The 72,089-nt window shown below is 35.5% G+C and overlaps 1 protein-coding gene across 1 annotated transcript; it reads right to left on the bottom strand.

Moving 5' to 3' along the window:
- Positions 1-17,933: 17,933 nt before the first annotated feature.
- Positions 17,934-46,349, bottom strand: LOC149704963 (glutamate receptor ionotropic, kainate 2-like). Its single transcript, XM_089865642.1, has 15 exons — positions 45,480-46,349; positions 34,711-34,866; positions 28,463-28,714; positions 26,297-26,475; positions 26,121-26,234; positions 25,770-25,937; positions 24,276-24,428; positions 23,863-23,967; positions 23,664-23,777; positions 23,042-23,245; positions 21,567-21,928; positions 20,509-20,707; positions 20,186-20,411; positions 19,454-19,716; positions 17,934-18,803 (listed from the first exon to the last, which is right to left on the bottom strand). The coding sequence occupies exons 1-15, from the start codon at positions 45,556-45,558 to the stop codon at positions 18,642-18,644; spliced, it is 2,736 nt and encodes a 911-aa protein (XP_089721768.1). The 5' UTR covers positions 45,559-46,349; the 3' UTR covers positions 17,934-18,641.
- Between the last annotated feature and the right edge of the window lie 25,740 nt (positions 46,350-72,089).

Here is a 72,089-nt window from a genome sequence, read left to right as displayed (position 1 = left end):
ACATTGGCCCCTAAAACAAGAAAATATTCGAAAATGTAGACTAAAACAAATTCAGCCTTATCAACTTGTTTAGAAATATGAGACAATTTCAATAGTTTCCCTCTAACATCGTTATTGAACTTTCACCTGGCAGAAGTGTATTAAATGAGTAGAAGTATGCCTACTCTAGTAAAGTAAATTCAAAGTATCATGGTACCTTTCGGTTGGTATTACTTTTATTCTTAACAAGTTAACATGGACGTTACAGGTATTGTTCAAAATGTCCACCAACGGCGTTAAGACAAACATGAACCCGTCTTTCGAAAGATTCTTGGACATGTTGGAAGATTCCTGGCATGTTCCTGATTGTTTGACAACCTTCAATAATTCGTCTTCGCAAGTCTTCCTCATCACGGACTTCATTCTTGTACACGATGTCTTTGAGATGACCCCAAAGATAGAAATCGCACGGATTTAAATCCGGAGATCTGGCTGGCCACGCAACTGGTCCTCCACGCCCAATCCACCTCAAATTAAACGTAGCATTAAGATGTTCTCTAACGGCACGGCTGAAATGTGGGGGTGCCCCGTCGTGCATAAACCACATGTCACGAAGTAATGCTAACGGTATGTCCTCGAGTAGTTCAGGTAAAGTGTCTCTTAAGAACGTGAGATATGCTTCACCATTTAGTCTGGGTGGAAGAAAATGCGGACCTAGTAAATGATTACCGACAATGCCGCACCATACGTTTAAAGAAAATTGCTGTTGGTGACTTCTAACACTAGTTGCGTGTGGGTTTAATTGGCGCCATTCGTGGTGGTTGTGATAGTTCAGAATTCCATCCCGGGAAAAATGTGCCTCGTCGGTTACTAAAAGGACCCGTGGAAATTGATTGTCCTCTACTCTGGCCAAAAACCACTCGCAAAAGTCGTTTTTATTCACAAACGTAAACAATAAACGGTGGTTTGCTAAAACGTCTTTGGGGTCATCTCAAAGATTTTTTTGACATCGTGTACAAGAATGAAGTCCGTGAATAAAAAACAATGCTGACAGTCATGACGCAAACGTAAAAACTAAACGGTGGTTTGCTATAAAGTAACGCGATGTTGTTGATAACGTCACAGTATCACTTCGAACGAACGTGTGGTAGTACAGTATGGCGTATACCAATGCAGAATATGCAGACATGCATCTCATGTATGGACTGGCGCAGGGCAATTCAGTGGAAGCACAGCGGCGATACCAGGAACAATTTCCGCAACGACGCATACCAAATCGTCGTACGTTCGAGGCTGTTGACAGGCGCTTGAGGGACATCGGACAAGTACAACCCAACAACGTTCGAGAGCGAGACATTCCAGAAGACATGGAGGAAATCGAGGAAGACGTCCTTGCCATGTACGATGAGGACCCCTCGACAAGTACCAGACAAGTTGGACGACAATTACATGTTAATCACGTTTTGGTCTGGCGAATTCTCCGCGGACAACAGTTTCACCCGTATCATATTCAAAAGGTGCAAGCTCTTAACCCGGCAGATTATCCAAGACGCATCGACTTTTGCGAGTGGTTTTTGGCCAGAGTAGAGGACAATCAATTTCCACGGGTCCTTTTAGTAACCGACGAGGCACATTTTTCCCGGGATGGAATTCTGAACTATCACAACCACCACGAATGGCGCCAATTAAACCCACACGCAACTAGTGTTAGAAGTCACCAACAGCAATTTTCTTTAAACGTATGGTGCGGCATTGTCGGTAATCATTTACTAGGTCCGCATTTTCTTCCACCCAGACTAAATGGTGAAGCATATCTCACGTTCTTAAGAGACACTTTACCTGAACTACTCGAGGACATACCGTTAGCATTACTTCGTGACATGTGGTTTATGCACGACGGGGCACCCCCACATTTCAGCCGTGCCGTTAGAGAACATCTTAATGCTACGTTTAATTTGAGGTGGATTGGGCGTGGAGGACCAGTTGCGTGGCCAGCCAGATCTCCGGATTTAAATCCGTGCGATTTCTATCTTTGGGGTCATCTCAAAGACATCGTGTACAAGAATGAAGTCCGTGATGAGGAAGACTTGCGAAGACGAATTATTGAAGGTTGTCAAACAATCAGGAACATGCCAGGAATCTTCCAACATGTCCAAGAATCTTTCGAAAGACGGGTTCATGTTTGTCTTAACGCCGTTGGTGGACATTTTGAACAATACCTGTAACGTCCATGTTAACTTGTTAAGAATAAAAGTAATACCAACCGAAAGGTACCATGATACTTTGAATTTACTTTACTAGAGTAGGCATACTTCTACTCATTTAATACACTTCTGCCAGGTGAAAGTTCAATAACGATGTTAGAGGGAAACTATTGAAATTGTCTCATTATTTCTAAACAAGTTGATAAGGCTGAATTTGTTTTAGTCTACATATTCGAATATTTTCTTGTTTTAGGGGCCAATGTTTGGGGGGCCATATCTTCGTTGCAAATTCTTGTACACCCCATGTTCTTTGACACTTTCCACTCAGTTTGACCCAAAGAACACGCCCCTTGATTTGTGGCAGACTTATCAGAAACACCCTGTATAGTAGCTCAGAACCAATGCATGGAAAAACCCCTAAAGGTTCAATATGAAGAAAGATTACCCCAAAACCTTGATTTTGAAAAAAAACTATATACATATATATTTGAACTTTTTTTACATTTATATATATATATACACATATACATATACTTTTGTCAACGTTGGGCCCCAAATTTGGTTTTTTCTGGGGTTTTTTTCCTTTGGAACAAGATCCTATACGGTTTTATTTTCGCAGGCATCGTATCGGTAAGCCTTAAAAGCCTGATTCAGGTATATAGGCGGTTTCAATGTTAATGAATATTGATGTCTCTCGCGAATAAAAAGTGACTCCCGGGGAAGAGAGAGAGAGAAGATGGAACCATCCTCCTCCCACGCCTTTAAGGCACGGGCCATTTTGATCCAGGACGCCAGCGAGGTCATCTATACCTTTACTGAGGGCTGAGAATTTTTAACATTTATAGAAACACTGGAATGATATGGCGCTTGGTTTTAGATAGAAATAGACTATTTATATAATGGTTTTTTTGCTCTTGCTAAAGGCCAAGGCTTAATGGGCTACAGGAAGTAAAAGTTCTGTACCAGTCAGGATATGGTTTGAAAACTTTATAGGTAAAAATATATGTAGATTTAAATCAAGGTGATAAATATATGTAGGAAATAGCCCTAAATATATCCGTAGAAGACTGACTAGAAACGCGTATAGAAATAAACCTGTAAATTAATTGATACAACGCTTAACAAACAACGAGGGTGAAATATTCACGCTAGTTGTCACTCTCTCTAAAAACTCCGCCATTTTGAGGGAAGGGCGCCATTATTATCCCTAAATGTTACCTGAGGTAGATTTTCTATTGATGTGAAATAGCCCTAAATATATCCGTAGAAGATTGACTAGAAACGCGTATAGAAATAAACCTGTAACTTAATTGATACAACGCCTAATAAACAACGCGGGTGAAATATCCACGCTAGCTGTCACTCTCTCTAAAAACTCCGCCAATTTGAGGGAAGGACGCCATTATTATCCCTAAATGTTACCAGAGGTAGATTGCATTTGATTACTAATTGTTAAATTGTAACGTTCGTGCGCATTTACAAATGATACGTAACTCTTTTTTTCATTTTTGAAAGCTATATTTTAACAACGTTGAATATTCTATGAGATGAAGATAGGTAATCCTGGCCTAAATTCCGTTTCCGTGTTTAATTCATTTGTCTCCTGATTTATTAGGATAATACGTAGCTAGTCGTGCGTAGTTTTAATTGCGGAATTTTAGCATATACGCCTTATAGTCCTAGCTGTGCATGTCTAACTCATTCATCTAACCCACCACGCAAAGGAGCTTTTAGGACTTTGCGCGCTAGAAATGCTTTGAAACCACGTTGCCCGCGTTCGAGACGAATTAATCGTGGTTTAGACAATACGTAGACTATATGCAGAAGGGAATAAGAGAGAAGGGAGACATTAGAGCCTGCTTTAGTAACGAGAGTCCGACCAACCTCAAGAAAACCGCGAAAACTTTGCGCAAGTACACAGCTTTTAACCAATTTACTGCAAAAATAGTTCTTTAAGTTCTCCGCGGTATCAGGCGGCCTATTGGTCTGCTAGATTTTCATTCTCCAAAGGCTTAGGGCTGTCGATGTTTCGTTCTTGTATAATTATAACCTCAAGTATGTATTTTATTGAAACTAATTTTTATTTTTTAATATTAATTCAGAATAATTAGTTTTCATCTATTTAATACGTTCAAATTATCTGATTTTGGTATGTTCTCAATTCCCGCGCATCTAAATTAATTGCACAGCTTAATTTCGTTTATCAACATGAAATTCGGCCATTTTTATCTCCTTCAATATAAAGTTGTAAACAAAACTACTTTTTATACGTCAAAAGAGACGTCACCTTCTTATGTGACGTCACAGCTGAGACAGAAGTTAGATAGCCAATCAGTGAAGGGTAGTTGATTTGAGGTTAGTAAGACTGTTGTTACGAGTGTAAAGCATTACGGAGATATAAAGTGTGTCCCTTCTCCCTTATTCCCTTCTGCTATATGTTATCTACTCTTAATCTCTCTCTCTGAATTCATCCCTTCTGCTATATGTTATCTACTCTTAATCTCTCTCTCTGAATTCAGAGTTGGATTTCCTAGAACATCTCTCCGTAAGATTCTCAGCGATCTCAATCTGACATTTAGCTCAGATTTTCCGGTTCCTTTAAGCCTATTTACGTAGGATTAACATTGAAATGCGATTCCCCCCATATGAGTATTAGGTAAGATGGGTATTTTTAATCAGTCATTAATTGGGTTTGAATATAGTATTAAAGTATAAATTTATGTATAATAGATACAATTTCAAAGTACTTTGAGTATGTTATAGTCCTATTTCTTCCCTTTCCAACGATACTAAAAAAGCCTATTTAGGTAGGATCAACGTTGAAATGTGATTCACCCCATAGGAGTATTAGGTAAGGTGTATATAGTCAATCATTCTTTGGGTAAGAATATCGTCTTAAAGTATAAATTTATTCTTAATAGATACAATTTCAAAGTACTTTGAGTATGTTATAGTCCTATTTCTTCCTTTTCCATGCAACGATACTAAAAACTTGCAACAAGCAGGGCCCGAGTAATTAAGAAAAATCAATTAATAAATCTTTCATCCATTGGGTTAACATGAGATTTTTTTTTTTGACTTTTTATAAATTGCGATATACTTGTAATATTATTTTTAGTGAAATATCAGTACGGAAATTTTTATTCTAAATAATATTTCGAGGTCATACTTTATTTTGAAATACGGTAAAAGGTATTTTTCGCTTTATATGAAATACTTTTATTCATTTGGGGATTTAGTTTCTGTATTTTATCTCTGAAAAATCGAAGGAAGAACCTTCGATAACTGTACCCTGTACCTGGAAACTAAGAGCTTCTCTTTTTAAGTAACGGAAGCTGAAATATATGAATACCCAGGGAAAAGGGGTTTCCTCCAAAAATGCTCTAGCTGCTTCAACTCACTGTAGCTGACTCAATGAATCTTTACGCTCCAACTGACATTGTTAAAGAGGTTTTTTTTCAAGAGAAATATCTCTTGGATATTTGGTTTCTAAGTTTTAGAGATTATAACGTCTTTCAATATTTAACCCGACCTGACAATATCAGCGAAATTTGTTTCGAATAAAGAACGCATTGAAATAATATGGAAAATTATAATTATTTTGGGAAATTCTTGAAATATCTTAATTATTTTGAAAAATGCTTGAAAAATCTTTATTACTTTGGAAAATCCTTGAAAAATCTAAAATATTTTCGAAAATCCTTGGAAAATCTTTATTACTTTGGAAAATCCTTGATATATTTTTTAATATCTTTGATTCATTTATTATAGTCTCCAAAATTTAGTTTTCTAATCGCGGTTTTGATTCAAAAGAGATGTTTTCGTAAACGGCGCTTGCTGAATCGATAGACGTATTTTCGTCTCTCTGTGGACCCATCTAGGAGAGAATCTCAGACTCATTGCCTGATTTCACTGTTTTCTTTAATTTAAGAATAAGGTTAAGATTTCTTTTAAGTTTTTCCTTAACTGGGTATAACTTTATCTTAAAAAATTGATAAGATTGTTTTGTGAAACGCTAGGAAGCGCGATGTCACTTTATGATTCACGAGATCGATAAATTCACGTTTTTCTGACATCTTCCGCTAAAACGTGTATGTTTACTTTGCATTTTACTTATTTTAATTATTTTTTCTTATCAAAATCAATGTAATATTGAATATCTTCAAAATATGAATTATTTTTTATTTATAAATCGTAGGCACATGATTCCAGGATTTTTAATTAAGAACTATTTAATCAAGCGATAAGTTAAAGTATTCCGTTTTAAAAATGAATTACTTAATTTGTCGAAAATTACTTACTTAATTTACCATGTAAAAACAATCCAATTAAATTTTAGTTTAATCATGGGATGGCACCCATGGTCTAAACTGGAAAACGGCTCACAACGAAATAATCAATAGTTTATAATCTTCAAAATAATTTTTAAGCGAGACAGAAAATGGCTGACAGATCAACGAAAACGAAACATTTATTTAAATGAATTTTGTACATTGAAAACAGTTATAATCAAAATTGAATTTCAACAACATTTCGAAGGGCTTCATTTGTTGATGGTACCTGTTGAAACTTCCTTGTCAAAGCGGCAATAACGCATTTTTCAAAATATCCGTAAAATAGTGGGAAAGAAAATCCAAGCCATATACCCATATAACCTGTATAAATATATATATATAATTTATATAACCACACGATACTCGTTTGATCTTACCTCCAACGTTGCTGAACACTTCCACTGGCTGAAACGAACGTTAAAAGTCAAATATTATTTATTAGCCTTATGGACACAGAGTAACAGGTGTTTGACTGGCTTCGTAATGATAGAGATACGTGTTTAGGTTGTTGAAGTGCACCGCCGGTAAAGTTGTACTTACCGAAAATCGTTTGACGTGAGTATAGGCGACATTCCTCGAGCTTCTCACGTCAATCCATATGGTGGTTCGGTACGCTCTGTACGCTCTACCAATTTATATATATTATACAATATTGTGTCAAATTATTCGGTGATATCATAGAGGAAATGAACATGGAGAGGGAGACAGCGTTAGTCGTGGTAAATTGGAGTGTACATACAATTAAGGATTTGATACGCAATTTTCCAGCGCATTTTGTTCTCCTCTGCGAGAAAAACACTCAAAGCAGCGATATTTTCGAAACTTTTTGAAACCGCTCTAACCTCTCCTTCTTTATATGTCCTCCATGGCGATAGTTTTTTTCTTATATTTGCGTGTTTTAAAGCTTACTTTGCGGCTTGCGATGTTGTAACCAAAAAATCATAAAACTCCATTAGGCAAGGGTTAGGACAATTGCGCGTGCAGTTTTCTTTCAATTCGAATAACCATGATTTATTCGTGGCACATTCTAGAATTAAGGCAATATTAAATTATCTTTTATGGTTCTGTATTGTAATTAGGCTGCGTCTACTGCTATTTCTCGAACATATTTCCATGCCCTTTAGTGCGGATTCCCCGTCTATAATGCAGTTACATTCTCGTAACATTTTTGCCCAAAAGCAGTCGAAAAAACATGACTGAAAGCCGAAATATAATTATTTTTTAACTTCTATTGGGGAAAAGCCAATTTTTATTGGTAAAAATTGAGTCCCTACTTGTTGACTAATGACATTTGTCCAATTACCGATGGTAGGGTTCTCGGTGTAATTTCTACACATTGTTTGGTACGGTGGTTTCAACATTTCAACTGTAGTCTGTATTTAAATATATCGTTAAAATTATATCTAGTATTTTGGAAACTTTGCCTGGAACGCTATAGGAATATTTCTGTGTAACTCTAGAACCTAATTAATATATTCATTGCCGCTCACAGGCAGGAACAACATTTTTACAGGCGTTCTATGAGAAATCAACGTTAAGCGTTGCCCCTAGTTGTTAGTTTTTCTGAGAATATCAAAGGTTAGGCGGTAAAGTATTTTAGGATTTTTTTGACTTAAAACACGGAAAAGTTTTCTCTTGAACAAAATTTATCTCCAGTTTGTTTTTATGGGATGTATTAATTATTTCATTTTATTTTAATTTAAAACTTACTCTCGTGAATCCAATGCTAAAGTGCATTCCAGAAACAACTCTAAAATTGTAAATCATTTTATTGGGAATTTCGTCCAAATTATGCATGTATATGAACCCAGATGGAGGAGATTCGCTTTTGATGTTGGTGGCTTCCTTTGGATTCAGATACAGTCGCAGAGCTAACGCTGTGTGAATTCTAAAATTAGTAAAATCCCCTAAAGGTTCTATTATTTTCAACTAAAGCCTATCATTCGAAGACGCTGTTATAGTCAATTAAATTTCTAAATTACCTCCACAAATTAATTTTCGAAATTACCTCCAAAAATTTCTTAATTACCTACCAACATATTCTTCTCCGTCCGTACTTTTATAAGTGACGTTTTTCCAAAGTGGGTTGATGTTCCAACAAGATCTTTTAGATCCCAAATACAGCCAGGTACTTGCCTTCCAACATTTCTTTGTCCAATAATGACTTTTTTCATTTTTCAAAATGAAAGAGCAGGCCAAAAGAAACTTATTTATTGGCAAAACAAATTCGTGACGTTTACGTAACACTTCCGGTTCTTCACCCGAAGCTATGGTTACGTTTTTTTGTTGCATGGCGTTCACTGAAGACTTTGTTATTCTGAAAGTAGTTAAATTATCTAATCTTCAATCATTTATAAAACGTAGTATGGGTTATATAAAGAAACGTACGACGTTCCATCGCAACAGGTGACCCCGGGTATAGATGGGCTATCTTTCTTTTCGATTGTCAAGTAGACATTTGTGGGATAATCAAAATACATTCCCAGAAACAGATGCATTTGGTAAAAACACGTTAAACCGACAACAATTAGAAAGCAGGTTCTCATTGCAAATTTGCATTGGGCATATTTATCCTTTGGTGCAACTGCAACTGCTTTTTTACGATGAAAATAACGCTTATTTTTCGCAGCGCAGTATTGTCGTACCTTTTGTAGTCGCATATTGTTTCTAGAAACAATTCGCGGACCAATGTGGTACTGTATATTAAACGAGCCCACTCAACAACTCAATTATTATAAGAAAATATATAATGCGTTATTTTTATTACATTTATCCATGTGAGAGTAAACGTCTGTCCCTGAGAGTTGTAGATTTCGCATCCCGAAGAGCTTTGGGAGAGCTAATAAGTGTTTACTTAACCCACCGTGGCGGACTGAAACACCTCGGTAGTTTCTGTTTATTGTTTTTCGCGGGACTGGTACGTTTTTCGTCGTGTAGTAGGGTCAATTTGATTGATCAATATGACGAGTCGATTTCGAATAAAAAAAACAAAACAAACTTTAATTATCGATAAAAAACTCAACAAAACTACTCTGAAGCTAATCTAATATAAGCTTTCTTATTTTTATTAAAGTTTCCAAAATTTAGTTTGCTAACGCAGTTCGGAATAAGCCAATGCTTCAAAAGAGATGTTTTCGTAAACCACGCGCACTGAATCGATAGCCTTATTTTTGTCTCTCTGTGGACCCATCTAGGAGAGAATCTTAGACCAGGGATAGATTTAATATTAGAAGTAGGAATGGAGAACAGAGTAATCTGGGCGCGCGTCAAAGTCCTGGACTTTCTTCCCCGGGAAGGGGGGGTATGAAAGAAGAGGCGGGTCAAAGCGAGGGGAGAGGTAAAAATAAATTTCGTATTTTTCGCCATCCCCGTCAGCAACGTCATCAAGACGTAGTTTAAGTGAGCCAATAAGATAATTTAAACTTTTCGTTGCGTGTTGGGCTATGAGTCGGACTGACAGTTCTCCATTCCTACTTCTAAAGTTTAATCTATCCCTGCTCAGACTCATTGCCAGATTTCACTGTTTTCTTTAGTTTATGAATAAGGTTAATATTTCTTTTTAAGTTTTTCCTTAACAAGGTATTATTTGACCTTAGTAAATTTATTAGATTATTTTCTGGAATGCTATTACGTGTGATGTCACTTTTTGCTTCACGAGATCGACTAATTCACGTTTACTTTCTGACATCTTCCGTTGAAACGCAATGTTCACTTTGTGTTTTACTTATTTAAATTATTTTATTATCAAATTCAATTTAATACTGAATATTTTTAAATTATAAATTGTAGACGCGTGATTTAATGATTTCGAATTAATAACTATTTGATCATAAGTTAGTTATTTATAGGTTGATAAGTTAAAGTATGGTGGATTGAAAATTTATTTAATTTATTGAAAATGACTTACTTAATTCACCATATAAAAACAATCCAATTAAATTTTAGTTTAATCAATGGATGGCACGCATGGCCTAAGCCGAAACACGGCTCACAACGAAATAATCAATAGTTTAGCACCTTAAAAATTATTTTTAAGCGAGACAGAAAATGGCTGACAGATCAGCGAAAAAAAAAAACAATCAAACAAAAAAATATGTATGTTTAATCAAAATTTAATTTCAACAATTTTGCGAACGCCTTCATTTGTTGATGGTACTTGTAGAAACTTCCTTGTCAAAGCGGCAATAACGCATTTTTCAAAATATCCGTAAAATAGTGGGAAAGAAAATCCAAGCCAGATACCCATATATCCTGTACATAAAATATACCCATATATCCTGTACATTTGCACAGGCAGATACGTATGAAGAGTGACTCGTGCCAATTCACGTGATTTGAATTGAAAATTAAGGTAATAATTTATATAACCACACGATACTCCTTTGATCTTACCTCCAACGTTGCTGAACACTTCCACTGGCTGCAACGAACGTTAAAAGCCAAATATTATTTATTAGCCTTATGGCCACAGAGTAACAGGTGTTTGACTGGCTTCGTAATGATAGAGATACGTGTTTAGGTTGTAGAAGTGCACCGACGGTAAAGTTGTACTTACCGAAAATCGTTTGACATGAGTATAGGCGACATTCCTCGAGCTTCTCACGTCAATCCATATGGTGGTTTCGTGAGCTCTAACAATTTATACATAGATTATACTATATTGTGTCATATTATTCGGTGATATCATAGAGGAAATAAACGTGGAGAGAGAGAGTGATAAATGGGAATGTACATTCCGATGCATATAATTAAGAATTCTGCGCAGTTTTCAAGCGCATATATTTGTCCCCTACGAGAAAAAAAAAATACGGAGCGATATTTTCCAAATTTCTTTGTAAGAGCTTATCCCTCTCCTTCTTTATATTTCCTCTATGGCGATATTTGATAGGAAATTTGCGTGTTTTAATCTTACTTTGCGGCTTGCGATGTTGTAACCAAAAAATCGTAAAACTCCATTAGGCAAGGGTTAGGACAATTGTTCGTGCAGTTTTCCTTCAACTCCAATAACCATGATTTGTTCGTGGCACATTCTAGAATTAAGGCAATAATTGTTAATTTCTTTTGTTTGGTATTTCAATAAGACTGCGTTTACTCCTATTTTTCGAACATATTTCCATGCCCTTTAGTGCGGATTCCCCGTCTATAATGCAGTTACATTCTTGTAACATTTTACCCCAAAAGCAGTCGAAAAAACATGACTGAAAACCGAAATATAATTATTATTATTTCTTTTTTAAATTTTATTGTGAAACTGGCAATGATTGAGTCCCTACTTGTTGACTAATGACATTGGTCCAATTACCGACGGTAGGGCTCTCCGTGTAATTTCTACACATTGTTTGGTACGGTGGTTTCAACATTTCAACTGTAGTCTGTATTTAAATATATCGTTAAAATTATGTCTAATGTTTTGGCAACTTTGCCTGGAAAGCTATAGAATTAACTCTGTTTTATTCGAGGTCCTAGTTAATAGGAAAAAAAATATTCATTCCAGCTCTCAGGCAGGAAAAACATTTCTACAGGCGTTCTATGGGAAATCAACGTTAAGCGTTGCCCCTAGATGTTACTTTTTCTGAGAATATCAAACGTTAGGCGGGAAAGTATTTTCAGATTATTTTGATTTAAAACACGGAGCAATTTTCTTCGGTTTGTTTTAATAGGAATTATTTATTTGTTTAATTTAATTTAATTTAAAACTTACTCTTGTGAATCTAACGCTAAAGTGCGTTCCAGCAACAACTCTAAAATGGTAAATCATTTTATTGGGAATTTCGTCCAAATTATGCACGTATATAAACCCAGATGGAGGAGATTCGCTTTTGATCTTGGTGGCTTCCTTTGGATTCAGATACAGTCGCAGAGATAACGCTGTGTGAATTCTAAAATTAGTAAAATCCCCTAAAGGTTCTATTATTTTCAACTAAAGCCTATCATTCGACGTGAAGACGCTGTTATAGTCAATTAAATTTCTAAATTACCTCCACAAATTAATTTTCGAAATTACCTCCAAAAATTTCTTAATTACCTACCAACATATTCTTCTCCGTCCGGACTTTTATAAGTGACGTTTTTCCAAAGTGGGTTGATGTTCCAACAAGATCTTTTAGATCCCAAATACAGCCAGGTACTTGCCTTCCAACATTTCTTTGTCCAATAATGACTTTTTTCATTTTTCAAAATGAAAGAGCAGGCCAAAAGAAACTTATTTATTGGCAAAACAAATTCGTGACGTTTACGTAACACTTCCGGTTCTTCACCCGAAGTTATAGTTACGTTTTTTTGTTGCATGGCGTTCACTGAGGACTTTGTTATTCTGAAAGTATAGTTAAATTATCTAATCTTCAATCATTTGTAAAACGTAGTATGGGTTATATAAAGAAACGTACGACGTTCCATCGCAACAGGTGACCCCGGGTATAGATGGGCTATCCTTCTTTTCGATTGTCAAGTAGACATTTGTGGGATAATCAAAATACATTCCCAAAAACAGATGCATTTGATAAAAACACGTTAAAGCGACCACAAAAAGGAAGGAAATTCTCATTGCAAATTTGCATTGGAAACTTCCACATTTCTCCTTTGGTGCAGCTGCTTTTTTACGATGAAAATAACGTTTATTTTTAGCAGCGCTGTATTGTCGTACCTTTTCTAGTCGCATTGTTCCTAGAATAAAGTTCCGATCAATGTGCTACTGAACTAGCGCATTCAACAACTCAATTGTTATAACGAAATATATAATGCGTTACTTTTATTACATTTATCCATGTGAGAGTAAACGTGTGTGACACTGTAGTTTTTGAGCAGCTTTCTAGCAAAGTATCATTCGTATTAATGCGGGATTTCATAGGGAAGTGTGTAAAATTCCAAGCTGCTCAAAGAAAATGCACCTTAGCTTCTAAAATCTTATTGAATACTTAATGATTAAATGCATTTTATGCGTTTTGGTATAAACAGTCAGGAGCAATTTAAGGGTGATTTAAAAATGCAAGAACACGAGTTACTTTTCTCATAATCATTTCTACGTGGATTTCGTTTAGGTTTTATGCCCTAATTTAATACTTCAGTACAATTCTTACGCTATTACGCTTTGCTACGGTCATAAAAAGTTCAAAACCACACAATTTCACGTTTCGGTTACTTAAACTCGCGTGATTTTCAAGTTTATAATCTGATACTAGTCTGAAACTAATAAAGTTGATATTTGCATATATACTGCATGGCTAAATTAGATTGTAATAATTGTATAATAATGTCAAAATCGTATTGATTGAAAATTACTGTACCCTTTACTCGCTTGAACTTCATGATACTATAGTCATTTTTAAACAGAATATTCTGACGATAATACAAATAGAAGTGCGAAAAAATGGGTTTAGACCTCTTTTGAAAACTATGGAAAAATCGTAGAAATTGTGGCAGAAACCCTAAGCTTCTTCTTTAGCTGCGTAGACATTTTTCTCTCAGTAATCTTAAGTACTTTTCGATGTTTGTCTGAACTTCTATACCATATACGTTTCTATAGTATATTAAACAACTACTCTTCAATCCCCCTTGAAGTAAAAGAAAATGTTATTTCACATTATCTATACATCATTTATATTGCCCCAAGCAACGAGGTCCCGAACATCCAAAGAAAAAACCATTTTTTTGCTACTGGTTTTTACCGGGATATACTTTTATATATATAGAAACATTTTTGATATTTTTCGTATGTTATTTTTTTTATATATTTAACGTGTTGTCGGTTTGAAGGAGTGGCTTTCATTCAATAGTTTTTTTTCTTGGTGTCTTCACGCGTACGTCAAAGCGCCATTCAGTTGATACCAAAAAAGAAGATAGACTTCTTACTCCAGCATCCTCATCTTGAACCTCCCAAAAGTTCATGTTCAAAATAATCGAGGATATACTCTTATATAAGCTTACAAAGAAGTAAAAAAAATATCGAGGGTTTAAACCGTCATTGATTTTAAGGTTTTTAGAGTTATTGATATAACCATGGGAACGACTCTTACCAAGTTACCATTGCCAATCCTAAATTTCTTAAGGAAGCTTAATTAGTGTTTTAGTTCTTGGGGTTTTTCAGGAGAACGGATGGTATTGTAACTCTAAAATTGATTAAGAATGATGTTTAAATGTAAATAAAGACTTACTACCATGAGTTACTTAATAGTTATTTTAGCATAAGTTGGGGTTAGTTTTAATTTGGCTGTTAACCATCCTGTTCGCGTTTTGACATTAAAAATAAGTTTTATATTTGCTTCCTTTTTCATTCGTTCGTCTCTCTGGTGTGGTTGGTACAGGGCCTACACTGGTATTTCCTGAATAATTCATTCTTGAGACTTTGACATTTTCTTTGATTCCTTCCATAGAGCTCTAAGCCTTGGCCTAGCTTGTTCCTACCAAGGACTTAGAAATATTTCAACTTTTAACACGGAACGTGTAGCCTGTACTCTTTCATATATAGTATTTTCGTAACCCGATAATACTTTCTATAAGTATGGGTTGAAAGAATACATGCAAAAAGCTTCCTTGCATTTTTGAAAAATGGTACAGGAGCGCTAGTGTCTCCTGGTGGCGGATACAGATAACCAGATAGCCAACTGAAATCTCTAACCGTAACCCGATTAGGAAGAAAATCACAGTGGGCCATGAGTCTGTTAATTCCATTATTGTTTGTAGGATAATCTTTTGAACGTAGATGGCGCAGTAGTCTCCATAATATTCAATATTATAGGCCATTAGGAAGACGCATACTTACGGAGAGGGTTATGGGGTTATGTTATATATATTGTGAGGGTAGCTTGTTGTATTTTTAGGTATTATGACAACTCCGAGGAAAGAAAAAGAAGACTGAAGTGGTGGATGATAAGCAATTTTTAGTTTTGGGTGACAAGAGCCACGTATAGAGTGAGCATTGAGGAAAGACCTAAAAGGTTTGAGACTCGTATGCCAAAGAAACGTGTCAAAAATGACCCCATTTTTCATTTGGTTGTTGAAATTTTTTGCTACTGCTACTTCCAGAGAAAAATCTAGTGACGTTTTCCTTTTTCAAAGTCGCGCATGAGAGAGAGACGAACTCTCACATAGGCAAACCCTGAAAAGTTTGTGAATAAATTAATATATTAGTTATTTAAAGTAGCAGTGAAGTGTATTATGGGTTTTAGTTTGCATTAACTTTGATACTAGGATAATTAGAGCCCAAAAATTATTGTAACTCCCTGCATCCGTAAAATACTCCACTCCAATTTTAACTGGAAAACAGTGACCCTGAGTCCAAAATTTCATATAACATTTTGGACTCAAAATTGCTCAAAGAACATAACCCTTTAATTTATGCTGCAGACTTATCAGAAACACCCAGTATAATTAATCGCACCGCGTTTTGTTTCCCATTCCAGCAACCTGTGTTTAAGAAACTATAGTAGGCCTAGTATATCTTATTCTAAAAATCAAAAATAAACTTTGCTCTAGACCCGGGCGAGCGGGCATACGAGTACAATTATTCTTTAACGCAAACATATTTTAGGGGCAGCCCCGAAAAATCTCTGGGATCTTAAGGCCTATTTATCAAAATGAGAAAGATTAATGTCCGTCTGCCTTTTCATTTCTCTTTTGCTTTGGGCCGCGCGCTGCATTTTCAGACAACAGGCTTTTCTGTCTTCTCGCGTTTCTTAATATCAAAACATTTTTGCACCTGACGTCTTTTGAACCTCTCAGAACCCTTTCATTTCTCCGGAACGGACTTTATCGCCTTCCGGAAATAAGTAACAACGTATACGTATTCAAATCAACTCCTCCCTCGAGTCCCTTCTTTTCAACCTTTATCGCGTTGTCGACTTTATCTAAATTCAAATGAAGTTACCCTAATTTTTCGCTTCGTCGGTGCATGCATGGTGCTTTTGGGTAGTTTCAGTTCTAAGTCGTCAAGTGAGGGGTTAGTCACTAGGTTTACGGGATACCGTTTTAAAATTGTCAAAGTTTTACGAGCATTTTATTTTAGGCGTAGTGTTGGTTTCCAAAGGGTCTTTCAAAATGATTGTGTCACGGATCTACAATTGCAATTTTAAAATTGTACTTTTAAAATTCACGGAATTTCGTATTGGTTCCTTAATTTTCCTATAGTAGTTCTGAACCAGCGTGAAGAAATATAATTTTATAACTTCGTAGTACTAGGCATTTTAGAACACAACATTCTGACTTTTCTACAAATTAAATTTGAAAAAAACCTGTTAAAATGAAATTGATTTTGAAATGAAAGCTTTTTTGGCTTATTTTTATTATTCTTGTTGTTTAACGATACTCTTAGTGAGTATCCATCCCCTCGTACCAAAGTTTTAATCTTGGTGAAAGTATTCTCTTTGTTACAATAAGATTATTTTCTTTCTGAATACGTACGTTTCTTGACTTCTTCCTCAAAGCTTTCAAAGACAATTTGATTTTGAGGGAATTCTATGGCGGTATTCAGTCATTGGGTTTGACTATTCAGACTACACTTATTTCGTATATAGTATACATCCGCAGTACGTTCTTACCTACTGTCATTACAGATGAAATTGAATATATTAAGAAAAGATCCGATCGAGTTTCATTGAATTTATCTTCAATACCTTTTCAGACCAATTTTCCAATTTAGTTTTTTCATTTCCCTCCGATTGAATAATAGCATAGAGAGAGGATTATATAAATAGTAGCGGATATTCGTTACGTAACCACGTGTATTTTTATTACATTTCCACTCTTCTTGTATAATTCTCTCTTAATTAAACTCCCAAAAGAATAGACCATTAAATTATATTAAATCGTATAGTGTGAACGTAGCTATATCATTTACGCTGTTCAAACGGTTGTTAATTAAAGGACTACCATTAAAATTAATTGATTTAATACCATTAAAATCGACGTAACGATGATGATCCATTTGGATGACCGAGGCTTAAATGATAAATTGAATTTTCCATGCAAAAGGGGTGTAAATGGAGAAAGGCGAGCTGCTCTGGTTTCTGTAACTAATTCGGGACGAGACGATCATTTCTTCGCCCTCATTTGCGTACGGAAATATTTAATCCAGTTTGTCATAATTTTACTCCTTAAAGAATCGGTTTCAGGAATTTTTGAATTTTATGTAACTGTAGACCAACTTTAATATGTAAGGGAAATCTGAAGGGTTTTCTTATGCAGTCAGGGAAATTTCATATTGTTCAAGAAAATATTTGTCAGGGAAATTTGGGAATAATAATGGAAATTTCATATTTTTTCCTGAAAACATTTGTCAGGGAAAATCGGGGAAAGTCAGGGAATTTTGTTCTTGCAGTTAGAAAGAAATACATTCTACGTTATCTTCTCCCTGGATGTTCTAATTAATTTTTATTTATTAATAAAATATTTCGCACATGGCCAAATTAAAAATTTTAGTAAATAAACACAAAATTTCGTAGATTTTTTATTTACAAACTTCTAACCGTTAACGCCGAAGCTACAAACATTGTTTTATTTTTATCTCTAAAGTACAAAACACTTATATACATCGTTTATTGATTTATTTACTGTAATTTTTTTTCATTTGTTATTAGCAATTATATCGAAAATATATATTACCATCATCATCAATTTACTTTGTTTTTTATTTACTTCTTTTTATTTATTTATTAGAGGCATCTGTGTAATTTTTCTCTCTTAATAACGGATGGAGGGAGATGGGGGAGTGTCAGGTTCACTTTCGATTGGTGGGGGGAGCGGGGGGTAAGCACTTATCGGCAAATCGAGTTCTTTTTTATTTGTTTTCTGTTAAATTTCTTTATCTTCTTGTTTTTGTTTTTGTTTTTATTCTTTAAATTCACGAGGGAGAAAGATTTATTGAGTGGAAGACGTTAGTACTTTTTTTTCGTTACGTTTTAAAGGTAACCTTCCCTTTAATAAAGGGTTCAAATAACTCGTGCCGCGGTTTTTAACAGTGAGGAACGATATAGTTGGGATGGGTGAGGTTTTAAAATTTTTATTTATTTATTTATTTATTTCAAAAATAGGTTTGTTTGTTTTATCGTCAGCGCTATTGTTTTTTTTTTGTTTTTGAGTGAGCTGGTTTGTTTTTTATTTATTTATAAATGGGATGGTTGAGCCGTTGGTTTTACATGGCACGATTTATGGTGTTAGCGGGGTTGATTTTCAAAGGCAACATTTTGACACTTTCGGTGACGGAGGCACTTTCCGATTTGGGGATTGGTCTTTCACTTCCTCGGAAAGTCATTACAAATTTAAGTTCTTTGCAAAATTCCGTACACATTGATTCCTAAATGGAACAAATAATACTTTGAAACTAAGCACGTGACATAGCGCGAGCGGAATTCAAAATTAATGTAGTCACAAAGCACGTGGCGAAAGTGCGCAAATTTTTCATAAATGGAGGGTGAAAAGGAAAATAAAGTGATATTTTTTATCGATTATTTTACTAGTTATAAAAATTATCAATTAAATTTCAAATTAATTATAATTTTAAAATCATTCGGTGCTATTACTTGGATGTTTCGCTATGCAGATTGGTCTTATAATTCGTAGAAGAATCGATAAAAATCATTTCATTTTCCATTTCACCCTCCCTTTAACGAAAATATAAATTATATACTGTTCTAGTTGAATTAACCGCAAATATTTACGATTAGTTAGTTTTTTTGGCCTGCAAGTTCGCATATCCCATATAACCTAATTATTAACACCAATTAATTATTTGTAAAGTTAAATAACTTCATTAAATTGACTTTCTGCAAACAAACTCCAATAGATATACCCCCAGCTTTATATTAGTTAGTATTAACGAGTACCGGATATCCGGTACATATCCTCGGGGATTTAAAGTCAAAGGAAGGAACTAAAGCTAAGAAGGAAGAAAGATGGAAGTAGAGAAGAGGGAGAGGAGGAAAGGCAAAAAAACTTGTTACTGACCCGGAACTCTCTGGGGATTTTATGCGTCTTCCAAGCGAATTCCCCGATGACGATGAAAATGGCCAAAATCATGCCAAAGAATAGAACTACAAAAACACCGCCCACGTTAGAGATTCCTAATTCGGCCGTGGATGTCGACTTGGCTCCCGTGTCGCATTTACCGCCTCCTTGCCCTTTCCACCATTTTTCTTTCAACATGTGCAGCATTCCGTTCTCCTGCAATTTGATGATGGCTCGAGAGAGTGGAATACGATAAGGCGAACCTTTATTACCAGAGAAAGGAGACGGAAAAGAAAGAAAAAAAGGTCCTTGTTATCCACTAAATGACAGTTTAGCGACGCTATAGTATGAAGTCACGTGATGCATGCATGGGTAGAGACGGAATGTCGGTTAATTCTAATTCGGGGGTTTTGCATTGTCATAAAAGTATTTCGGCTGTGCCATTTTGAGTCGAAAATTCTCTATCTCAATTTTGCCGTCTGGGTCACCGTTTTCAAGTTGTTTGGAATATTTTATTAATGACCCCTTAAATTTAATTAAGAAACTGATTAAGACAATGATTTCTAATTTAATTAAGGGGTCATCCCTAAAATACTCAAATCATAACTCCAACATAGTGGACCGGACGGCAATACGTCATGGAAGTTACATTTTCCCAAAGAACATCCCCCGTAATTTATGGCAGACTTATCAGAAACTCCAGGCTGTATAACGTAATCATCGGATACGTACCCCTAGGCGTGGCGATGCCGTATCCCTTATTATCTAAAAGGCCTCCAATTTTATCGAGCTGGCAATTTCGTTCCCTTTGGTAGTCAATAGTGGTGGATTCCATGAAAAAAGCGTAATTTCCTTTTAAAACCCTCTCGATTCCTTTGGCGTTGTTTTCAACGAAGACGGTCGGTCTAGCCGACTCCATTGTCGACCACATTCTCTTAAACGGCTCGTTATTCGCTTTCTATAACGCAAAACATTCTTAAGCATTACAACCCAAATGGAACTTTAGGAAAGATTTGTTCGAAACCTCGACCGAGGCTATAAATCGATCTTTTTACCTTGAAGAACATTTTGGTGGATCCTGAAGCGACGCATCCGTATTGGATTTTGTTTTGTTTGGCCAAGTCGTTGGCATTTTCGATGGGTGTAGCCATCATGCCAGCCGTCAAGAAAGCGGCCAAGTTAGCCGTATACGTCGCTATCATGATCAGCGTGAAAAAGTACCAGAAGAGACCCAACAGTCGGGTGGTCACTGACCTGAGAATGGCCCCCAAAACGAGCGAGAAGAATAAAAAAAGAGAGAGAATCAAGGCCCAGATTCGTGATCCGGACCCCCGGTTTTTTTTTTGTTAATGATATCTGTTGTACTTGTACACAGCGGAAGAAGGAAGAAACGCGATAACCAACGATTTCCGATGAAGAGGTCTTTTCGAGAACCGTCAAAAATTCCAACCCCTTTTCATACTAGCTCCTTTATCGGAATTGCTTAATATCAAGATGCGAGGGAAAGTCAATTACTTGAAGTAAAGCGGGTATGAGTGGAAACTTTGTTGTGGCATAAGCCTTTCTATGCCAATAGTGTATGCCCCTACGGTTATGGTTGTATCAGTCAGAAAATAGTGTGTTCATGGTCATGTAGTTCGAAAAGATGGTTTTCAAATCGAAAGCAGGGAGTTTAAGCGGATGATGCTGAAGGTCATCCGGTTAAAGCGGATGAACCTCAAGGTCAGGGAGTTGAATCGCATGAATCTCAAGGTCAGAGAGTTGAAGCGGATGTACTTCAAGGTCAGGGTGCTTGAAGCAAAGGTTTTCAAGAAATACCCACACCTATCAAACCTTCACTGTTCAACCTCAATGCTACTGAATATTTACTTCAAGTAATCCATTTCTATTTTCACCCTTTTTCGATTGCCGATACAAGGGCGGACGGAAAGGGGTTGGAAAATGGGCAATACCACCGTCCCTTTTATATTAAATTATACCATACGAAAACCCCCGGTTGGAAATTTAAAGTGGGAGAGAGTTGTTGAAATCCCTTTTGTGTCAAGTCACGTTTAAAAATATTTCCTTAAACACACGTAACCAAATAATAATGTTCAACTTGAAAGTATTTTACCTGGGAGCCAGATCGGAACCTTGCTGCATGAGAGCTCCAATGGTGAACCATAAACTATTTTGCAAATTAAACTGATTCTCCAATTCTTCGGCTTCCTCTTCGCAGGGATGAGGGTTGACCCATTCGTAAGGGGTGAAACGGGCCAAGAAATATAGGACTAAACTGATACCCAAATAAGCCGTCGCCATATAGAACCAAACGTCGATGGAAAACGGAAGTAGGAAAGAGAAGAGATTGGGCGGTTTCTCTCCCGCTTTCTTAAATAAAATCGTAATGCCCAGCGTCATAAAGGGCATCGTAAAGTCCACCGCCTCAGCCCGGCCTGACGTGATTGTCAGATCAGCTATAGCTACGTCAGCTTCCTGTCAAATATTTATTACCCAACATCATTCCACCATAAGTTCGTATGATACGTTCCATACGTTTGTCACTGGTTACTGAGAGCTTGTCATGAAGTGACGTACGTAGGTCATAGATTCTCTTAAAGCGACGCCTGTTGAGGCGCTGGTTAGTACAGACTAAATATTAAGATGGACTGCAAAACCGAGTGTAGTCAATTCTCGCTTGTCGTTCTAGAACTAGCTCTCAGTAAATCTCTAGCATTACGAAGTATTGTCATACTTATGGAGCATTTCTTATAAACTTATGTTATAACTCATAGACGGGCTTTACGCTATTTGCTTTCAAATATGCCACCATCTTTTAAAACGGAGGCCAAAACAATCTTGCATATTAGGCGAAATTAGGGGAAAAGTACACAGTTTAATCTCTATTGTTGTGTCATGATTGTTTTAAATATTTATAGCTGAACAATTTCTCTAAATTTTAAGCGGATATAAGCTATGATTTATAAGGAATCTGTTTCAGCTAAGGCCTTGTCCGCCAATGTTATCTAAGGAAGTCGGTATACTGTTAGATCCGGAGTTTTAACTAATTATAGCTTTACGACTGGCGCGAGGCGTTTTGTGTTTGGTCCGGGATACTCGATCGTCGATCAAGTGTATAGCTAAATTCTATTAGCACACTTCGGCTAATGACCATTATACCTTTTCGGAGGCAAACACGCAAGATGGAATGCAAAGACTATCTTTGTCGAAAGGAACGCTGGGAAAAACTCCCAAGCGAGTGTCGTTGATAATAAATCTACGTTAGCTATATGAATCTCCGAAAGTTTAGCATATATCTTGTTTTAGCACTTTAACCAATCCAAAGTTATCATCACCACTTGCAGGACGTTTCCAAAAATGGTGGTAGGAACGAAGTACAGGGACTTCTGATCATTTAGGGTCAAAAATGTTCTGTGATATTTTGCCTATACAGTTTACAAGTTTCGAATGAAGTATTTTAGAGGTGACCACTTAAAAACAATTGGTTTAATTATAGGGGTCATCCGTAAAACATAACATTGTCCCTAGGGTTCAAATGCCATAGAAGTTACATTTTCCTCTCAAGCACAATAATTGTTACTGTCTTACCCTCGTAATGAGTTCCTTGATCATTCCATTCCACTCATCTTGTTCGTTTTTCGATCCGTAAGCTCCGTCATGTACCAAGTGAAACTCGTACTTGAAATTAAGGACATTAGCGATGGCTTCCATCAAATCCAAGTTGTAACCTTCGTAGCGCGCGTTTCCGGTCAAATTCTCGGCGTCCGGTTTTACAATGGTGTATGGGGAATTCTATAACAAGGAGGGGTAAAACGGGAGAAGAAAAAATAGGAAGCGATTTGTACTTTTGGCCATCAATTGGTCACTATCCCTCTTGTTAGCGTGCAATCGAGAGATATGAGATTTAAAAAAAAATAATAAAAGAACTTTCTCGCCGAACAACGCCTCTGTGATTTAGGGAATGTCATTTTCGCTGTCTAATTAATATCTTAATTAATTTATCAATCGTCTTCGCTTTTGGTCGAATTTTCTTTAAAATCGAATTTACTTTAAATTGCGCGCGTAATTTCGTTTTTTTTTCTTTTCTTACGCGCCTAAGTAATTTCGCCTAAATCTTTTTAAGCAAAAGACGACACATCTGCTCTATTTCTTACGTCACAAACGCGAACGTGATTGGAAGACGAGGCGCTGTCGCTGTCGTGACACTCACGACAAGGGTGGTCACTCGTAGGGTTTTGTTCTCCAATGTTTTGACAACGTCACTGTACACGTCCGAGTAGGATTGCGTCAAGTTCACTTTTTCTATCGGGTTCCACGTGCCGACCTGAATTAATTTCAAGAGTTAAAACAAAATTTTAATTGGGTTAATTAGGGATAAACATTTTAGGCACTTTGGATTGTTTCCTCACCTTAATGAGTTTACCGTGTTTCAAATCCACGAGGTCCAGTTGAAAAAACGTCCTTTTTCCCGTTTCATTGAACATAATAAGTCCGGTTAGACCATTCATGTTAGTCTGAAATGTAATGAAGTACTTATTGATTAATGACCCTGTTTTTTGCATAGATATTATTTTGGCTAAAAAAGAGTAAGTTCTAGAGTCGACGACCTTGAATAATGTTTCAAGGTCATGATGACAGCTATAAATTTTTAACAGTTCAAATGTCAGAGTCTTGACTTGAACTTTTATAATAATCAGTAGGATTTAACGTTGCCAGTCATCATGACCTTGTACATATGCTCAAGGTCATTTTAAAATTGTAATTATATCTGGGCCTAACTAAAAAATAAAAACAAATACTGAAAGTTTAGTATCATATTTACCATTTTCATGTAATTAATAATGGAGTTGCCTGATATCCACGGGTTTAACGTTGTACATGATACTGGCTGCAAGTTGATCGTTTGCGTTCGATCCAAATCATCAAGTGTTGACGCGAACATTCGGATTGCGTCGAAAACTAAGGCAGCATTGGTCTGCATGCGTTTTCAACCAAAAACCAAATAAAAAAAAAAGAATAATATGTTATGGCCTTTTAAGGTTAGCCCCATTATATAAGAAATTAATAGTAGTTAGTAGAGTCTGTAATACGCCATACCCTAAGTAAAACCATAAAGATAAGAGTCTTAGATAATATCCTTGGATAAAGTTTTCTTCTTTTTTATTATATACGGTATACTGCTTAAGAATAGGATGCGTCCGATTAAACATGATTGATTGGGACGCGGAGTTTATTTTTGCTTTCAGTCAGTCCCCGTTTTGTTTTTCTTGGTTATGTTCCCTTTTTTTGGTGGCGGATAACATCATAATACTGTTCAGAGACCTACATTAACTTGTTCCACCGTCCAGTAGTAGGATAATTCCTATACTGTACTGTTATCATTCACATGCCCAAGTAGCTCTCCATTTAAAAGTTCAATCACTTTTGTGAAAAAATAGTCAAGTAGTTCCCTTTATGTAAATATTTTAATCCCATATTATGCTATAAAATCCAATAAAACCGAAGAATAAAACCTATTTTGCCTATATAATAATTTAAAATTTTAGGTGGGACCTGGCTCTAAGAGATTCTTATAACTTCTAGAGCACTTAATTGGTTAAAGTTGGTTCTCTCTGCAGTATTGTGGCCTTGTCCATCATGGTCCGTGTAAACGTGTTATGGGCCATTGCTCGGATATACTTTGGACCAACCGTCGTTCGGGTCAATGCAATAAGAAAACGATTAGGCAATGCCGTTCTCATGAACCCTTCTCCCTTTCTTTCAAACCGCGCCTTAGAAGGGAACGATCTCTTGCCACCCGATAAAAGAAAGAGTGCAAAAGAAGGAGAAGAAGAAAGATCAATCTGTTAACCGTCATGGACTTTCTTTTCCATTTTAAACGTGTTTCTTTTTTCCCTAGCTCTTTTGGGGGTCATCCCGCCTTCCCGCTTTTAGTGGCGTTGTATTCTTAAATGGTATCTTTGCAGTTGGGAGTGGACACAATGATTGAGTACAATAGGATTATTAATTACTCTTTGGACACGTTCGTCTCATTGTTTAATTTTGGGAAGGGTCCGAATGAATCGTTAGGCCTAACTCCTCTCCTACCGAGATCCTATTGTTATCGAGTATCTTTGATTTGGAGGGAACATAATTAAGTTCTCGCGCGCGGACTCCAGAAAGTCATTTGTTATTATCACGCGCCCAAGGCTATAGCTTTCAACCTTAACGTTAAGCCTAATTTGTTGTTTAAGTTATTATTAAGCCTTTGTTGTTTATTTTACTTCGTTATTATCTATACGGTGCAATGAATTTTAGCTTAGTTTTCAGTTCTCACCGTGATCGGTTGATTCTTGTTAGGTGGCCTCTGTCCATGTGTTAGATAAGCAAGTTCTCGACTTCTCATTACGTCTTGGACGAAAGGATTATCGGGGTCAACCAATCTGAGACCCGTAATGTTACTCATGACTGGACCCAATTGGTTGAATGGCAATGTATGAAAATCCTATATGGGAAATTTTAATTAGAGCGTAAGGAACTTAACTTTTCAATAACCTAGCTATGAAAAAATATGAAACAGTCGTGACTGTTTAAGGGCCAACTTTCTTTGAGACCCTAACCCTGGAATCTCCCTAGAACTTTCAAATTTATTCTCTATAAGGAAATACTCTGCGAAAACCTCTCTTACCAGAGATGGTATGAAATAATTATTGTACTCGGAGAGCATGTCGACTTCGGCAGCCTGCGACACGAGTAATTCCAAAAAACCAGGGGAACCATCCAGACGCGTTATGTTTGAAATAAAGAAGACACAGCGGTGGTTAATTAAAATAGATCGCGAAACTAAGAACCGAGAAAACTCGCCTCTCTTAGGACGTCGATAATTTTGTGAGTTGGGATGTCCAAGACGATGTTGGTTTCCCCAGTTTTGCCAATATCTTTAATGAGTTTCTTGTAAGTCTGCTCTGGGTGAAGTTGTCTGAGTGCTATTTTAACTTTGGAAAGAGCTGGCGCTTTGAGCAGGTCTTGTAGACGAATTAAGTCTGAAGAAAAATGGAGTGATAATATTGTTAGAAGCGCATTTCGCGAAGGAAATCTAGGCCTAAAACAACATCTGTCCAATTTCCTTGGAATTACTTTAATTGAGTTCAAAACATTTAATTAAAAGTCGCAAACATAGTTATATTTTGTACAGATCTAAAATTACCAAATTTTTACAAGCTTTTGAAATTAAAATTACGCTTATCGCGTTTATTCCTTAATTATTGTTATTATGTTAACAATTAACTAAATTATTTCATTAATAACGTTTCAAATACCCTAATTAACAATCTCTCAAATTCTTTTATTAATAATATCTCAAATTCTTTTATTAATAATACCTCAAATTCTTTTATTAATAATATCTTAAGTGCTTTAAATAATATTAATAATTATGCCTTAATTTCTACTCCATTTTACTAATTTATTTCCATTTATTCTTGTAATATTTCTTGCTTTTTATGTTTGACTAATATATCTGGGCTTCCGGTGACCTCTACATCATTATTAATAATACCTCAAATTCTTTTATTAATAATATCTCAAGTACTTTAAATAATATTTATAATTATGCCTTAATTTCTACTCCATTTTACTAATTTCTTTCCATTTATTCTTGTAATATTTCTTGCTTTTTATATTTTACTAATTTTTCTGGGCTTCCGATGACCTCTACATCTACTTAGGGCATAAAAATACGTGGCACATAGGCGCTACAGCCTACAAAAACGTAGGGGACGCAAATTATTTTTCATCGTAGTGGGGGAATGAATTATACGTATGTATTCTTTCTTCCCCTCTCACTGTAATGCAAGCGCCCGCCTGACCTCGGATACCAGCTTTCGCGCTTAATAATTTCAGCTTATTATGTCGTTAAATATTTAAATTTCAGAAAGATAACTCGAAATTGTATGATTATTATGTTGCCGAAATCTTCAAGAATGTTTCATTGAACCACGTGTGAAGTTTCGAGTCAAAAATTACGATAATTATGTAGTTACATGCGAAAATCTGCAAATTAAAAAAATCTACCGGGGCGATATAATAATGTGAGGCTTAATGATCCACGTTGCCGGCGCCATGCCCGATCTTGTTCATTTGCGGAATTTCTTTAATTGGAAGTGTTCTACAAGCTTTTTTCAACTTGATGGTGAGTACATGTTTCGTTATACTCATCAAGGCCCTGCCAACATTTAGGGAACGGTTAAAAACCTTTAGTGGGAACGATACCCATAGAAGTATGGGAAAAAGGTGCTCAAAGGCGGTGCAATACCTCAAGGGCGTATTTTGAAGGACAGACAAGTAAGTTTTTTTAGTAATCTGATTGACTTTGTAATAGATTGTCGTAGTAGCACACTTTAAAACCACCATTTTCGAGAGCTAGTCTTGGTAATTTTCAAACATGGCAACAGTGCCGGCTAGTTCGTTACCAGGCAAACCTGGTTAAGTCAGGGATTTGGGAAATGGTGCAAGAAGTCAAGGATGTCCTTTGTTCTACTTAACCATGCTTCGAGCAATAATAAATATGAGCCAGGCGTAGTCAAGCGGGTTCTGATAAACACCAGGAAATGATTAGGGATAGTGGCAAAAAATTTGTTAAAGGATAACCCGTGAAAGTCAGTGATTTTCAATAAGAAATTTCCTGGCGAACCATGACAGCGTTTGCTACCTCATTAAGGAGTAAGGACATACTTGTTTTAGGGTCTTTTGTAATCCACGGAAGCCTTGTCATTAGACTTAATTATTATTTTTCGAGAGCTAATTATTTTTGAAAGCCGTATAGAGCCTGGAAGGCAATATAAGATAGTGAAGGACCGAGTAACAAAAAAATCGGAGTAACGTAAAAATAACCTCGTGTTCAGACGTTGATAAGAGCATCTTTTTATTTCACCTCGGGTTAGGTTTTTTATTATTTTTATAACGCTAAATCTTGGGGGACTTGTCTAGACTTAAGCCTTGGATTTAGAGTAAGGCTTAGGTACGGCTTACCTTCGCTTTCTTCGTACACGACGGTAAAAGTTTTCCAACTTTTGGTTTGAACGACGTCTAAGTAAGCGTTACTGAGTGCGGTTGCGTCCGGGTAAAAGTTGATGGTCCGGACGTTACCATTTTCGCGGTATTTCCAATGACCCTCCAAATGAGGGAAACTGAAAACTTCGCACGTTGATTCGACCACTGAGCTGCTGGACGGAGTGTAAGGGCCGAATATGGCTGCCACACCTTCCTCCAACATTTTACAAACTGTGATGGAGGAAAAATTAAGAGACGATTTTAATTGTAATCACGAAAGTGTCTACGTCTGCCTTTAACAAGACTTTTTAAAGCTTACTCCACATACACCCTTATCGACGAGTCTAAGAGGGAAAGGCGCGGGGGTGAAACTCTGCCTTCCATCTCGCTTTTTAGCGCCTGCGCTGTAGGCGTTTTGGATCTGAGAGTGCGCAAACACGGCACTGGAGCAACCCCCTTGTATCTCCCGATACTAAGGGTTGCCAACCCCCCTTTTCCCGTCGAAAGGGTGTATTAGCTTTGTTTTTTCCCTAGATGACGGTATGTTCGTTACGTAACGCGACGCTACTAGTGTGTGGTAAGCTTTAGAAATTTGACAACGTTAAGAAAAGCTGTTTTAGACAGTTCTGGTTAATTCAAGCGCTATTAGATTTTTCAACCCAACCGAAAACAGCCGTCATTTTCGCCCTATCGCATAATGCCGCTCTCCTATGACTCTGAGTCTGTCTAAAAGCTAAAAATATCGCTTTTGGTCTCGGGTTCTAGGGTTCGAAACCCATTCTGGCTTGTGAAAGAATATATACATATATACAATATAAGTAGAATTCTGGGGGAATACTACTCTCATTTCGCGCCGTTTCTTTAGCGGGTTTTTTATTTGCCATTCTTGACTCGAGTCTTGACATTCCAAGACCCCTCCATGCCCCTTTACTCTCTCTCTCTCTCTCTCTCTCTCTCTCTCTCTCTCTCTCTCTCTCTCTCTCTCTCTCTCCACCACCCCAATGGCAACATCGTTTTTACGACAAGATTTTCATTCGCATTCCTCTTTGTTTCGCATTCGCGGAACTTTGTGGTCCCTTTTCTAGCCATTCGAGAATAAAAATTATATCCACGCAATCACAGATGGAGCCATTTTAAACGTTGGGAATTTTTAGGATTTCAGGTGGTGTTGGTTTAATACTTTCTGGTTGGAATGAACAGTTTGCTTGGAAATACGATACAACGTATATTGGTTATTTTTAAATTGGGGCAAGAAGTGATATCTAGTTTATTGGGGAGAAGGTTTAAGATTCCTAAGTATTCACGCGCCATATTTCCAGTCCCCCTTTCAAAATACAAGGAGGGGGGGGGCGTAAAAGGAGGCCGGGCTATTTCGCCTCTCCTCAGTCGGAAAATACGTTATTTTCGTCATTCGCGTCGCGCTGACGTGATTTTTCAAGAACCAATGAGATGCTCGTTGTAATTTAGAGGCCTACCTACATTTGGACTGGAGATAAAGCTGGGAATGTGGCGAATTTATTCCTTCTCCCTAGTAAACTAGATATCACTTCTGGATTGGGGTGAGAGTATTTTACGCGATGGTTTAGACGATTTAGATCACTATTTTTTAAAAAAAAAATTATGGTATGGCCATTAAATTGGTCTGTGATATTTTAGGTCAAAGATCACCCCATTCATTATTTATAGCGAATTAGAATCATTTTAACTGTCCTTCTGAAATGATCAAACTCAGTTTAATTTCATTCTTGGCAAAAGCCATGGAATTATCATGGAAAAAATAAGTAAAATGAAATACCCCGAAAGTTTTATCACTTAAGTATGGCTTGGTCCTCTTGTTGTTTCCATGTATTTTTATTTTCTGCAAAAGACTCGGCTTTTTGTTACGATCAAAGTTCTTTGTGTTACTTTAACTTTGGATATTGCGTAAACAAACGTTCTTTGTTAAGGAAAAATATATAGAATCCAGGAAAACTCTTCCTTTTCCTGAATTTAATTTTAGAACTCGGTTGTTGTTTTCGAAGTTTTCGTTGCGTATTCTTACGTTTTATCGTAGAATTCTCGCTTATTTACAAATTGAGGAAACAAAAATCAATATATCCGTCAAAAGGAAACTAAAATTGGGAACCTTTCTGCTTTTGTCTAAATTTTATTTAAGTTATAACTCGAATTTAAAAGAAAGATATATTTATTCTTGGACTATCCTAGACTAGAACGGGCTTTTAGATATGAAATATACGCCTCTAGAATTTCATATTTCTCTCAACCGAGGCGCGTATTTTTCTCCTTTGGGTTTTGAAAGCCTCTTTTTCTTCTAAGGAAAATTATATGTAACTTTACGTTTTCTCCCACCATTCCGAGTTCGTAGAACGTTTTCAAAGGCATTTGTTTTATTTACCGCTATTTTGGCTCGAGCCCGAATGTCAACAAGGTGAGAAAGCCACCTTAAGAACCGATAATGAACCACTTTTTGAATTTTTGAAAAGCTTTAAAAAAGAGGTGGGTAAGAAAGCCCCCACAATTTTTGGAACACCTTGTATAATTTAGAGCTGTTACCCGCTTAAACTTGATTGACCCAATTAACCTTTGCTGTACAACACACTACATTAACGAACGAGCAGTGCTTGGGAAAATGTGTCAGATCTCTTTTGTCTTTCTCACTTTAATAAACCCTTAAAACATGGAATTTCTGGAAGATGTTAAAAATAGAAACTTCGGTAAAGATATTTTTGATGTTATGTAAAAAGAATGTTCCCGCCGCCGCCGTGAGGCGAGATACGTGTGACAAGACGCTTAGTTGGCTATTTTGGCTCTTCTCTGGGGACTTTATGGCTCGTCACTGGCGCCAAACTCCTAACTTCACTAAGAAAATAGAACATTTATACTCGCGCCAAAATTGTAGAGATAGGATCTTTTCGTTTATTTTTTTTGTCTCTTTCTCGAGAGGGATGCGAAAATATTCTGTTTCCTCCAGCTTTTAGGGATAGAATGTACCATCCGGTGTCGTTTAGGGCCTAGAATGTGACGAATATTATGGAATAAGTTCAAAAGTTGACTTATAGCTTCTTATCTTGGTATTTCGAACAAATACTAAAAGACAAAACTTTTTGTTTTTTTATTCAATAAAGCTTTTTATTTAAAATATTTTTGATCGAGGCTTAGGTGTTTACTAAGCATACTGTCATAATGATCCCTCGAGTACCTGGGAGAAATAAGCGGAGAATATTCTTTGGCAAGGTTCGAGTCTATCCCATAATTTCCAGGAATTTCAAGGGCAATAGTAATTAGCGTTAATGTAGTGCAATTAAATCATTACGTTGTGGAGCCCGTAGAATGTTATCCCTTTTTAACTTACGGATTGATATGGTCATTAATTTATGTCACAGAAATTGTCACATCCATTGAGTACCCAAAATAATAGTGTAAATAAACAAAGAATGGAAGATATTTTCGAAAAAACCCTTTCTATAGATAAATTCAATTTACAAAATATGATATCTTCTTTAGTTTGTGACATAAACTAGGTCTCTAGTTATCCACTTACTGGATATCTGTCAAAAGTTAAGATTGTTGTCAATACAACAATATGAAATACGAATATCCTCGATACGTCATAAGAGTGTCAGTTATATAATTTCGCCAAAGTACCGTCGTATATTTGAGCTTAAATAGTCGTTCGTTAGATTTATGAGTTTGTACTGTATTTCTTCTGCTAACTCGATTATGAATGTCGTACATTTTTCGTTTGAAAATTTGAGACGTCATTTGGGAGGAGACACTCTGGGTTCTTACCAGGGGACTTTTAAGGATTCTACTTAAGACATGTAAGGGACAGTCAGTCTGTAAGTAAAGGTTTGCAAAGGCGTGGTGGGCCCGGCGAATGCGCGGAAGATCAGTTAAAATGCTTCCATTTTCCAAAAAGGAAATCAAATAAATCTTCGTTTTCCTTCCGCTATATTTTTCTACTTTCCGAGTACCCATCTTATTCCTGTTTCCGCCTTTCTTTTTCTGGGAATCTTTCAGGCGCCTTTTTTTTCTAACTTTAGTATAAAACTATCATCTCAATGAAATCGCCCCCAATAACGGCCTAAAATGCTATCCCAAAGGGTGTAACCCTTTAAAGCTACCCCGAGTGAACATTCCATTATATTGGTTTTTGGGTTTTGTTTTTAAGATTTGTCATAAGTGGGAACGGGAGAAAAATAAACATAAATGGTTAAAAAGCAAAGAAAAAAGAAGATTTTTCTACAAATAAACGACACGTCAATGCGAGTTTGACGTTATTTACGCTTGAAACCTAATTTTAGACCTCGTTCCTGGAATACTGGAACTTCAAAATGAAGAGAGTGGAATGATGTACAAAGCAAAATATTATTGTAGGAAATATGGGTCGTTTCAATCTGGGTCTTCAAATTGGTGAAAAAAAAAAAATATGACCTTCTGGTAAATAGGATTAACATGACCTTTTTAAACACCACTTTAAAGGATCATAATTAAATTTAACATCACTTAAGTTAAAAAAAGCCAACCAACAAATTCCGTATTCCTTATAAGTTCATGTAGTCGTATATGCCATTAAATTCCCACACGAATTCCTTAAATCAACGAATGAATTCGGAATATTCTCTAACTAATCAACCGGCTATACATTCCATTTAAGCTCTTAAGCGATCATTTGATTGTCTTCAATTCCGAACTGTAAATGCTCAAATCATTGGCAGACTGGGATTTCGCAAAGCATTTTAGCCCCCCCCCTTCCCCTCGTTTAAAATCGATAATTTCTACTTAATAAATTAGTTATTGCGATTGGAGAATTAGATTGTCTCCTGAGAATCATATTGAACCCAATTAATACCATTGTTTGCCGTCCAATAAACTTAGCCCTTGGTTTGCAAAGTCCATACCTTAAATTTAAAGGGATGGTATAGGGATATTTTATTTCGGCTTGACTTGTTCCATATACCCCATATACCTGTTCTGAGACCGCTGACCATTTGCTTAAACGATATATTAGGTCAGGGAGGGCCAAAATTGTTAATTACAGATTGCTCTGGAAATACTAAACTCATTTTTAAGCCCGCCATTTTTTTTTGTGATGACATCATAGGTGTGTCGCATTTTGATTGGTGGAGACGATCTGTAGCTCGTGATTGGCGCGTGTAAATCCCTACGTAACTAGAGCAACAAGGCAATGTCGTAACGGGGTTGTTTTTGTATTATTTTTTTTTTCAACATTTTGAGTTGACAAAAATTATTTAAATCACAAAAGATATTTAGATTCGTGTTTATGTTCAATTTGGGGGAAAAAAATGTGTCATACCAAAATGTATACGCTCCCATTTTTTTAATTACATAATAAAATGTCGCCATTTCATCTTCTCTTTGATAATTTTAGCTCAGCCCGTGCTAAAAGCGTCTCGCGCGAATTGCCTCGACGGCGGTCGAAATAATACGATGGTAATCATCTTAAAGATAAAGGGATGGAAATTCTCTCCTATAAGACTCTTCAGGAATCTCGAGAAGTATTCCCTCTTTCTCCAGTTTGAATTAAGACCGGCGCTTTGACCTGATTCGTTTCCCTATCAGTTACAACTTACCAGTTCTATCCATAAATTACTCGCCAACCTCGTATTGAGCTAATTGCGGAGGAAACCGTCAGGTTTAAATTACTATTCCGAATTTTGTGATTGATCATTCATGTTAATTCAAGTACTGAGGCGTGGTTGAAATGTTTTTATTTGCGAAATTTGATACCACTTGATTTTGTGAAGATTACAATTAGGGCCGGATTAAAGGGGGGGGCCAAGGCTTCTTGGGGGCCCATTGACTTAAACTGTTCCCTCTTAGCAACATTTGCTGTTTCTTTTTTTCCGACTCAAGGGGGCGCATATTATCTCGGCCCCCGGGTGCAAAATTGCTTAATCCGGCCCTGATTACAATAAGCAGAGGTAGAGACGTGAACGGTAATCAAAATGCATTTTGTGTTGATAATTAATAGTAATTTAATGTTTTAAATATATGCTTTGAGCTTGAGTAATTATTTAAATCATTGACAGATCTATGCGTTGATCATTAAGTGAGCGGTAATTACCGGTAATTTACGTACACATCTCTACGTCTATTGGTCGCGGTTACCTTAATTATACCACACAAACCCAGCTCGTATCGGACTGAAGTATATTTGGTATAATGTTTCGATAACTTCACAAATTAAAATACTTTAAATTTACCTCTTTTGGATGCTTGAAAACTGTTATGAGGTGGCAATATTTCCACTTTAGCGCTTAGTTTTGATTTTGGTAAAACGTTGGCGTCCGTGTTGACTTGGTTTATGGCTTCGTAAAAGGCGTCAATAACGTCGTTATCAGCCGCATCAAAAAGACCGCCTAGATAATGAAATAAACAAATTATTATTTGATGAATAATTAATACTATAGTTTAATTGAAATCGAAAATAATTCTTTTTTTTCTTTGTCATTTGAAATAATATTTGAAATTTAATTTATAATTAGAGTCCATTATTTTATTATTTTTTTAATCATAATGCATCAGATTATGTAGTATTAAATCCGCCGTCCGGGATTCAAATTGAATTTGATGTAATTAAGAAATGTTTCCCGTTCTTTACAATAGAAGTTTGAAAAAAAACAGCTCAAAACTTCGTAAAATGGGAATTAAAAGCCCCTTCCCGCCCCCCTGATTTTTTTTTCAATTCAAGTGGAATCGGACATTTTCCACATTCGTTGATTTTAAAATACTTAGTATTTAATTATAATCTAGTACTAATGTCCCATCCCTCGATAGGCTAGGCTACATTTCCCCCCGTTATTTTTTGCTCGTTTTAATCTATAAAAATGGTGCTAGAAATTCAATTAGGAGCAGAAAATGTCTGTTTCCGACATGCTACAGGCCATTTTCCCAAACACCCCCTTTTGCCTTTTCCCTTTTCCCTTTTTGCTCCAAATGTAGCTTGCTTTCCGCTTTTTTAACATTTAACTTTCGCTTTAAGGAATTGAAATAAACTCTGGGGAATATTATTTTACCATTAGTGCAAAATAACGTTTATAGTATGAAAAATATCATTTTTTTCGATATGCTTATATTGTAGGCTACTCTTCTAGTTCAGGAGCTAATTTCGTTTCCTAAACGACCATTTTTTTTGCGAATCTTCATGCCCCCTCGATGCTCTCGTATTATTTTAGCTCCTTTGCGCGTACAGAAAGAAATTAAGTTTCTGTGACATGAACATTTTTTTTGGTTACATTTTTTGATATTTCACGTTAATTATTAAAGATAAATTAAGTTTTTATATACCTATCAGGAGATTATTTCATCGTGCGAGAGTTGTCTGAAATTTTATGGCTCGCGGAAAATGTTCAAATATCATGTATTTTAATCTCTTCAACACCACGTGATACTAATATGTCGAGTTAGCTAAAAGTATAGTTATGTTTAATTTAAATGCATGGGACAAAAATTGTTTTAAATAATTAGTTATTGTTTTAAATATATATTTATTTTAAGAAATTGATCAAACGTGCATTTCAAATTTAATTTAAATGTAACGAAATTAAATATCGTAATATTTAGGGGTGCTACCCATTTTTCGGTTATTTTATATATAAAAAAGTTACTTCAATTTAGTTACAGACACTTTTGAAAGGATAATTTCTGGTAGCCATCCTGTCTAAGGCCGATATGCATAGCGTATTTTTTTTAATACTTTGCAGTACTGTATGAATTCCCTAAGATATCGTAGCATAGGCTCATTTCCTCTCCGGAAACAAACCCATAGAGGAGAGAAAGATATAGGGCAAAAAAAAAAAGATTGGAAGATGCTGCACATGGGGATAAAGATGGGGATGGTTGCCTCTGCGCCCGGAGTCTTCTCCATTGATTCTTCCTATTTTATCCCCTTATAATACGCCTCATATACTCAGCCAAGGGTATAATAAAAAAGTACCCCAACCTCATATTGTTATTATAGCAGGGGTTATCATGTACAAGGTGTTCCCAAATGGTATGGCTTCTATGGACGATTTTGAGTCGAAGGAGCGCACCGTTTACAAGTTATGATTGGACTGTTTTACGGATGCCACCTTAATGAAATTAGCATTATCTTTCAATTTCGTACCTTAATTTAAGGGGTCATTAGTAAAGCACTCTAATCATAACATGTTTAAGGGATCTCCCTTAAGGAAAAACTCATTCGAAGATACATTTTTGACTCAGAATTGATTCTAAAAACCTTATTTTTACATTAAAGTCGTCATCAGGACTTATCTAAGGGAGCGGTACCCATAGAACCCATTGCACTTCGGGCCAATAATTACCCTTTTTCGGAACACTCTGTATCGACATATCCATTGCATAACTTGATGAGGAGGGAAGGTCAAAGCTAAATCTTTCTATTCGATATACTTTTTCTTTATTAAATTCTAGCGGTTATAATCTAGAGCTCTAGGTTCCGGGTTCTATACGGCATATCCGGGAAGCGATGAGCCGATGTTTTTCCACTCGATTACTGAAGGGTTAACGTATATACGTTATTACCTCCACGGTTATTAAAACCGGGTTCAATAGAACTACACATAAATACAAGATTATGCAGGGTTTTTTTTTTCTTTTTCATCTATCGTTAATTCCATTTTCCTCCGGAGTCTGATATTTCGTGTCCGTTTTGACCTTTGACCCCGGTCACCTACCCCTTTAAAGATATACGTGTGACGTGTATGGGGAAGCAAGCAACCATTAATTTTATAATAATTTAAGTCTTATAATCTTTATGGGTATAAACAAATCATTATCGTGTTTTTTTGTAGTTCTGACTGAGAAATAACTACAAAATAGATGTTTAACAATCTAAAAAAACAATCTAAATTTTGAAGTAAAAAATAGAACTTAAGTAAGTCAGTTGTCAACTTACTTGTAGGGATTTAAGAAAAAAAAGGGTTAACTCTTTGCCCCTGTATTTTAAGACTCTACTACAAGTACTACAAGATAACATATAGTTTAAATCCGATATAAAGAGCATATTTTTCTTATTTGCCCCTAACATAAACACTTCTTATAAAATGCAAAGAAACAGTCAATAATATTCTTTTTTTTTGCTTTTCTTACGAAAAGATGAATTGCGTATTCGTCGAATCGAAACGAGCATTTTTGCCAAGCAAATATATATTCACAAACATAAGTATTTAATTCGTAATCGTAAGTGAGACACTTTGTACTGTTCTGTGCATGTCCAGTCTAGCTTAGAAACAATCCTTTCAAAGGTCAGGGGTTTAAATAGCGCCTATTGTTTGACCATCTTGTGTTCTTAACCCAGCCCAGAGTAGACGGTACTCCTTTTAAATGTATTAACAACTTCATCACAAATGCATTCAGTGTCAAACTTATTTGGACTTATCATGAACTTATGAATGATGCAAATATACATTATACGAAACATTTTGGTATTCCCAAAGGGATAACGACAAAAGTTTCAATATGGGGTCCCCCCAAAAAACTGCAGAATTGATCTTTTGGACTTTGCTCGCGACATACCGGTCTTTTTGCATCACTATATAGGAAAGACGTTCTTTAATAGAGGCCGCGATGTTTCTTTTATGCTAGAAGGATCTTGGCTGCTTGTCTGGGCTTTCCATATTATCAAACTCTTCCCCCCCCCCCACCATTTTCTAGCATAAAGTGACATCTTTACCGCTTTCGTCCGTCCGTACAACCAATTGCCTTTTTCGTCCATCGTAACGTTACGAAATAAGAAAATTTTTAGGCCTTAGTGCACGCCTACGACGTATCTTACAAGGCATTAGATCCGTTCAAGTGCAAAGCATTCTGCATTCCAGGCGAGCCAGTGTTATGTAATGGAATTGCCCTTACCATTGGCCTAAAGAGGAAATGACTGTTTATTCGAGTCTAGATATGAAGGCTAACTTTTAATTGGTGTACTGTAATATAATTAAGAGGATGTCTTAAATGTTACAGAAAATTTCAATAACGTATCTGGCCTCCATTGTTCAAGATGGCCGCTGATTAAAATGCCATTTGAGGAAGCATCTATCAGGGTTCATACAAACCTGGAAAACCGGGAAAAATCAGGGAAATAAATTGTTGACAAAAACCTCAGGGAAATTTAGAATTTTTAGGAAAATTCAGGGAAATCAGGGAAATTTGCGTCAAACAGGGGCCGAGTAATTAAGCAAAATGTTCATAAACATACCCTCCATAGGATTAACATTACACTATACTTTGGAGGCTGATCATAACTCTGGTTATATTAGAGATACGGGGATTTCCTTTGATTATGTAATAGTCCTATTTGCCCCCCCCCTCCTTCGTTAACATTTGCTCCATAGGATACTCCATATACGGGAAAAACCTGGGAAATTTGTAGTATAGATTCTATGCTTAAGTTCAACTTTAATAAAAAGTTAGTTGCAGTGTCGTAGGTTAAGGGGTTCTGAAGTTTGGGCGATAAGTACATTTCGCTTTAAATTTAGCATGGACACCGGCTCGCCTCTCTGTCTCCCATCTTTTTACTTTAGCCAAAATATTTTGTTGTTGGCATGGAAAGTATTTGGCCATAAGCCAGCCAAATGTATTTTAACAGGGACCACGGGAGAGGTAAAAATCGGGCAATACAAAATAAGAACGTTGTATAAGTATTACCAAGACGTTCTCTCTGATCTCCTGCATGGAGCTGGAGCAGAGCAAAAATAGGATGGAAGAAAAAAAAGAAGAAAATGTTTTGTAAGCATCCTCTCGCGCGTCTCTCCGAAGTTGACTCCCAAAACTTAAAAACGCGTGTTCCTTTTTATACTACGTCATGTTACCTATATACGTGGGCATAATGTCCCCTCGATGTAAGACATCGTTATTTCGTTCAGAATTCATTCTTAACTGAGAGGTCGGACAGTTGCGGTGTTCTCTTTTGAAAGGAAAGTGTTCAAGGGGTATATTGGAGCGTATACGTAGATTGCTAGCACGCTATCTTACATAACCTAAAATTCACGTTGTTTCATTATTTGCCTTTTGAAAACGAGGGATATTCAATTTTCACGTGTTTTGACACGTTTTCAGGAGTTTTTCTTTGGTATTTCAGGTGATAATGACACAGTTTCATGAGTTTTTCTTTGGTATTTCAGGTGATAATGACACAGTTTCATGAGTTTTTCTTTGGTATTTCAGGTGATAATGACACAGTTTCACGAGTTTTTCTTTAGTATTTCACGTGTTTTGACACAGTTTCACCAGTTTTTCTTTAGTATTTCACGTGTTTTGACACAGTTTCACGAGAATTTTAGTATTTCACTTGATAATGACACCGTTTCTTGTATCATTCAAATTATATATTCTTTAACAATTTTCCATATATATCTCTTATACTTGTTGGTGTTTCGATATTATGTTATTTGTAAAATGGATACTGGGCTTCCCCTTACAATTCTTCACTATACCAGAGTTTTCGGCTCATCTTTTTTAAACCTGTATTTTTTATTCAGAAAAATATCAGTACAAAGAAAATGTCCTGCCCATTCAAGCTTGGCTCGCTTTTCCAAAAGAGTTTTCCATCCCCCCCCCCGAAAAAAATGTTTTCGTGTTGTTCAAAGGATGACAAGAAAATTCAATCTCTTTTCCAAAATATTTTTTCCTATATATACCCTTTTATTTAATTATCTAACTTTCTATACAACAAACAACAAACTTTATTATTTTCCAAACTCTCTCTATCTCTCTCTCTATGCATTGAATAGTTTATAGACTATAATACAAGATTTTGCACTTAACGGAAGTAGGAATTGTTTAAATCGGCTTTAGAGAAATAATTGATTATTTTAAACTGTAAATTTATAACTGAATACCGAAATTTATGCGCAGAAAGTAGTCTACATATTTTCGCAATAAATTCTGTTTATCCTCTATCGGATTATGAAAATATAAAATATATGGACATAGTACGGGTTGAACTTTGACCTCTTCCTCAAATATCTCATGCTACAGATAGAAGTACTATTGAAATTGTACTTGATAGCTTCGCCAAGTCTATAAGATCATTCTTCAATTAAAAAAGAAAAAATTATCGAAATTGGTCAGTTCTACGCTGAACAGTGTCGGTGACATTGTGACCTCTGACCTCTAAATGGCTACCCTGCAGTCATGTTTAGTAATGGCTTCGCGAAATGACAAATTAAAGCCTTACTAAGGTATAATTCGCTTCTAAATTTGCCTCTTTAATGAGTAAAATTTTTCAACGTCTCTTCGACGTCACATCCCTTGAAATTTAAGAATGTCACGAATATTACAGCCGTGAAAAAAAGGGCACTTCGGCGCGTGGCAGGTTTAATAAATCCCAAATTATTCTTTTGTTCAACTTCTTTTGTTAATATAAGATAGCTTTATATCAATACGATAGTTAGAATCCGTTACAAGCTAGAAAGGGTGCGGAATTTCATTTGAAATCGTGAAAAATTCAACACCTTATTAAATTGCAACCGTCAGGTGAAGTTAAGGGTTAAAATTCCTATAACAACCAGGGCCTAACATCATCGTTAACTATGTCTTTAAAGCTAAATATAACCCTTCAGAACCGTAATGCCCCCCAGAAGTCGATTACAAGTAGTGAGCAACTCAAAAGACGAAACTGTACGAATAAGCAAGAAAATTTCAAGCCGAATAGGGAAACATTTCTACCCGTGTACTTCATATGATAAGCTTTCATGAACAACTTGCTAAACAGCTAGCCGTTATAAAGACCCCCTCCTTTTTCTTCTCATTTTGCAACAGTAAAACTTACCCGTCAACGTTTAGTAGCAAAAAAGGGAGCGAAATTTCCCGTAAATTCTTGTGTTTCTCCTCAGGGAGCGTGTTGTTTCTAATGAATTATCTCATTTAGTTTTATTTTTGTATCTCTTACAGGGGGATCCTATTCTTTCGTTTCATTCTTTTTTTTTTTGGGCAATTTTTTGTTGTAAGGTGTTCTTTATAATGACTCTCATTATTCATAATGCATTTTTGCGCCATTCATTTTTGGCGCCTTTTTTTAACACGCCAAAAGAAAGAGTCTCGATCATATCTTTCGTTTTAGTTCAAGCTTTATTTCTAGGAAAAGGTTGAACTATTTCATCCCACTGGTGCTTTTCTGTGCAAGGTGGTATTCTAAACGTATATAGTTCAATTGCCACGCTGTTTATAATCGAAACACGTGCCTTTACTAATAGTATTTTCAAACTGGGATGGTTCCTTCATCTAATATATCCGCATATTTTCTACGTTGTTTTTACTCACCCTATTTCTCCACTTTCCCCAAAGGCATTTTGAGGAAAGAAAAAGTAATTTTACTGTGAAATGAATATACGGCGCGGCAATACGATTTTTAACTTTAGGGAATTTTATTTATTTTTTCTTTATTCCGTATCTCTTCTTACTCCCAGTGAAACTTGGAATTTCTTGCTTTGTTTCTTGTTTCACAACTTGAATAAAGCCAAAAGTTTCATTATTCAACTTTTATCAATGGCAAATATAAACAAAGGGTTGTGAAGTACCGGGCTGGATCAGGGAGAAAAGAGGTTAATGGAGTGGAATCGGAAATCTTCGGCAATGAAAATCTCCCAGTGTACCTTTCAGTAGGCGATTAATAATTGCCGCATAGTATTTGTATGAGAACTAGGTTTAGAAATTTTTTAAGTCACAGCTAGGGGACATCCTCGACGTTTCCGTACCGCACGCTCCGTACCCTACCGAAACGCTGAGGATGCTGGGAGAACTTCGTTGGCGTTCTGTAGAATGGGGTACAAAGGCTACGTTATAGGTGTGGAGATTGCCGCTCCATCCCCCTCTCCTTCAAGGCTGGATGAAGCAGCTGTGAATCGCGTGATGTCCTCAGGACTAAATCAACTTGGAACTTCTAATCGTTACCTTTTGCTTATGGTATCTTAATTTTCTTATATTAATTTTTGTGATTAAGCGAATTATTTATTCAGGGAGTAAACAAAGCTTTGTAAACTAACGAATTGAATTTTTAAATGCGGCGCTTTTTCCACAAAGATAAAGACAAATATTTTGATAGAAATATCCAACATTTAAATGGGGCTGACTTTGTTATCAAAGCCCAAGAGCTAAAACCTTCCAGTATCAGATATGAAATATTTGTACACTAGCTTTCATCAAGGTGACCATATTTTCCACATAAAAGAAAAACCACATTTCCACTGCGGTATACCACACATACACTAAGCCATTTAAACGGGAGCCTTCTTAGAAAGCTATAGCAAGACGAAACATTTCTAAAAATAAAGATGCTTTACTTTGAAATATTATTCCAGCAGTTGGAACTGAAAATAAGTTGAGGCGCGGTGACGGAAGGGTGCATGGTATCGCCCAGTAGGTTTACGAAGTACTTTATAATTAGATTTTAAAGGACTTCTACTGGTCTAGGCTTCATTGGTCAAATAAAAGGGGTCCTTCTGTAACGTCGACCGGCCTTGCGCCAAGTTAATGCTTTAAAAGGAGCGGCTCAAAGGCGAAATTAATTATAAACTCTAGCCATATTTCTCTCGAACTTATAAGAGGTTTTAAAAGCTACCCAACTGTTAGGAGGACGTTCTTTTAATAGAAGATTATACCAGCTGGGTTACAGCTGTATCGCGGAACCGGGAATTTCGTTAAAATAGTTGAAATGTAATTTAACATTTTGCGTACAGGCCTTGTACATAGTTTTCTGGCTAGGAGGATTGATACCATTTACACTGGGAAGCCAGACTACTTGGAGGAGTACCAAGTAGCCTCGTCTCCTGGTGTAAATGTTATCAATACTCCTAGCTATTCTGAAAATTATGTATAATTTAAAATTGGCCCAACTCTAAAGAAATTTTTGACTTAAAACTAACAATATGTTGACAGCCAAGTTAGTCAAGAACTGATTCAAACTGAACTACTATCCGTAATTACTAATTTCTCCATTCTTTGGCAATGATATTTTAAAATAAATTAGTAAACCCGTTTTGTAATTCAACGTCATATTTTGCTAAAGAGAGGAAGGAAATTTTTGACTTAAATTTAACAATATTTAATCAGTCAAGTTAGCCACTCAAGAACTGATTCAAACTGAACTACTATAGCCTTAATTTCACCACCATTCTTTGGTAATAATATTTAAAAATAAATACGTAAAAACGTCATTTTTTCAAAGTTTTTTCATACAATCTCGCCTGAATGCAATTTCGCGGACGTAATATGAATTTTCGATGTAAATACCAGCTCATAAAATAGTCAAACTGTACAACAGAAATAAAAAAAATGTTCCCTCTATATCTCCATTAAAGTTTTAGCAATACATATTTTGTTAGTAATGCAAGGCTTAGCGTTGATGTTTTCAGGCTGTTTATGGTAAATCCCTTATCATCAATTCCCAGGTTAAAAGGGTTAATAAATATGTAATCTGATATTGCCGGTACTATATAGAGTATATATATATTGTACGAGTTATCCGTATATATATCCTTTAAGTATATATTTTAATATTTAAATCATCATACCTACGTTATTTTAATTTAACATTAATATACGTGGAAGATGAAACGGAATGCGATGTATGTACCGATGTTAGCTTAATTATTCACGTTTTATATAATCAGTTTCTATCCCAGCCAAAAAAAAAATATTTTTTTTCAGTTAAAAAGCTTAAAATACATATTTTAAAGAAATAACAGTTCATTTCTCATGAGGTTTTTTCTTTCCATATATTTTATAGGTTTGTACCTAATCCATGCTTGAGAAGATTTACTCTTTTGGATGCGATTTATCTGTGGAAACCACGAAAAAGATACATTATTTAAGAATATTATTTCTTCTGGTGAAAAAGCCGTGAGTTTTATCCCCATTTTTATACTAACACCAAAGGCAAATGTAAATATTGGGAAGTAGAACAATTTAATTCACGTTGGTACAACGAAATATAAAATATTATAATTTCCAAGAACTAAAAAGAATTTAGAATCCCTAACAAGTTCTATTTTCGTCTATAGAGAAATTAAAATGAGGTGACGTAATATTAAAATAGACGGAAAAAATTCTCATTGTTAACAACAAAACGGAAGGAATTTATTTTACTTTCTCTTATTTACATTTGCCTTCGCAAATACGTTTTTCCCTTTTTTGCCTTTTCCTATTTTTTGGATGTGATCGAATGTCCGGGTTTTTTTTTTGGTGGGATTTGTGTCCAAAAAATATCATTTTAATCCCCCTCTTCACGTAAGTACATGGGCTTATCGTTGGTATTATCAATAAGAGGCTTAACGGTGTATAGTACGCGGTACTTCCGTTTTAAAGCGGAATTTCGAAATGACATCCGCGTTTTGAGGAAAGAGAGAACAACCTACATTAGATTTCATCCTAATATACGAATATATATCCGATATTCGTGTGTTTACCAAAAAGGGAACCAAAAAGGGAACTGTTCCGAATTCCTCAATGAATGTAGGAAGAGTAATGTATTACCTCCATTGAATTTCAACGATTTTAGCATTCAAATGCGGAAATATATTGAATTTTATTTCAAAAGAAAAAAATCTATTTAATTTTTGAGGTTGATATTTTATCTCCAAGATGACTTCAAATTTAAACGAAAATTAATTATTACAACCCTGCTATAAGGTGTAATAAATCAATATACAAAAGTTCAGCTTAATGGGTTGAAATTTGGGATAGTTAATGCGCCAATTAAGTTTGATTACATTTCTGTTTGCGATTTTTCCCTACAAAATGACCATGGATTTAATCCAATCCTTCTATAGTACATAGCGAACGAGTATGCAAAATTTCAACTCTGTCACTTAAAATTTAGTATAGTTAACGCGTCAATTAAGTTTGATTATTTTTCCCCCCAAAATGGCCACGGATTTAATACTAAAATCTATACAACCCTTCTATAGAATATAATTAAGAAACCAGTAAAAAAATATCAACTTAAACCTCTTTAAAATATTTTAAAATAACTCACCGACTTTGATGACTTCCTCAAGTCCGAACACGACCCCGTAACTGGTCACCAATGTGACCAAAATCCAAATAGTCCTCATCACTCAAAATATATATATATATATAACACTATACACTTCTTCGATCGGCGAAGAAAAAAATAACACTACCAAAAATTCACTTTAGTAATTGATTTGCAAAGAAAAGAAAAAAAAATCTTGACCCAAAACTCTTTTGTCTTCCTACGCGCAAAACTGTCCTTTAGAAACCGGGCACAAAATTACTCGCGGTAGACCACCACTGTCGCGACGAATTAAATAGAAATAATAGATATATAAATATAAACAAACAAATAAATAAATAAAACTGCAGGACCTTTTCTTTTACTTTGGTCAATTGAGTTATTGGAGTTTTCTTTCTTTTTTAACCAATTGTATTCAGAAATGCGAGTGCATGCAACCCTTTTTTTTTTTTGGTCTAATCTTTTTTTAGGGATCTAAAAACCGTTGTAAGGAAAAATCCAGATATTTTCCTTTTCCTTTTTTCTCTATTTCCTTGTTCCTTATTCGAAAGCAAGGAAACCGAGTGACTTCCTGATAGCCAGCTATACTTTCTTTATTAAAACGGGGGACCTACCGAATCGAATAGAAAAAGCACATTTTCTTTTCGAAGGGTGCTCCTAAAACTTAAAAAAAAAAATAAAAGAGTCCTTTAGAATTTTCGCGGCGTACCTCTTGGTGGATTTTACCTCGCAGTTCGCGAAAAGGTTTTATATTGGATGTTTACGTTCTTTCAGAACCAGGATTTTGTTCTTAGAATCCGCGAAAAATCCCAAGTCTTGCCCCGGTTTCTTTGCTCCCACTGCAAGATAGCGAACTAGTACCCAAACCCTTGGTTGCGAAGCGCATCTAAGACTAGTTTTCCCGTCTTCTCTTCACTGAGAAACTAAATGTACGAGAGAAGAAGAAAAAAAAAGAAGAAAATAGTTTGTAGGGAAAATAAGCTACAGGGGATGACTCGGTGAGATAAGCTTGTTTTCTCTTCGGTTTCTATATGGGAAGATGAGGATGAAAGAGCTGGGATGCTAGAGCTGAGAAGCTGCTACGGGAAGATGCCAAAATTAGAGAACTTTCGACCAAAACATACTTGGGGGAAACTTATAAGCGTGTTTCGGTTTGTGTGTCTTCAGATTCGAGATGAAGATTACAAGCACTCATTTTTTTAATCCCCGATAAAATTAGGCCTATTTCTTTAGATCTGACCCTCTTACATGCGAACAAAACTTAATTTTTACACGTCTTTACACTGATTTTAACACCGATTTAAAGGAAAAGTCAATTAACATAACATTATACCTTAATTAAAAGAACGGCCTTTTTCTAAATATGAAAGGAAATAAATTTTAAATATTAAAATTAAAATAAATGATCTCTTATTACAATATGATAATTAGTGCATTTAATTAGTCATAAAAATAATCAAGGACTAGCGCGCCATCCGTCATTGCTTTAGTGGCGTCTGCTAAATCAAACCACCTACCCCTACGGTATTGGTTGATTTCTTACAGGCTGAAAAAGGCCTTTCTTTTAAGGTATAATGTTATCTTACCTGAACTTATCCCCTTTAATAATTTATTAACCGAATTTGTTATTGGAAATTGGATAATATCTCAGTTAGCTCTATATATTCTAAGACCAATTTTGCTTGTTTAGTATTTTCTCGAATTTACAAATAATAATAATAGACTATATAGTCTTTCTCAGGCGCAATTTCATTTGAAGATATATATCTGCATACCTAAAATTTTGTGTTGAATTAATGCGGGCTAGAATGCAAATTCTAATCGTATACCGCAGCGGTTCCTTTTATACCTTAAACTCCTTTATGCCTACTTTTCCTTAACTTTCTAGACTCGAGAACTCATCTCGAATATCTTCTCCGTATAAATATGCTTTACATTTTCTTGACAGACTTTCTCCCATTAGTTTAATTAATATAACCAACCGTAAAGAGTCAACAGTTAATTCAGAGATGTTCCATTATGGGTTGGCCTTTCGGGGTCACGCGCCGACTGGGGACCTTTATACTTATTCCTTATCATATATTTCACGCCTATTTTCCCACTGGTATTTCCACGGGATTAACGGTTGGTTAATAACCGCGTACGAAAAGGCTCCGTGTTTAAAATTAACCCTTTTAATTTGCTTAATTAATTAAAACGATGTAGTTAACGCCTCAGTTAACGTTTAATTTAATATTTAAAGATGATTTTAGAACCTGAATTTAATTTAAAATGCATCTTTATTGTTATAAGGTTTCGGAAATATTTGGAGGGTTTTGATTTTTGAGTTTAGTAACTGCAGGGAGTGTTTGTAAAGGGAGTCTTGGCCAGAGACTAGCGTCCCTCGGTTATTTCTACCCCACCTTGAGTTTGAACGCCTCTAATTTTTTTAACAACGATCACGTGACCCGTTCCCCCTTTAAACGGAAAGAGATGCTCGATATTTTACCTCCACCCTAATATAGTCTCCCTGTTACCTATAGTGTAAGTATTGGACTATATGTTCTAGTGGTTACTTCCCTGCTGTGATTTCTGACATATGGGATGAAAATGATTGATTAGATAATCTTGAATACTAAATTCTCACGTAATTACACCACATTTTTTAATTATAACACCAGTTCAAATTAACTATAAGGATTAAAGATAAACCTTAGGGATTATAGTAACCAGTCTCCTTTGTTAGATTAAGCGCAATATTAATTTATATCCGTTAATGAATTTATTTTGGTTTTATCACCGAAACTTTCAGGAACTTGGGGACCATCCTTAAAGTTCCCCTTCTTCCTGGATATTTGCATTACTAAAGTAAATTTTTCAGAGATGTACAGCAGCCTCTCTTTTATAAGATTAATTTTAATCTCCTTCTTCTATGGCTTGTTGGTGAAAATATCCATCCCGTCTTGTTTATCCTGAAAGGGCAGTAGCTTATAAAATTAAGAGATATAGAAAATTTGGATGATGCTAATTTGCTAAGACCTCTTTGGAATTAATACCGACTTCTATATACATATTCAAGCCGATGGCGTTGAAAATGCAAATGTGTAAGGTAGATTATTAGAATAACTGATTGAAGTTTTCACGTATTATAGCTCGGGGGCAACTCTTTGAATTAACTTGAAAGCTTTTTTTATTATTTTAAATAAATTAATTCAGTTTATTTGGTACGAATTAATTTTTAAGTGTTATTCGCGTAGTTTTTGGGTTTGATTTTGATGAAAGAGAAATATTTATAAATCCCTTACTATCAATTTAATTCGGTATTGCGCGAGCTAAGGTCCAAGTTCATATTATTCGCTTTAGAAATGGAGTCAAAAACGTTAATGAAACGTATTGAAAAAATTGCTAATATCAGCCAATCAAAGAAGTGAACGCGAAAAACGGCAAAAACATTAGAAAATTCGAAAACAAAAATTTATTGTAGTTAAATAAACGCAATTATTTTTTCTCTTAACTTTTTGAGTCTTCTAATTCTAAAGCCAATCAATAAAATCAACATTTAAGTACCCCTTAAAGACAGCTAATTACCTCATAACGTGAAGTATTTTTATTCCTAATTATAAAGGTCACAAAATAGATATAAAATGCATTAATTCCTTTCAAGTTATAAAATTCAAATAGTTTTCTATAAAAAATTGCATATTCATGCCTAGCATATAGTTTTTTTTGCGTAACTCTATTTAATAAGAGTGGAATTTTTTTTAAAAAAAGGCCAAGCCAACCTCTTTGATGTTTAGAACAGTTGGAATACTTAAAAAAATTCAAGGAAACGTTCCTCATTGTTCTAACTTAGGAACAAAAAGGATAAAAGTAATGAAACAGTTTTTTTTACCCCAAAGTTATTTTTTTTTTCTTTTACCCTTTTTTCTTAATGTTACGCATTCTTTTAAACCTATAACTTAAGTAAGTGGGGGTCCTTAAGATGAGAAGGGGTTTAAATAAATTGGTGGGGCGAACGCGGGACCCTCCGTGTAAAAGTGGGCGCCCGCCCTACTCGCCGTTATTAGCTTCGATCCGTCGTCAGCTTTTCCTCTCATCTAGGCTTCTAAATTTTAAAAATCTAGAAGAGGTACCCTTAGCTAGCTAACCCTAGTGTCTAAAAATATATATAGTTTTTTTTCCTTGAGAAATTCTTTGTTTCCTTAACCGTATCTCATCGAAGGAGTTAGTTTTTTTTCCCTCTCGAAATTATTGGGGTTCTTGGCTTGATAATAAAAGGGTGGGTGGGTTGAGACAAATTTCTTACTAAAACTGAATTTGTTTTTCTAAATTTATATAAAAAAAATGGATTTTTATTTAAAAAATTTTTTTTTAAAACTCAAAATTTCTCATGTTAGAAAATTTTAATGCTTTTACAAAAACCGGGAATTTTAGTTGATTTACCTAATTACCACTACTGACCTGACACCACGATACTAGTTAGCGTTAGTTAGTACAGTTATCCATGGTCATTTACTTCCGTAGCAGACGATTTTTCAGATTTCTTTCAGGAAAATTTTGAGCAACTTTTAAAATTACGTAATCTTCTTAAAATACTTTCAAATTTGAAATTGAAGTTTTAGAAACGCTGTGAACATCTTGTTCTCCAGTATCTACGAGCGTGGGGTCATTTTGGCAAAACCCTTCATTTATACCGAGAAAAGGGGGAAGATATATTTTAAAGGGAGGCTCGAAGGCTTCGCGTTTTTAAAAGATAGCCGTCAATTAATAACTTAAATTAGTTGCTTCACCTTTGCTTTCCGACAAAAAAAAATAATAAATAAATACTTTCTACCCCCTTTAAAGGACACCTTGCTGTTAAAGGGGTCCAAAGGGAATTTATTGTTAGACATAAAACACTTTAGCGGTTATCCGGTTACGTATATACGCCACTTCTTCTTCCTTCAATATTTATAGTATTAGTCTCTCTCCCAATTCTGCCAATCTCACTTTTGAGGGAGACAGCTAGAATTTTTTTACCTCTCCGAGTGACGTATGTCACGGAGAGGTTCTGTAACGATCGTGTGTGTCTGTTTGTTTGTTTGTTTGTGTGTGTCTGTTGTTACACCCACGTGACCGCGTTCGCAATTTCCAAATCGGAGCAAACGTGTTCGCCATTTCCGAACTGCATTCACAGTCACGGAAATAGCTCCTCTACTTGAGTTCTCACACCACCATCTTCTGGTGTTTGTCCATTCCACACGGACACCAAACTGTACATACGGGCTTCTAATCACCATTATCTTCTGGTCCTCGTCCATTCCACTTGGACACCAGTCTGTACATACTAGCTTCTAATCACCACCATCTTCTGGTCTTCGTCCATTCCACTTGGACACCAGTCTGTACATACTGGCTTCTAATCACCACCATCTTCTGGTCTTCGTCCATCCCACTTGGACACCAGTCTGTTCACCTGGCTTCTACACCACCATCTTCTGGTCTTGGTTTTTGTCCATCCCACATGGACACCAGTCTGCACACCTGGCTTCTACTCCATCGTCCTCGTTGAGTTTAAGACATTCGCGGCGATCAGCTAGGGTTACGAGAAACGTCTAGCCTCCCTAGGGTGGGTTGTCCACGATAGGTTTTCGCAATTGCGGTTGTTCTTGCTTTTAGCTGTAGTTCGACACCCTTATATACTACCTATTTGATTAAGGCGAAGCAACCGGCGTATGCTTCATTTCAAACGCCAATATTAGTCAAGTCTCTCAAGAATGTTTAATTGTTCTTTTTTAAAACGATGTAAGGTTCAATAAGGCGAATAACTAACGAAGAAAATATTAAATATTAATTATATTTATTTTAATATTTAAGATAATCTTGTTTCTCAATTCAAAATTAATACGGAAAGAGTTAAAAAGCAGTCTATGTTTTTGTCTGTGTGTGTCCGTCCGTTGTTACAGTAGTGCGCTGCGTTAGAAGTTCGTTTTGTTTTGATGTGTATAGAAATCCTACTGAACCATAATATTCCCTTTATCCTTAATATAAAGTGAAAATGTGGAAATATTTTTCGTAATTATGATGCATTTAGTACTTTTGTAGCTTTAAAGCTCTATTTCATTTTGATATTCCAAAGATTTTTTTTAATATTATTATTTAAAATGGATGTTTATATATTACTTAAGCTATACTACATCTGTTTATAGCATAATCCTTTCTAAAGTGAATACAAGCATAACGTTACTATGTTGGTCAAATGAACTTTTATTAGTCAATAGGCCTAGTGAACCAAAAAGTAAACGCTTGAGTTTGGTTTTCGTTTCTGTAATGCAGAGACATTAACGGTTCAGAGTGAGCCGAAAATTAAATACACTTATAAATAATTAGGCTTAGATTTTATGGTCATGGTGGAAATCTGGGCCGCGTTCAGCAGAGCTCAGCGCTGTTAGCAGTGTCCTACATAACGGGATTTTGTTTTTGAATTTTGACGTCACGGCGCATAGCGCTGAGCTAGCGCGGTCTTCAAAGAAAATAGTCGGCTTTTTGGATAACGTGACGTAAAACGCGTAGTTCTCAGCTTGGCGAAAAGACCATGGAGGAGTTAATACAAATAGCTCTTTGGGACTATAGCTATTTAATTGGCGTGAAACCAGTTGATCACGCGAGAATTTTAAGAGATATGTTAGTTTAATTATAAAAGTTGTTAGCTATCTCTATAAAAATGTTATCATACAATTTTTGTTAAGCCTTGGTACCTTGCACGCTTTATTGCGCTAGCGTCATTTATAAAACGCCGATGACCGGAGAAAAGCTATGACGACAGACCTCACCGGTAAACATTTCCAAAATCCGCTGTCTTTTTTGGTGAGCTCTGCTGAACGCAGCCCAGACCAGTGAAAGGTCTGATCGTAATCGGATAATAGCTTCGTGTTTTCATGCTTTTTATGGTACGCATTTACTTTCAGTGTGTGTAGCCACAAATAAGCTTTGGTGTTATGTAACGTTAACAGTCATGTTGACAAACTAAGAAAATCGTTGAGATGAAACGAGAGGATAGTGTTTACATGGCAACCCTGTTGTGAATATGGCTTTGAACATAGAGGGCATACAGTTGAGGAGTAGAAAATCGGGCCTTTACAAACACGTAAAGGTAATATCCCTCCAAAGTTTTATCTCTTCATTTCCCGTTTTTACCCCATCGGATGATTTTAATGTGTACAAGTATATCATTATTGGATGTAAAATGTCGTCTGATTTACAGTATATTTGCTATGCTTTGTATACTGCTTTAATATTTCATAAATTTTAACTTAAGAAACATTTCCATATCTGGGTAAATAAGTTTGTAAGTAGTCGTCTTGACTCGGAGAGGTAATATTTTGGTTTTCCCAACTTGTTTTATATTTCCATGAGAAGACTTTTTAGCAATACTCTCCAAGGCTTAGCGCGCCAGTAATTTTGATTCGAAACTACCCTTCATCGTAAGATTTTTATATGTATATATATAAAAAATGATGTGGCTGTCATCATACTCAAGGTTAATTTTTTCTATAAAATGTAACTTTGATATATTTAAGCTTAGATAATTCGACTTTAATTAGGTTTTTGATTGAATTGGGACTGATTTTAATTATCTATTAAATTCCATGCTCGCATCTTATGAACTTCATCAGTTTATACTTTTTTTCTTGGAATCTTTGATACCGAAGGCCCCGTCGCGATGGTTTCTGAACCCAAAAGAGCCAATAGGGTTTACCGCCTATATATGACGTAGGAATTATTTTTTTCCTCCGATGTCTCAAGAGACAAAATCCAGATTATCATCATCTTTTTCTTCATCTTGGTCTTCCTTTTTTTTTCTCCATCTCTATTCGATAGATGTCTTTGCCAATGAGGAGGCTGCAGTCCTATTACCATCTTTACGCTCCTTTTCTTTAGTTATTGGTGCCCGAATCTCCGTTGCGAACCTCCGATATTGACCGGAGATTTTTTTCTATATGTGTAACATTTTCTTGTTGCTTTATCATTATCCGTTCTTTCTGACGTATTTCGTCTTTGTTAGTGCTTCCCGAATGATGAGAGTTCAAAGGTCACAATCCATCTTATCCCGTTATCTTCTCTCGGGTTACTTTGTATATGTTAAAAAGAGGCACTTTTCTTAATTAGTAATGACTACTTAGTTGATTATTTTTAACATTGTTAGTCCGTACAATATGGAAAGAGTTTCACGGCCAACTTGTTAAGTTCCTATTCACGAAGTTGGCCGTGGTCCTACCCATAAAACTTAATTGTTTTGTTATTTATATATTTTTGATGGCATTTTCATTGATACGGGTCTATTAACCCAGTTAAAACTGGGGCAAACATTATTTGATATCTCATCATTAAACAGGGGAAATTAGTTACGGCAATTAATTGCAATTAAACACGCGCTTTTAATTGACGTTGTAAATTACAAATATTTACTTAATATCTTAAGTTTAACCCGTGTTTATCAAGTAATTAATTAATAAATGACTGTTGTTGTTACACTCTTTAAATATACCAATTTTTAACTTTGAGTAATCAGTGTTTTAGGCACCTTCCTAGCCTGTAACCGAACGAGTATTCATCTCTATTCCCAAGCTTTGTATATTTTGGGGTGGTGAATTAAATTGATATTGTTTCATAATTGATTCCTCATTGTTAAAATTGCTTTGAAATCTAATCGCTGCAAATATTAGCAGCACGTGCAAATTAATATTTATTATTATCTCCGTTCCACCGTTGCGATATGCAATTTGTCTTCATCAAGTTACGTGCGTGATATTTCAATGGATAGGATACTCTCGCAAATAGTTTAACTATTGCCTCGATCAGTTGATAATCGAGAGAAAATTGCAAAGACGAGTTATTCTACAATTGAAGGCCTTATATTAATATTTTGCCTTATTATTATCGCACCAGGTAAAGCTTGATCATTAACTGAAGTTTTTTACTAATTTATTTTTTGTATTAATATTGGTACAGTTTCATAGTTCGAAATATTTTGAAGAGTTTGAAATGATTCTTATAGACTTTTTAATGATCTAGGGAAAACTTTATACAGGGTGTGTCTGATAAGTCTGTATCCATAAATTAAGCGGGGATGTTCTTTGGGGACAATGTAACTTCTATCTCCATTTTGCCCCAAGGGACACTGTTTCAAATCGAGTTATGATTTGATGGAGTGTTTTAGGGATGACCCCTTAATTATATTAGAAATCATTGTCTAATCAGTTTCTAATTAATTTGAAGGGGTCATCCGTAAAATACTCTTACAATCTTAACTCGAAACAGTGTCCCTTAGGGCAATCAAAATGTCACAGATAGAAGTTATTACATTTTCGACTCAAATTAATTTCTCAAATAACATTCCCCTTAATTTATTATCAGACTTATCAGAAAAAAAACCCTGTACGAAGTAGTTCTTCGGTAAATAGTAACATTAATACTGGCTCATCATATCTTCGTATGTATATTTGCGATGTAGCTCAAGTCATTACCCGGACTGTTCCCTTTTGGACCAAATGAAATGTTATTGATTTGTTGAAAAGCGCCAGGCATCGAGCTATGGCCTGGCTAGATAGATTGGCGAATTCCTCTGGTATCACTCACTCTCGTTATACTACATAGGCATCATCCGACGAGATATTTCGGTTACTAATCAGGATGTTTGCCCCGCCAATCTTCCGCGCCTAGCTTCCTCCCAATTTCCCGCGCGCTTTTACTACGTTTACTTTATGGCTTATTTCCCGCTCGTTTTCCTGGTCATCATCTCGGGACATGGCGTCTACAATTATATTACACTATACTCCAAGGACCATTTTAATTTTTCTTGTTGCCAATAAAATTGGGTGGTATAGGCCTAGATACATAGTTTTGTAGAACTTTCAGAAACAAATGTATTTCCATTTGAGGCAGGCGAATTTCTTTTTTCCCAACTACTACGGAATTTTAGAGGAGCACATAGCCTAAGCTCTTAAGAACGAATCTTTCCTACTTCGAAAAGGGTTTAGGCTTATACAAGTAGATTCCCAGTATAGGAAGGAGAAAAAGAAGTAGCGTGATTTAGACCGGCTAACTCTAAATGATGTATATTGCAAAAGGAAACCCTTACTGGAGTGTTCAACCGCTCTAATAAAGCTCCAAAAACCTCGGAAGGTTTTTTTTTCTTTTAGTTTTTTTTTGTCCGTGTATCCCCAGGGAGTTTCGTGGTCTTTTCCGCTTCGAATTGCGAGCATTTTCTTTGTTAGGCGTGGATTAGTGCCTCCTTAATCCTTATTACACGCTCTTACTCTGAATTGAATAGGGTCACGCGATTATGTTCAATTTTGGAGAAGTGGCACACGATTTCCTTGTCCTGTCACTACGAATTTAGGATACCGATTAGCTCTTGGTCATATGATAGATATTTGACTGTATTTTATTCAAATTTATCAATATCTACATTATTTGGCCTTAACAAATAAACAAACAAACACTTTATTAAGCCTAATTACCAAATAATTTCAATTTAGGCCTAGTTTTTTTTCTTCAGTTCGAACTGAAGTTTCATTTCAAAATAGTTCAATTTAAAATTACGTGCTGGCTCGCCAGATAAATCCCAAACTCCCAATGGCCCCAAGAAAAAAAATAAGCATTGGTAATATATTTTGCAAATCCCGAGATGCAATTGGGGTCATTTAAAGTACCCAATTAGTAATTACGATTTAATTGCGGGGATGGGATAAATCGTACGAGCCTCCGGGTGTAGATCGAATTAAAAATATATATTTTTGGGTTTAAGGGCATACGTTTTGCCAAAATTGTTTTATGATCGTGAAATTTTGATTGTGCCCTTAAGGGAACGATGCAATTCGTCAAGAGAGCTATACAGGGTAGTAGGACTCGAGTATTGTGGAGCTAACTGCGATTTTCAGTCGAAAATGTAACTTCTATGACATTTTTATCTAATAGTCACTGTTTACAAGTAATAATTAGAGTATTTTACGCATGACCCCTTAATTAATTTCAGTTTCATACATTAATTTAAGGGGCCATACGTAAAATACTCCAATCATAACTCCTTTGGAGAAATCGTCATAAAAGTTACATTTCAGACTAAAAATTTATTGCCCATAGTACTTTAGGTCCTATAATTACCCTTTATGTTACACCCTGTATACTTTGAGTTAATTCCGGAGAATTAAGGGATCAATATGTTACAATATAATAGTTCAAGTAGCTTTGTGAGAGTTTAGACTCTAAATTGGAAATTAAAATTATTTTAAGGGAAAATATAATATCGTGTTTAGGAACAGACCAGAATTTTCGCGGATCGATGGACTTAATGAATTTTGAATGCACTGCCAAGCATTATACTACTTCAAATGCACGTTTCCAAAATTTAATAATTAAATTATGTATATGGTACGCTTAAAACAGTCCAACTATAGCTCCTTGGAATAAATGATTTTCCGTGAAATTTTCTTTGTTAAGGAAATTGTCGCCCTAAAACCTTTTTACTTTTTTACTTTTTTACTTTTTTACTCGGTAAAGCATAAAAATTATTGTTTAAAGCAGACGACGTTGAGGTATAAATTTCTATTGGAAGTTCAATTCCACTAAGTTCCTGACTAATACATTACTAGGCCTAGATGCTATTTTTTAGAAGATTAAAAAAAAATTTAGAAAGAGGTATGTAACTGTTACAATTCTCTTGATAATTCTTATCCACAAAATTCGAATAAAACTTTTCGAAGGCAATTTTGGGCTCGTAATCAAGACCCTTTTATATGCAAATTAAGGTTTGGGAATTCTCAGATCATTCCAGATAAAATGAAATGTTGGAACCGAGGGTATCTTTTTGATTTTAAATAAATTATGCTCTCTGAAAGCTGAGGCGTAATAATACGTAAAGTTAAATATGTAATGAAAGAAAGTAGTGTTTATATAGCGCCGCTACAACGTTACTTATCTTTTAAATAAAGCTTCTAAAGCTTTAATTTCTCCTTTGATCGGAAAGTAACATTTGAATCTCACTTTAATGTCATACTTAGGGAAGATACCTTACCTTTGATAACACAATCCTTAAAGCCGGAAGTTATCAGCATTGATTAGTTGAAAACGTAAGGTCATAAGGATTGTTCCATAAGTTTGTCACTGGTTACAAACCGGAGCTTGTCATGAAGTGACGTAGGTCATAGATTCGAGGTAAAACGACGCCTTGTGAGGCGCTGTCAAAGACTTAACACAGACTAAATAGGAAGATGAACTGCAAAATTAACCACCGAGTGTAGTACTTCAATTCTCGCTTGTCGTTCTCGAACCAGCTCGAGCTGTAAGTCTCTAGTATTATGATTCGGTAGCGTTATACTTATGGAACATATCTTATAAACTTATGGCTTAAATAATTAAGAAATATTGTTAAAAACTTCGGTTTAATCAACTATCTCAATCTTATTAATAAAAACTTACGCCCTCTCGGAAATGGACCGATATTCCTGTCACCTGTCAGCAAAGTGTAGGGTAATCGAAATGTATCTCTTGTTAATGTTTAGTGACAACCAACATCCAATTGTCATATAAGCGTCATAGACGTTATCGGAGCAAAGGGTTATTCCGGAATTCGCAGCGATATTAATTACTTGACCCGAATTCTGCTGGTGCCTTCTCCGTTCGATGTCTGTATTAGGCTTAACGGTGCCAGGATAACGAGGCAAATCCATAGACATATACAAGAGATGCTCGCGAGATACGTTCATTCAAAATCAATGAGAAAAAATGTCTAATGTTTCTCGTATCTATGACTAAAATAATGGATTGTAGAAGATTCGATGGTGATATTTATGAATAATGGAGAAATGTTTAATTAATGAAAAGACTCATTTAAAATCGGGAAATGTGATTTTATGTTACGATAATGTGCGTTTTTGTTAGTCTAAATTGCTTTCATATCCTGGTTACCTTTTGGAACGGAAAATTGGCTAGGCACGTTTGGAAATATTTTTTGGGCAAAAGTTTTTAACAATTACAAAAATTACAACTCGAACTAGGGATTTTTTACAACTTCTGAAGTGGACCTGAAAAAAATTGTGTCTCGCCTCGCCATAGACACGAACTTTGACCTCAGATGGAATTCATCTTCTTAAGGTCAAAGTTTGTTTATATTTTGACCCCGGCAAGAATAAATTTAATTATCTCGAATGTTTCTTATATTACGAAGAAAGATCTTTGCGGATTTCATAGAATTTCATTTTTAAAGCTCTTCGTATGAAAAATAATAATTTTATTTCGACTGGAGTCATGTTATTTTATTTTTATTTTTCTATTCGTTATAACCCTTTTCTCAATTTTAAATATCCCCTACTAGACTAAATCCAAAAATGCATCATGGTGTTGTTCGCACATGTAATCTCTTTTCATCTCGGGTTCGTCATTCAACTTAAAAATTACTGAAAGAAAATCACAATTTTTTTTTAAATGATTAAGGAAGTTTTGAATTTCCGTATGTGATTAATTTTCCGCGAATATTTCCTATTTTGGAAAGTTTCCTGAGAATTTAGCGAAGTTTTTTTAGTAGCATGGTTCATAGACGAATGAGCAAAAACCTCAGAGACATATGAACTAAAAAAAACCCATATTGTAAGAACCCTGCTAAATTTAGATTCGTGGGGAAAAAATGCAATTTAATTTTCAGAAAAATTATTTTTCCTTGAACAAGATTTGATTATGGAAACGTTTTAATTTGGCCTCTTTTATTAAAGAAGAAAAAAACCAAATCAAATATATAAAACAAAAGCATTAGATATTAAATTACCAACAACAGAAAAAAAGTAATAAAATATTACGAGTTTGAGTGTTTTCGAAGGAGCAAGGCGCTCATAGCTATACAATGTATATTTAGTACACGTAAAGTCCCAGCTAGAGAGAGGTGTCATTTCTGACAAAAAGATTAAAACCTTTGCGTTGGCTTTCTTCGTTCGCCTTGTCGTGTTTTCCCAAATGTCTCACTGCTCACTGAGAGTCGCGTCTTAAACCGTTTTCTTTAGTTTTTTTTAGCATCTTTCTGTTTTACTCTGGACACTTTTGCATAAGTACCGCTATTAAGTATTGTTTATGCGCAGTTAACAATATAGTCCACATACTTCGTAATAAATTGCATTTATTTATTATAAAAAAATTGTAGATATCTCTTGGTTAAATTTTACTTCGGAAATCGTTAAAATTTTACTTCGAAAATCATGCAAATTTTTCTTTGAAAATCTGTAAACTTTTACTTCAAAAATCTTGCAAATTTTTAAGCAAGATAAAATTTACCAACGGCAAGGATTTTTTTTTAGTTTTCAAATGACGTGTACTCCCAATTTTCAAAGGCACAATATTAATAAATTTATTCTACGGCTAATTTTGACACCCCATGATTCTAGTAGAAGAAAGGAAAAAAAATAATAATTTTCCACGTACGTTATCGCTCGAAAGAAATTGCTTATTGAAGCGTGATTTTTTACAACAACGCGAAGGTTCTATATCTTTGGAATTATATCTCGCGACTATTTTTAGTGACACTCTAGGAAAGGGAAGGTTTTTCTATTTATAGGACGCGGGAAGTCGATTATTTCCTAGATTGAAGGACTCCGTCAATCCGCGCTCGGTGACCCAAGACATTCTCTCGATTTTTCAATGTTTAATACACTTCCTTCTCAGTCGATAAAATTTTGGGTGCCTTTGTTATACTGTATAGCTATAAGCCTTTCTGATTAAAAGGGACAGGGAACATTTGTTCTGACCCCTCAGGAAACGCCGAAGGGTCAATGGATGACCTTAACTTACAGCGCACTGATTTACAGAAAAATGTAATTTTTTCTTTCTAGTCGGATATGTCATAAACTTATAACAGTTCCTGATAAGTCTGCAACGTTGCACGTATTGGTGTAAAGCGTATTAATAAAAAGTGGGACCATAAAGGGTATACAGGTTGACCTAAAAGGGTTATTGGACCGAAATACAGTAGGTTCTATTTTAATTTTTGAGTCGAAAGTGTTCTACAACATTTTGCGTTCAGGACCACTGCTTTTAAGTTAGAATAGAGTGTTTTACGGATGACCCCTTGACAATAATCATGAATTTGATAGAAAATGGCAATTTAATTTAGGGGTCATCCGTTAAACACTCTAATCATAGCTTTTAAACGGTGACCCTTAGGTCAAAATGTAATAGAAGTTACATTTTCAACTCAAAACGGTAAATAGAACCCACTGTTCCCCCTTTTTGTAACACCCTGTATAGAAAGGGCGTAGAAGAACTCAATTTTGCCATTAATATTTAGTTATCGTATCTTACAATTAAGCCCAACTCTTCAAATTTTTGTTGTCACATAGACTAATTATTATTTTTTATTAAAGTTTAGTTTCGGCCCTTATGCCTAATTTCAATAATTGTTTTATAGCTTAGTTCTAACTTTTAAAACTATATAATAGTTTATTACAATGGGTTTTCCCGGTAGGAAGGCTAAAATACGGTGGTCCTTTTACGTAACCCTTTTAGCTCTAACTTATCAGTGAAGTATTTTCGGTTAGGAACGTTTATTGGGGGTAATTATCAAGGCCGTTATAAGCAAGAGGGTCGAAACTTCAATATAGGATAGAGGGTACGTCACCCTTAATGGAGTTTGAAGTCCAAAAATGACGTTGAGACTTTTACAATCGAATTTAGGATACGGGAACGTTTCCCGCCCTTTTCTGATGAGACGCATTGCCTTCTGTAACTAGTAATTAAAAGTCCTAACACGATGTCAGCTTCTTAACTGATATTTTAAGCGGTTTTTCAACTTTCATAATAGCATGCACTTATGAGGTTCGGTTTTTTTTCTATTAAGAAGATTTCAAGAATATTTGTGGTTCATCCCAGAATGTGAATGGGTGCATTTTACAAGTTATTAGTGGTTTTTAATATAAATAAACGAAATTTTTAGTTAAATCGGTAATTTAATTCAATATTTCCCCAAATCCAACTAATATAAAAAACCCTATCTGATAATATGTGCACATGTTTTCGAAATATATCTGGATTACGTTGTAAACTGGGCTTTAGTTTGGGCTCTAACCATATTTGTGTCAAAAACAATTACGGTTTTGTGAGGATGAAACGCCTTAGTTTAATTATGATTTCGTGACCTTTATAGTTCAAAGTTCAAGCTAACACTATAACGAGCTGCAATTTACTATAATTACCTTTTACGTCATTCTGCCATGAGCAATTTTATAAATTTGTTTGTGACGGTTTTAAATCATGATGAATAATAAGCAAGAGTTTATATACCTAGTTTTAATGGAAAGATAAATTATTTGGTTATTATAATTTTAGTGAAAATATGTAAAACATTACATTTATTTCTTATATCTAAAACAATCGCTAATATTTTTCAGTCCTTAATCGCGACTGTATATGCTTAAAGTGTCTAAGTACATTATTATAATTAGCCATGAGATATGGTTCAAGATATAATTTGGCCTATTTTATGATAGCCAAGGAAATACACTATGTCTCATAAAGTAGAGCGCTAATTGGTCAACCAAACAAGCTTGAGAGAAAGATAGGCCTACCTCAAGTAAACACCATACTGCAGGCTACTATATATATAATAGGACGTGGCCTTTCTTAGGTAAAATTCCATTAAGAGCGCTATGGGTTTTCGCTGTAAAATTTAACCCATAAATTCCATAGTTTTGTCGTGACCTCAAACATTTTTAATTATTTAAAATTTCACAAGAGTAGTTTGCGGAACGGAAAAGGTCGAAAGGGATTTTTCTTAATTTTTTTAAAATAAAGTTTAGCTCGGTACTCTACAACTTTAAAATTCTCATGTTAGCTCACGTGATATTTGACACGAAATTAATTAAAATTTTAAACTATTTTCCCTGAGGATTCGCTTCTTGGAATTTTAGCTTTTTTTTCTCGTAACTTAGATATAACGTCATTTAAATTTAATGAGACAACGAAAGCTATTTTGAATTTGAAAATTCTTCGCAATTACATTTATTATTAATTTATAATATTAAAAATATACTTGGTTTGTTGGTAATTTTTTAAAATTTTAATTTTTTAAAGATATCAAATAAGTTACGTGTATAAAAGATCTGATTACGGGCTACAAAATGGTGCAAATTAGATCAAAATCGGTCCATAATTAACAAAGTTACAAAAAGTTTTAAAATTATCTTTGGATAAATCGCATTGCCCCTGTAGGTTGCTTTGCCCTGAACATGGCTGTGCCGCAGTGTAAACATTTCTACAGGGGCCGTAGGATTAACACGGAGCCTTTTACCCCTTAAAGTCGGCTTTGCCCTCACTACAAAATTTTATTATAACCAGAAGTCCATTAAATTAGCCTAGGCTAATTTAATGGACTTCTGTTATAACTTAAAATAAACTCTAAAAAAAGGCACTAAATGTTGTTTCATTGCCTTAAAATCATTTTCCTTTAAAAAAACCATAAAAGAAAAATACTTTAAAACGTTGTAAAAAGAACCGTTACAATTTCCAACACATTCTATTCAACGATTCAAATTATTTTGCATTCGCACTTTTCTGGCCTTTTTCTAACATAGAAAAAAAGGTTTAGGTTTTCTTTGCGAATGGTTTTGAACAGCGGCCGAATCTTACATTTTATTTATTTTTTGCTATTTTTTTTTCTTCTCTTCGATGAAAATAGTAACTTACATAGAGAACAGAATTTCAATGAAAATAGACGTTTTCGGATAAGCAATGTCATATACTTTGTATGTTATTTATCTAGAAATACTGTAGGGTTCGTGAAAGGCTGGCATAATGTAGCACGAGGTTTCCACCGAAATAGTCTGATCTACGCTTTATCTATAGTTTAAAGAAAGCGGGAAACTCGATAGCGCGCGAGAAAGAGCTCGAGTTTTTTATATAGATATTTTTTTAGACAAGATACTAGATGTTCAAAAAAAAAAAAAAGAATGAAAGGTTATGTGAGAAAATATCAGAAGTTGATAAAACTGAAGTTAGGCCTACAGTGAAGTGATTAGAAAACCTGGGCTCTCGTTGACATGGTTACGTACATGATCTTGAGGTCAGAGTTCTAGAAAATTGTGCCGTAGCAAAATTATGAATGGTTTCATTTGCAATGCAGTTAAATGTCGTTTCGTCGCTCATAGTTGCACACTTATGCTACGTTTTAAACTTATGGTATAGAGTATAGGCGATAAGTTATGGGTACCTATATATACTTTTTTATTTTGGCTTGTATTCCAATCGTAAACATGCCAAAAAAGGGGTGGTCATAAAGTACGTTCCAGCGGGGGGCCAGCACATAGGGGGGGGGGGCCACTAGCGATAATTTTTCGCCCCAAAACATTTTTCTCATATAGGCCCCATAACATTTGCTCATCCATTTCTCCAAAAATCCAGCTTCTCTAGAAGCCTTTGTCTAAATAACGGTTTTCTTTGAACTCCCATTCGCCAAAAGGGCGGGGAAAATTTTGTTTTATTTCGTTTTTTTTTCTCCCAAATATTCTTTGAGATGGTTTTTCAAATTCTCATGGGTCTTATCACACGAAATGTTTCTTCGAATCAAGATTCTATTCTTCTTTTCCACGCGTGTTAAGGTGAAGTGCATGCATCCCTGATGATATTCAAATAATTTATTTTGGTGTGAAAATCACCCTTAATATTGTCGACAGAGAAATCGGTATATTGAACTGCAGTATGTCAGTATGCCTTTGTAGTTAAAATTATAATCTAATACGTAATTATGGACACTTCCTAAATTAACAGTATTTGAGTGTCTCGGAACTTAAGCCTTCATTAGTTGTCCACTTATTGTGAAATTTTGTGTTTATTTATCTGTATTGATTCATTTCATGATAATAGATAATTAGTATTGAAATTAGGCCTACCACATCTAATTGTACATTAAATCTCAGTTAAATATTTATAAAAGTTGGTATCTCAATATCTTACGTCGGTAGTATTGTTAATTTAAGAGAAAACAAGTGTTTTCTATACTACGTTTATGTAACACTTGTGGAAACGATCCACTTTGACCTTATTTCAGCCAATGGGAAGCCCGCAAAGTGTTTTTCCCTTTAGAACGAAATATGTTTAAGTTCTTTAGGCGTTGCGATATTAAAATACAACTAGAATACACCTAACGGTATTTTCTCAAAAAAACAAATTTGTCTTTTTTAGAAGGGGGAAACCCCGAAACCATCATTTTTTTATTTAAAAAATAACTTTTGTAAAAATCCACAGATTTCCGGGGCGGTTCTTGAAATATGGTTGATTAATGATCGCTGAATTTGTTTAATCTTTTGAATGTTTTCCTTTTTGTCAATTCATTTATTATAAAAAAAGATGCGTACCAGAGGGGTAGGACACTAGAAACTTGCGTTAAAATATGTTTTCAAAACGTATTGTTATTTTAGAATTAGGAGTTGATTTGTTTATAAATACGATATACTTAAAAAATACCGTTAATATTGATAAGAACTTTTGGTATCATGAAATGAAGAGGAGAAAAGTAAGGGGAAAAATATAGAAGTTTGGGAATTTGAATTTGAATATGAATATTTTGTTCAAACACTCTTTAGGTGACGCAGAATTAGAATTTTTTTCACAGAAAAATAAAACTTTATATGAAAAACGTTTTTTAAATTTTTAAAGAATCTTTTCCAAATTCAAAATGGAGTGATAAAAGCCTCCATAGATCATTAATAATAATATGCATCATTATTTAATTTCTATGTTCGATAATCACACATTCAAAAGTACAAAAGTACAAAATTAAAACGAAATTCACTTACTTATATGAATAATTTCAGGCAAAGCTTGAACCGAAGTCCAAATTAGGAAAACCAATATCTCAATTACGTTATAAAATCTAGCCATAGGTGTTTCGGTAAATGGGTCAAAAACAAATTGATAATGAAACATATTTTCGACACCAAAGCTGAATCTGTTGTATTCGACACATTTCAAGTTTAAACAAAACTCGTCCAAGATATTTCTTTCTTTTTTTTTCACGCAAGTTTTCAATAGTACCACATCAATTAATTAACAATTAGATATCATAGTTAATTGGAAATATCATGTAAGAACAGTTAGCTATCATTACACGGTCCGTCCGGCCCGAGTAGGACTTTAGTAGGAGTTGGGAAAATTTCTCCGCGCCAAGAGGGTTGGATCGGTTCTCTTTGGCAGAGTTTTGAGGATAAAACTGACTCTCTATACTCTTCCCATGTAGCACGTGTTATAGTTGATAGTAACGCGCTTGCGTGGTTCGCGTCGTATTGATCAGGACTGTTTGCTTCTTGGTTTGCTTTAGATAGATCTTTAGGAATGACCCCTGATGTTTTTTCATTTTATTTTTCCGTGCTGGAAGTGTCTCTAACCGCCCCTTCATTTTCTGCGAGTTTTCTTCCTTCCGAGGAAGTGTTAGCCTAACCGTAAAGGAACACTATCAAATATTAGGAAAAATTACTTCAAAATTGAATATAAATATGATAAAACTCTCGTAAAATATATTAAAAAGACAAGAGTGTAAAGTTTGGGCATCATTATTTCCACTCCACGCTTATTCACTTTGGTTTTTTACGCATTATGACCTATAGTAGCAAAGAGCCCGGGATTGCCCATTCGTACGTTTGGGTTACTTTTCTGGTAGCCATGTTGCAATATGGCCTCCGTCTATAGAGTATAATGAACCTTTATGTTCACTGACAGAGAAATCTGGGTTTTTACTTACGGAGACACAGGGCCGTCGAGATAGTTTGCGGGCCCGAGAAGGTACGAGCCTCGGGAAACCTGAGCCAATTGATCCCTAGAAGGTACGGGCCCCGGGAAAACTGACCAAATTTCTCCCCTCTGTTGACGGACCTGCTCGGGAAACAGTAATCACCTTAAAAGTCAAAACAATAACAATTTCGAACTCAAGCAATATTGAGTCAGGTACTGTCCCTTGAAGGACGAAGCCATACCCATATACTTTCACTTGTGACTGGTGACGGTACTTTAAAACTCTTTTTTTACACTTGGTCAGGGTGCCCAGGTTTTTACCCCTTTTTTCTCATAATGGGTGTAGTTTTTCATACCCAAGAAGAGGAAAGAAAAAAATAGTTAAAAGGGGAGGGATTTTTAGTGTCCTGGACAGAGAGAACCGTCGTAGCGTAATGGCCTCGATGATTTGAGGCTAGACATTTTTTGCTTTAAAATATACAGCGATACTTGTGCTTTAAGAGTCTGGTGACGCAAAAAATAAATATAAAAATGGAATACGTTTAAATCGTATGGCCTGCCTGCTCTTAGAACTCCGCAACAAACGCATATACGCGGACAGTTTGTTAAACTCCAAGGTGGAAAAAGCTGTCCAAAGTATTAGAAAGTTACAAAGTTTACGTGACAAATACTTTAAGATGTTATTTCTTTTTAATCAAGTGGGCATTTCAACGAAGCGTAAATTGGTGGTAAGACTTGGGAAAAAGACTTAAAGACGTTTAATTCTTTTCTTTTTTGGGGTTGGTCGGGCCTCTGTTGTTAGTTCAAGATAAATCACTCGTTATCTAAAATACACTTCAGTAACTTTGAAGGATAATTTAAAAGCCTATTAGAAAATAGGCTTAGCGGTTTCATCCCGAGGGTATTTTATTGAAGGCTGGACAACCCTTTAGGGACTACTTTACGGTGTAGGCGGTCGTAGATGTAGAACGCTTCACGGCCTAGTTGCTCCCAAAATGTTCCGGGGCAACTTTTGATGGACCTTCGATTTAACCTTTGGCTATAGCTACGGTCTAGCGATAAGGAAAACGGGTTTAGCCTGTTTCTAAGTGTCTGCTAGAAAGTAAGCCCCTGCTTTAATGGTCTTTTTGGCACGTGGAGATGATCGTCTTTTCCCAGCCTGGATAATTGTAACACTTATTGCGGGAATTCCTATTAGGATACCACTTTTCGAGACATTTTTCCAAAGAAGCTAAAATTACTTTAAGGGAGTATGTTACATTTAATCGAGACCTGGGTTTATCGCTAATTAAAATAAATACGTGGTTGGTTGATGCGATTAACCCTTTTTACCTCTACATCGCTTCGCTTTTGTATTGTAAGTTCTCACTACTTGAATTCGATCCTTTCTCTACATACGAAAATTCGAGTGAATTTTGATATAATAGGTTCTATGCTTGAAGGAGGAAAGTTTGATTCCATGCATGGAAAGGGCCTTCTCGTGTTAGCTCTATATATTATGATTGTTACTCCAGCTGTATAAACTTCTCTCCTCAAAGGTTTCTTGATTCTAGTAGCATTTTTGATAAAGTTTACCACTTCTCACTTACGTCTTTAGAATCCTGTAACAATATTGGAAGGCTTCAATATGGTCGTTCACGACGTGAAAGCCCTACAATTTCAATCTCTATTGTAAATTAGAATATTCAATGGAGTTTAAACTCTGCATAATATTCACATGGTATATCACGTTACTGTTAAGAGTTTCGGAGAAAATTGTGGAATTGGTTTAAAACTTTCAAGGCGTGTTTTCATCGACTATTTTTGGTGTCCATTCTTTAAGTTTATTGTCAGTCCAAACTAAAAGCCACTGAACGACCGGTCAGGGAAAGCAAATAAAACCGGACCAAGCGGAAAGATCATTTGGAATGGGATTTGCCAGCCAACCAAAGTTTAGAATTGAGTCTTGGTCACTCTATGAAGAAGAGATCTCCGTATCTTTCTCTTTCTCTCTCCCTCTCTTAGATTTTTTTCCTCTCTATTGAATCCTTTATTGTCCATTCGATCTAACGGATGTATTTTATGAGGCAAACTCTAGACCTCTTTCGTTTATGCTATGGCCGAATGATTTGTTCGGTTGTCCAAAAGAACTGCATGGGTAAGATATGACGCGTTTATGGTTGCTTTCAACACCGTTATCGAATCTGAAATTAAGAATTGTTATTCTGATATCTTCTTATGCTAAGCGTAGCAAAATTCTAAGAATATTTCGATTTTTTTAAGTCCATTATGGCGAAAGAAGAGAAGATTAAAATGCACCGAGACTTTTTAGGGATTATATTCAAATCTGCAAAGCCCACGGGTTAATGCAATTGCAATTGCAAATACGCTATGCCATAGAAATATCAAACGCTTCGCTATTCTAAGAAATATCTCGAGCGCTCGTAATAAAAGGATCCAAACTTTATATAAAAAAATGATACAATCTAATTAAAGCTAGTTTTCTAGCCATCAGGCACGTAAGGGTGTGTCTGCTTAGCTTTGTAAGGTTTGTATAACCTTATCCAGTTCAGGCGCGGCCTCGCAATTGCAGCATTCGCGACAAAAAAATAATAAAGAATGTCTAATTTACCCAGCGCCATTTTATTTCTAGTCCAACGTCGCTCGGGGAGCTGAAGTTTGAGACAGTGAGAAAACGTTAGACTTTATATTAAATGGACGAGAAACACTGAAACCGTCCACAATTATTTAGTGCAATAAAGAGAGGAGTTAATGATAACGGAGAATGGGTTGTTGAGGTCAGTGGAACTGACCATAGCAACCGGTCTATGCAACAATTTAAGTAAATATTTGCGCTTAAAGGTCCGACCATTGTGCATGAACCAAGGAATATATATGTTGTCTGACCTAGTGGTTTTTTTTGATGTCATAGTGCGAGCTCCAATGGCACATCAATGTCGGCCCGACTGTGTGACTTTTCGAAACTGATTCCATCAAACTAGTCCCGGTTTTAAAAGATAGGGTCCATTAAAAAGGACAGAGTCTTAGCCTTCTCGAGTCGGGATCCAATTAATTCGTATCTTGAATCTTTCCAAAGCAATCCTCTGTGACCTTTTCATTCCAAATGATACCAGAGAAAAATATCTTCCTTTCGTACTAATTTACTAAGTGGCTTTGAAGTTTATAGACTTCACTTCAAATAATTGAAATTTCAATTTAAATCCAAAGTACTTTGGAAACCAATTTACCAAATAAATTAAGATTAATTTCTGAAAATATTTAAATATTAAAATGTATCAAGGCTGCTGCACACCTTAGTTTTGTTCAGTTTCTGCTATTCCCGAGAAATTTGCATTCAGATTACAAGATTTTATTATATATACATAACAATATCTGAAGTTTTCAGAATATAAAGGTTTCAAAGGCATTCACTCAAATTAGGGCAGAAACTTTGCCTGAAAGCTGAAAATTTCTATACCTATTGAAGATAAAATCCTTTTAAAATCAAAGCCATTTGTTTATCTCACGTCTTGCGCCCTTAATTACTTTTTGTTTTGCTAATGAATCAAACCTTCGGTGGTGTACTTTGCTTGATACCAATCCTGCCAAAACAAAAGCTCAGATCGTTTATTCATTAAACTAGCTGTTTTCTAAGAATTTTAAACCAGAAAGGAAAGTGTTTCGATGAAATTTTTAGTCTTTATAACAATTTATAAAATGGTGCCGTTTCCCGGGAAAACAATTCACCATAATCAGTTAATGAAGTTGAATCCATGAAAATCTAAACAAATCTGCTTCAACCTGTCCATGCATAGTAATATAAAGTATATCTGTATAGTAATATAAAGTATATCTGTATTTCCAATTCCTAATGGTTTCTATAGCGTCTTCTTTTGAATTACATATCCTTATTTATAGGCGGGAAGAGAAGACTCTACCCATCTTTCCGTATTCCCTTGGGGCAATGTTTTTCGTTCCTTGGGCGCCAACACTCTGCATCGGAAACTCGTAAAACACGTGTTGTGAAAGATTAGGCGCTAATCGACAACAATATCGATCCAGTGAATGAATACACACCACCGCGTGTACAAAATAAATAGATTCCCTCGGGAGTAGATCAGTATAAAAAATAGTATCGATTTACAAAAATACGATACATTTCTTATTTCTCTTTCTTCTTGAATATAAATAAACGTGTGTTGAAGAGAGACGTTGTCCTTCGCTCGCCTTAAGAAGGAATACTTTGATTTTAAGGATGATTTGCGTGTGACGTCAAAATCAGCCTTTAAAGATCGAATAATTATAGAAAATTAGCCAAATCCATTTGTTTTGATGTACGAATTTTAAGTATTGTCTAAATTTAGGCTTCGTATGTCAAAGGATTCAGTCATTGTAGAGTTACTTCCTTCCTTAACCAGTTCGTTCTCAGATTGTAAATGGGTTCTTGAAGTTCTTAGTTTATATTAAAACAATCCTAACAGTACTAACTTTGTAAGCAGAAAATGAAATCTTAAATCAATATAATCTATTGTTTTCAATTTTAGCCTTGTTTACGTAAAATATCGAAGCAAGAGTTGATATACTGAAGTGTATAACTTTAAGTGACCAGTCTGTATATAACGGTATTATTTTTTCCAATATATCCTTAGGCTATTTGTCTTGAATGTTTTAATAATACTAGACTACTTTTACTTTCTTAATATCGTCTGAAGCCTACAGCCTATTTCGTTTTATCCAATGTTGCTTGCATCCTGGCTATCGCTTTTTACCCACGACTGTACCTAAATCTTTTCAATTTCATCATTCTTTTTTTTCCTCGATATTTGGTCCACTTCCAAAAAAAATATCCAGGATTTTCTCTTTTTGTCGTCCCACGATCTCGATAGATATCATAGCCCAGTCAACTTATTACTAAAGGGAGACAGTTTTTTATATATATTTTTTTCTACCAATAACTCCAATCGCTTATCAGGCAGCCATCTATCCTTCGATCTGTGGAAAACAGGAAGAGTTTCCTCAGCGAAAAAAGGATGAGAACGTTTCTTTTTTCCTCTCTCTCATCTTGAGCTTCCTTGCTCTCCTCGTTCTTTATACCACGGTTAACTTTCTCTCCTACGCCCGCTTTTCTACGACTTGTTTAGGTAACAAGGTACGCAAGTGACACGGATGAAGTTATCACGAAAATATTTATTTTTCAAATCATTGTCCAAGTCAGAGAGAATAGTAGCGAGAGACGTAACAAAGGGTACATTTTTTGTGAATCCGCATGCCTTAGTCATCAGAACAATAAGCCTTAACACTTCTAGCATTCCATGGTCTTAAAAATAAAGATGGAGTAGGAGTATTTGGTAGGAAGCTTTCAACTCCCCCCTCCTTTCACCTTCCATTTCTTTTTGCCACCCAGTATACGGCAATTCAATTACGAGGGTCAATTCTCCAGAGATTGTTACCCACTCACTCTTCCTATATCTATTTCTTTCTCTCCCTTTCGCAACCCTGATGGCGTCCTACGCAACCCCGTTCCACCGCGCACCATGAGCCATAGTAGCTATTGCACGAGATACATACTTTAGATACCAACGTATCTTTTCGACTTTCTACGAAACTGAAACCAGTACATTCCAATAGCGGAACCAGAGATGAATTGGGGACACTCGAGTCTCGTATTACGCGCCTTTTCATTTATTGGTTTCTTTTAAAAGGACAATGGGATAGGGTTTTTGTTGACCCGCGTTATTTTCTAGAACATGTCGACACGCTTTTTCTTCGGGTTGTAATTAGAGGAAGGTCTCGGCTATCTCCTGGAAAAAATCTAGACAAAAATGGTGACGCGAAACCATAAGTCTATCATCGTCAGTAAGTCTGGAATTTTAAATTGTATAAGGAGATGTTTATCATAGTGTCCATCCA

This window comes from Phalangium opilio, unplaced genomic scaffold (genome assembly GCF_054372755.1).
Source record: "Phalangium opilio isolate 3A_F unplaced genomic scaffold, DU_Popi_V2 ptg000014l_1, whole genome shotgun sequence".
Classification (NCBI taxonomy): Eukaryota; Metazoa; Arthropoda; class Arachnida; order Opiliones; family Phalangiidae; genus Phalangium; species Phalangium opilio.
The sequence above is the reverse complement of the archived record's forward strand: the minus strand, read 5'-3'. Positions and strand labels throughout refer to the sequence as shown.

Bases quoted from the DNA above. Each gene is read 5' to 3' on its own strand.
- LOC149704963 (XM_089865642.1), bottom strand. From the start codon at position 45,558: ATGAGGACTATTTGGATTTTGGTCACATTGGTGACCAGTTACGGGGTC. The intron at 34,867-45,479 runs GTGAGTTATTTT...TTCATTATCTAG, and splicing joins TGAGGAAGTCATCAAAGTCG to GCGGTCTTTTTGATGCGGCT. The intron at 20,708-21,566 runs GTAAAATACTTT...GGCCATTCTCAG, and splicing joins GGTTCCGATCTGGCTCCCAG to GTCAGTGACCACCCGACTGT.